Source organism: Haliotis cracherodii, unplaced genomic scaffold (assembly GCF_022045235.1).
Source record: "Haliotis cracherodii isolate W230 unplaced genomic scaffold, xgHalCrac1.p SCAF_12, whole genome shotgun sequence".
NCBI classification, from domain to species: Eukaryota; Metazoa; Mollusca; class Gastropoda; order Lepetellida; family Haliotidae; genus Haliotis; species Haliotis cracherodii.
The window spans coordinates 10,464,348-10,526,675 of record NW_027266267.1 but is presented as its reverse complement, the minus strand read 5'-3'; the positions used below and the strand labels follow the sequence as shown (position 1 = coordinate 10,526,675).

The following is a 62,328-nucleotide window of genomic DNA, read 5'->3' as shown; positions in this document are numbered from 1 at the left end:
GTCTCTTCATGTTCACATTGATTTGCTCTAGTGTAATTAAATGTGATGTTATGTGGTTTCTGTATGTTTACAATATCGTGTTACAGCTTTGAAAGAAATAGTTTCAACAAGAATTCGTTAAGCAAAATTATATTGAAAGTAACAAAAGATAGATTTTCATTTCTGATAAAAAATGTTATTCAATGCTAAAAAGATTACCCTTCTCTGGACCACGGACATGTCATGGTAGAGCCATGTTAACAGATAATATACAATTCAGAATGTTATCACAAGTGAGGATTATGAGTAGATTGTGAGTGAGTTTGATTTCACGCCGCTTTTAGCAATGTTCCAGCAATATCACGGCAAAGGACACCAAAAATCGGCTTCACACATTGTACCCATGTCGGGAATCGAACCCGGGTTTTCGGTGTGACGAGCGAACGCTTTAACCACTAGGCTACACGTCCGCCCTTATGAGTAGATAAATTATAGTGACATGTATTACACCTGAGAATATTATTATTATAATGAATGAAACAATAATAACACTGAAATCTTCAGAAGAACAAAACAATGTGGACATGAAGAAACACTGATTTCACTCTGACATTTTCCTTAATCACTCGTACCGTGTGGGTTATTCAATAATTATTTGCATTGTCGAAATGAAATAAAGTCAAATAAATAAGGCATGAAAGCAAACGCTGTTCTCTGAACACTGTACTTAATTGAAATGTAAACAAAACAAAATTGAGATTTCACACTGGGAAGCATTTTCTCCTGTTTTGAGAGATCCGTTCGTCTATGCGTTGCATACAGTGGCTCACATTTATTTTAGAATATGCATGGGAAGAGGATCGTAGCAAGAATTTGGGCTTAAATAATAGATACTTTACAATAATCTGGTAAATTCAGCAGAAATTGTCAAAGTTTCCGTCCTGCTTGACACCATGTTTATTTGTTTCTTTGTTGTTTAACACCGCACTCAGCAATATTCTAACTTCATGAGGGTGGTGTGTAAATAATTAAGTTTGGACCTGACAATCCAATGTCCGACATCATGAGCATCGATCCACGCAAGATAAAATGCATCAACCAACTTCGCCTCCAATAAATACTACAAGCATAGTCGCCTTTATTTGGTGGCTGATAACCTTCCTACCCTGGATCCCGTGTCGCCATTACTGACGCAAAATCACGCACAACTACAACGGTATTTACCTGCATGTCTGACTAACTCTTGGTTACAGAAATCACAATATGCATTTGCATAGTTATGTACATACATTCCCTGAATCAACAAAAGTCCTTCTCTAGACTTCTCGCGTATTGCCGTCATATATATATATATATATGTGTAGGATATGGTCCGAAAAGTCACGATTATTTTTGCACGTGGGGTCAGTTCGAGGCCGTCAGGCCGAGAACTTGCCCCACGTGCAAAAATAATCGTGACTTTAAGGACCATATCCAACTTAAAACAAAGTCCCATTCAAAATACATGTTAAACTAATGTCCACCCAATATGCACGTGCATATATAATGGAGGGTCGTTCTTGTTTATGCTGCATCGATTGAAACTCCGCGCATGAACACGCTAAAGTTCGAGCAAAACTATTGGAGGTCTCGTCTAATATGAGCGCTGAAAAACACGTGCGATTTCTCATTTAGCTTTCAGTCTTTGTACGTGATGAACATTCATTACACGAGCTCGAACCAGGCAGCAATTAACTCAGATTTTGAATGACTCATTAATGCTCATATTAAAATACTTGACGTGGCTGTACCAGATTTTGACGTGGGTAAAAGTGATATCTTGGAATCAGAAGAGTTGTCTGTAAATGATACAAATTTGGTGGAACTCTCTCAACACGTAGAAGTAAGTATTCCCCAGGCCATACAAATTCCCGTTACAACTCATAACATTGATGACGCAGATGGTATTGGGAATTCCTAACCGTTTAGCAAGCCTGTGTCAGAGAAAGATCTTCAAAGTCTAAATTGTAATTCGGCTTTTTCTCAGAACACAGAAAACAAGAGTAGGTAGGCCGTCAACGTCTTCCAAGCGCGGGGAGCGGTCGGGTAGCCTAGTGGTTAAAGCATTGGATCGTCACGCCGAAGACCCGGGTTCGATTCCCGACATCGGTATAATGTGTGAAGCCCATTTCTGGTGTCCCCCGCCGTGATATTGCTGGAATATTGCTAAAAGCGGCGTAAAACCATACTCACTACTCACTCCAAGCGCGGGTCAAGGAAAGACAATCCAATGGGTTACGTGATGACGTCGTGTTAAACCCCGACAGTATTGTTCTTTCGCATCGTGAAACAGATATTAATAAAAAATCTCATGCGTTTCTTGGTGGAAGTACGAAACCTAAAGGGCGAAAAATATCGGGGAAATACGTTATATGAACTGATCGCGATCGCCTCATCACAATACTATCGCCGAAGACATGATATCGAGATTAACGTTAACGAGTCTCCTTATTTCAAGGGGACGAGAAACGTCTTGGATGCTCGCATGAAGTCATTAGGTAAGCAGGGTATTTGCATTTAGAAAAGTCAGGCAAATGTTGTTTCTGTCAGAAATCATGGTAGTTTTATAGTGTTAACACAAATACAGGACGGTTCCTGTATTTGGGGTTTAGTGCCCTTTTGGGTTCTGCCGCCTCTGGTCCTGCTATCTCAACTTCGAAAACGTTGACATCCACTGCCTCTACATCGGCTGAGGCAATGTTGACAGATACAGCGGTGACCTGTGAAGATCCGGGCTAGTATAGGTCTTCAGCAACCCATGATTGCTGTAAAAGGCGACTATGCTTGTCGTAAAAGGCGACTAATGGGATCGGGTTGTCAGGATATCAATCACTGGATCGTCTGGTCCTGACTCGAATATTTTCAGACCGCCGTCATATAGGAATATTGCTGAGTGCGGCGTAAAACAACAAACCAACCAACAACTTACAGAGGTTCTGGATGAAACGTCAACTCTCGCAGTAACTGAAACAACTACAGCCGAGAGTGCAGCACAAAAATCCATGAAACTCTGCCGTCGTCTTTCTGAAATAAATTTATTTCTAATGTGTCTCCGTTTCATTTGCCTCAGATGTCAGAAATCATGGTAGTTTTATAGTGTTAACACATATACAGGACGGTTCTTGTTTTGGGAGTCAAACGGCCTTTTTAAATACAGAATTTCAGTTATATCACGACGGCATATTTCATTTCAGAAGAAAAGCCTGCAAAACCAGGTTATGTGTTGCAGGGTAACGTGCGAACGTCGACTGGTACATGCAAACCAATGGTGAGCGTAGTTCCTTAACTGATTGAGCGGGTGCGTTTCTACGTTTTGTCTATCAAAGATCACAAACACGGTTCGACTGACATGATCGGGTAATGGAGTTTAGAACTATTGGAGGTTGAACATTAGTTGATAACTATTGGAGGGTGAACATTAGTTGATAACTATTGGAGGGTGAACATTAGTTGTTTACTATTGGAAGGTGAACATTAGTTGTTAACTATTGGAGGTGAACATTAGTTGATAACTATTGGAGGTTGAACATTAGTTGATAACTATTGGAGGTTGAACATTAGTTGATAACTATTGGAGGTTGAACATTAGTTGATAACTATTGGAGAGTTTATCTGCAATACACCGACTACTGGAGGATTACAGTATGAATGTGCATGACCAAGTTCACACAAACATTCATGTGACTTTGTTTTAATATATATATATATATATATATATATATATATATATATATATATATATATATATATACAGATTTGAATACACTTTCCTTATATCATTTTGCAACTCTGAGTTGTATTGAGCACTCTCTTCTGCAATTGGATCATAGTTGGATCATATATATATATATATATATATATATATATATATATATATACACTTATGACATTAAGCTGTTCAGTAATACATTACACGTGATGATAACTTCGTTGCACATGAGTCACAAAACACTTACATAATCAGGTGAATGCGGAAGTCTAAGACGTAATTTACATGTTATATTGGGACCCCCATTTTGCTATTATTTCCCTTTTTATGTAGCAAAATCATGTCTTGTGATTTGTTATAATACCTAAATATACACGGTTTCAATATCGATATTTCTGATTTAATAGTTTGTTACCTGGGGAACAAACAAATACGAACATATACTATCTTTATCCACCGCTTTTTATGGGCTAGTTCTAAGCACAGCAGAGTTATGCTCCCATTTCTTTGTATGTGTGTATACTTCTCGCTGTCGTCTTTTGCCGTCATAGCTGAATTTCGATTGTCAACATTTATAGCAATCTATAATGGTTTTGTCAAGTCATTGTGTCGTTCAGATATTAGTTAGTATTCTGTTCACACAGTTTTCGTGAAGCTGTTTAATTACAATTAAACGTCGGAAAATACTTTTATATAAGGTGTCGAAACGTGCTGTTTATTAAGGCATAGCAAAATCTCGGACAACATGTAACCCTGTCTTTTTTCAAACAAGTTTAATAAACTGAACGGCAAAAGAAAGTATAGGTTGGCAATTTGTAATTTTCCTACAAACAGCGATAACTAGTGGAAAGTGGGTATTGGGAATATGACTGCCCAGGAATAGGTACCAAAAATAACCTCACCCGAACGCGCCACCTTTGACGGCACTCGTCCGGTGACAAAAAAATTTTGAAACAGGTTTCCCGCACGTGCATGTTAGCTGTATAAATGCGTTCGTCTGCAGGGTATAATAACCACACGTGAAAGTCGCACACAGAAGAAATGCCACGACTGTCACTGGTGCCGAGAGAGAGAGAGAGCCATCGGTATGGCCGAAATTGGGGTAACACAGGTCCTAATTGCCAGAAGGTTTAGTGGTACACCATTGACAGTAACCAGGCTGATTCAACGGTACAGGCAGACATGGAGGACACAGGACAGGCCTAGAACCGGAGTGACAACACCACTGGAAGACGGTCAGATACGGTTCATTCCTCCCCGAAACAGATTCGTAACGGCGACGGCGACGGCGACGGCGGCGGCAGCAACAGCGTTGGGACATCCCATTAGCCAACGTACAGTACTACGACGACTTCGTGCTGCTGGAATCCGAGCGTATCGTCCTTTCCGAGGAATGGTACTGACTGCTCAAAATCGACGCCTGAGACTGCGATGGGCAAGGCAGGTTCGGCGCTGTCAAGTGATAAATTGGGGTGGAGTGCTTTTTACTTATGAAAGTCGGTTTAACTTGTTTCGAAATGACGGTAGAGAACGAGTTTATCGACGCAGACGTGTACGTTTGGCTCCGGCGTGTATTCGAGAGGTCCATCCATTCGGCGGTGGACGTGTCATGGTGTGGGGCGGTATTTGTGGAGATCAGAAGACTGATTTGGTGATTATACAGGGAAACCTGAACGCTGTGCAGTACAGAGACCAAGTGTTGCAGCCAGTTGTGCTTCCGTTCTTACAAAACCAACAGCAGGGGACATTGTTTCAACACGACAATGCCAGGCCCAATGCTGCAAGACTGACTCAAAAGAGATTAGAGCATGCCATCAGCCTCTCATGAACAGACAAGAATTGCAGCAGGCCCTGAGAGACGAGTGGAAACGGATTCCAGTCCACGTCATCAGAAGACTGACATCATCAATGAGGCGGTGTATCAGAGCATGCACTGAGGCAGCTGGAGGTCATACACGCTATTGAAGGCAACTGTGTCGACAATGAACTTGTAGTGTGCCTCACAATGTTTTTGGGTGACATTTCAGACAACTTTTGAAAAAGAAATTTCTTACTCCACCAATGTTTACCTTGAGCTTACATTACCTGTGATTGCACAATCATTCAAACTGTGGTTGATCAATAATGTGTAACCCCTCCCTAGATTATGTTATAATTGACAACAATACCTCTTCTTGTTATACTTTATCGATCATGGAACTCGAAATGTACTTTCTTTTGCCGGCCAGTTTATTTGCATTTAATTTTACATTAAATTTGAATCAGGTAGAAAATTTAGTATTGTACATCCCAGCGTAATTTAATGATCAGAGGTAGACCCGGTGCCGCACGAGCGCATTTCTTGCACAATGTTCAATTTTCAGAACTTATATAAAATGAAGGTGTGACAAATAACTCGGCATCCACGGGTTAAAAACCCTACAACGGAAGTCAATGATTCACATAGAGCATATATCAAAATATAGCATGACATCACAACAAGAAACATGACGCCAGTGACGTCGAATACCAATAGAATACACAGCAGCCAATCGTTAGGGAAATGCTGGTATCAAGTGATATCACCCAACATTTCCAGAAATACAAATCTTAGCCATTTGCTCAGGAAAACGTTCATGTTGTTTTCTTTATGTTTACAGATGAAGCATTCACTCATCCTGAAGGCCTTTCTCCTCTCAGTTCTCACCAGCTTCACATTTCACCCCGCACAGAGTGGTAGGCGTCTGAAATACGTTAATGCTTATAATTATGTTCATCCCGTCATCTTCGAGGTACTATGGCCTGGGCTAGACGATTTACAAATTGAAGCAATTTTGGAGACAAACAATTTTAGAAACACCGTTCCTTCATTGCATAATGTATTGTGATTGCGGAAATACACTGAATAGATAAGGTGTGGACGACGGTATGTCCAAGTATTAAACATGTTTCATATGGAAACAAAATGATGATGTATTTTCCTGTTTGTTTTCTCTTAGAGACAACTGTAATACACTGTCCTGACGTAGCCTACTTAGGTACTTCTGCTCAAATTACCTGTTCCACGGCTGTCAACTTCAATAATACCATTTACAACTGCCCATGTGGAGCTGCACAACATTGTCCGTGGACAGGCTGCACCAATATATCAGGATATAATGCAAGCATCATCAACCAAAAACAGACTGAACTCACGATAATCAGTGTACAGCCACAACATGCAGGGAACTGGTCATGTCATGATGGAGGAGATGGAGGGAACACGTCTTGTCGTCTTGTCGTCGCAAGTACGTAGACGTGTTTTGAAGAATACAAAGAAATAGTGGGTGAATTAAAAGGAACAATGATTTCCAAAAAGATAGAATAGTTATGCATGTGTTCATGAATCATTATCAAATAGTGATGATACCATTTGTTTGCGAAAAGGTGAGCATAGCCTAAACCACCGTTGTATGAATGGAATGTAAAGGGTTAACTTTGTGTGATATCATCAATGCATTCCATGTATTTCTGCATTCAAACAGATGAATGCGTGACACGTGAAATAATATAAGCTATAATAGACTGATTATTATTTTTCCATCTTTACACATAGTCCGATATGCTTGCCGTAAAAGCCGATTATGCTTGTCGTAAAAGGAGACTAACGGTATCGGGAGGCCAGACTCGCTGAATTTGTTGATTCATGTCACCTATCCCAATTGAGTGGATCGATGCTCATGATATTAATCACTGGATTGTCTTGTCCAGACTCGATTATTTACAAACCGCCGTAATATATCTGGAATATTGCTGACTGCGGCGTTAAACAACAAACAAACAAACCAACCAACTTAAATAATATCGATATACAGCTGTACTTAAAATGTTCAAGCAGAAAGTCAACCTTAAAGACTTTTTTCGTTAAGGTAAATAATTCAAAGTCTTTGTAACTAAAGGAGGATATTCCATTTTAGTTCTATTACATCACTAAACTTATTTTTATTAAATGCACCTGATGTTATAACTTGATATAGATGTGACAATAATGATCAAAATGAAAGTTGCGGGATTCACAAATGTATACAATTATTCAAAACTTTATGTTTTAGAGATTCCCTCGGTCAACATAACCAGTGATGTGGATGCTGATTCACTGAACCTGGGTGACAAAATATCCCTCACAGGGGACATTCGAGACTATCATTGTTCTGAAGTTTATAAACTAACACTCCAGGTCGGGAGCGCCACCTATACACGGGAGTCTGGGAGGAACGCTACCATCGAAAACCTGACCCAAACTGTACCCGTCAATGTGACACAAACACACTTCGGGGACGTGAAGCTTGTGTTTGTCTGTGGTAATCACCAGTGGAATATTACTCCTGAAGGTGTAAACGAGCTCCAGCAGAATAGTAAATATCATTAATGCTGTAGCCAGCTGTAAGTCATATGACTCAAACATAATTAAAACAGGTAACTTGTATCGTGTGTGTGTGTGTGTGTGTGTGTGTGTGTGTGTGAGATTGTGTGTGTGTGAGAGAATGTGTGTGTGATTTTGTGTGTGTGTGTGTGTGTAAGGGTGAATATTAGACAACATCGACAAAGAGCAAGCACTAGCGGTGACATTACATTAGAATTGCCATCGGAATTGACGTCGTACATGTTGTCTTCCGGATTGTCTTGGGAACAATACAATGATATGATCAGCTTGAAATACATGGAAAAGTGTAAACAGTTTCCAATTACTTTTAGATTAACATAAATCAAACGATGTCCCTTTGTTTTAGAAGGATATTCAGATGCCCATATATAGGCTCATAGGTTATCACCCTTCAGACACCATAACTTGTCAGATAAGGCAGGCAAGCACAACAGACGTGTTCTGACATATCACATGCGTCCCCTGTGCTATTTAAATAGCATAGGTAAAAACTAGTTTCAGTATGTATAAACAAGGGCTTGCATTTATGGACATATCACCATGTCAGGCTTTACGGACATTATTCTAGGGACAATGAATAACTATGTTGAATACTGAGCATTGACGTCACGCCTGATGACAATACTCGATGGTCTGTGATAGTGGCATCGGATTCTCCGATAAAGGGGGTCCCAAGTTAGTTCCGCGTGCAGAGAAACGCCATTGTTAACTACTGCGGATGCAACAGCAACACCATGACGACGGTGATCGTCAGCTAAGCAGCAGTAGGCACCTTACTAGCGCATTTAACACTGACATGAAATGATTAATTTGTCAGACGAAATATCGTGTAAATGTGAGGACGTGATATATGGTCCATCTGATAATTCACCTCATCCTTGACATAATATATTGTGCAAATATAGTTGTCACCACAACTTATATATTCAACAAACACTATTATTAACTGGAAATTTGTGTATTGAAAATAGCACAATATATTCTGTTACAGAAACTAATGTACAAACCACTATTGACACAGGAGCTGTTTCTGTAGGAAGCACCCCAACGCCCCCCGATGATTCAAAGCTGTTACTAGTTGCAGGAGGAGCCTCTTTGACTGTTTGTGTCATCATAATTATCACGATCGTGTGCTGCTGCTACCGCTGTAGAAAACAGGTAAATCCAGCTGAAACACACGACTCAAACCTTCCCTTTGCTCCTCCCTATATATCTGTGGGAGAGCCAGCAAATACGGCTGATGCTGACGTGGATGTAAGTTTTCACCGTAAAATTAAGCTTTCAAAGCGCTCTCACCCATTAACATTGAGTAACATTGAGAGGTGGTGATGAATTGTCCATGCAGAGGATGAGAGAGTTTATTTATGTAGAGGTCATTGTACAACATATTTTCCTGATGTAGATGAACTTTAGGTCCCTGCTAATAAAACCAAGAACATATAGCAGAATGACCAATACGTCTTGCCATAGAGGCGGATGACATATGTTCGAAACCACTGTTTTTGGTTTACTTTGGAATCTCACACAGACCTGGCAAACCTTTCCAAACCTTTCCAAGAGAAAGCTTAGCATTTGTGTATTATCTTCGAGCATACTGTAACTGAACCAAAAAAATGTATCGATGGCTATTCCTTTCAGCAGAATTTCTCAGAAGACAACACTTTGTTTTCCTTTTCGCAAAAATGACTTAGTGTAGTGCAAAAGCACCAATTCTCACAAATGCAAACAAACTCTCCAGCTCGTTCCTGACATCCGACACCTGAATGTTTAACCCAAACCTTCCACTCACTCACCGGTTTGGTTTAGAAGTAGTTGAGCCCATCGTGGTTTCCTGATGATACTTTATTTTGAATACTATTGTGTTGTTATATTATATGTATTGTATTTGTAGCCTTAAGTGGCAATAGCTTGGAGACACACATAAAAGCATTAGTTTCATTTGGACTGTAGGAGAGCACCATTTTGGTTTCTCTAAACAAAATGAGTTTTTAAAATGAAATGAAAGTAACTTAATCTGGACATGTTTTCACCAATCGCCTGTCTCATTCTGTGATTTAGTCATGTTTCGTAATGAAGATAATCCATTCAATTTGTTAATTTTGGTTTTAAAATAGGTAAAATGTTCAGGGAAAATATATCTCCTTTTGCTAAAGTTCCCCAGTTTATATTTTGTAAGAACAAACTATTGTCCACTGAGCGATTATCTCCTTTAGATATAGGCGTAGTATAGAGCTTTATCACGCACTGACCTTGCAGTGCTGAACATCGTATCTTATTCACTGACAGTGAGTGATTATCTCCCTTACCCGAATAGCTCTATTTCTCAGTACATTTGCAATGTATCGTATGCTATTCAGGCAGCCAGCGAGAAAGGTTTCAACGAGGAATTCAGGTCAAGCATGTCACGAGGACTCAATATTTCTCCCTTCACACTCCTACTGCAACTTATAGTTTAACACGATTAAATACATGTAAAACAACGAGTTTTATATGAGAAATTTGAATTTAGTTGTTTTCATAATCATATGTATGGTGCCTGCTGTGTACAGTTAAGCACAGTATTGTTGCAAGTAGTTCATTGTATGTAATGTGTGATAGATTCATGCAGAAGTTTACGGTTCTGCATGGTTTATTGCTTTGATATTTTTTTAAACTTCCGACAGAGATTTTACAACCCTATATGTGCTTTACTTCTGGATACATAGGAAATCAGGTTGGAATGTAGGTTGCACTTATTTTCCAAAAAAAATAAAACGTTTGCATGATACATTCACGATGTTTTGTTTGAACATAGTTACATAATTCTAAACAGACTTCAAATATAAACCCGTAATCACAACACAAACCAAGTTAACCAAACGGAACCGTACACAAGAGTAATAAGTGAGTAAGATGGGTGTAACGCAACTTTGAATGGTATTCAACTTATATCACGGCGTGTCAGCTTGACGTGGGAGGAAAGCCCGAAGTGATGCAGGTCTTAGACGTTGACCACTTTGGTGAAACCCACGAGCATGGGTATTAATGCTGACAACATAATCGGGACAAACCGGAATTCGAACACACTGTCATAGGTTTCCGGAGTGTCCAAGGGACACAGTTCAGCATGGTGTTTACAAGGCGAATGGGCAAACCGTGCCCCCGTACACAACTGGAACAAAATAGCATACCACGAAGATGTTTTAAATGAGATATATATTGCGTAACATTCTATGAAGAAACAGTGTCAGTATTACACTATCACAAACTTTAAAATATATGCACAATAAGTGCAAAACACACAGGTGCATTCCGAATAAAAAGGATGTACTTTAAAACGATTTTATTTTTAAACAAGTATAATGGTATGGAAACACTATAAGAATTGAGCAAAGCTATGGAAAAGTTGAACATGCAAGGAATTTGTTAATAATTGTAGATATGATAACCGATCTTGGAAATTGTTTCTGTATAACTGTTGGTAAAAATTATTAAGAAATGTTCCTTTTAGCAGAGTGTGCCAAATTGTGTATCGTGATTGAGGATTATTTGTGATTCTCTTTCTTGGTTGTGTTTTATACACGACATTGCACAATGCTGCTCATCTTCTAAGACATCACATGTTTTATAGAGACGTTGTTCCAATTGGGTTAGTGTTTTGTATATCTATCAGTTTATTTTTTTAGTTTGTGATAAGTTAAACAAACTTTTGAGAAATGTGACCTATGATCTTTCTTTTTACAATATGTAAGATAATTCTCAATATGTATACATGACTTGACCAACCTGTGTGTTCTTAACTTGCTGTTGGATAAATGGATAAAACATGATTTACAGTGGATTCATTACATTTTTTTGGTGTTTACTGTTTCAAAAGGGTTTTGTTATTTAACGCAGCAAACATTTTGACCAGAAAGATTGATATTTGCTGCCAAAGCATGTTCTTAGAATGACATTTATTGTGTTATCTATATCGGACTTGTAATGAATCATTTCATATATTACTGGTACTAGTAGTGGGTATATACCAAGTTCTGACTGACAGGCCTAGTTACGTGTTTTTTTGTCCTTCGTATTACTTGTGCTGACCATTTAAAGCAGTGTTTCTTTTATTGTGATTTCCAAAGATAACTAAATAAATAACAACCAATCCTCTCATCCCATTGCTTAAACTTCCATCCTCTGCCTTTGACTTTATGTGGTGGGAAACAATTGATGCTCCGCAGCAGTCTCTACTTGTCTATTTTGGAATGCTCATTGTAAAGTTAAGGATCCGTTTAACAGCATATGTCGAATGAACTCAACTTGAATGTGACAAACCACGAAAGTGCTCGTGAAATATAATGTGCATACCTATGTCATGTTATGTTGGTTTTCCTCACAGTCATTCTGTCTTAAGTATTTGCCAACTGTAAGGCAAGTTAACAACAAGTACCATTTTGCAGTGTCAATTGGCAGGACGCAGTTAAGGGATAGAACCACCTTAGAACAGTCTCGGAGCAGACGCTGTATTAACTTGACCACGAGGCAGCCTCGGTTTACGAATATTTCTCTTAAACGTCATTCTATTGACCTGTTTCATTTTGTGAACCGTTCCCCTGTAGGCGCTGAGATCCGGAAACGTGGGACCCGCTACTGCTAAGGCGATGCCTTTAGAACAAGAAGAAGCTGGACTGCGTATTAATCCTGTTTATATAGGATCTCATGCGCATGTAATGGAAAGACAACTTGACAGTGCAGCCCAAGCAGATCCTGGCTCACGTTTGGGAGGTATGTACACTCTGAGGGTATGATATAAGGGTTGATATACACATTGTTCCAGAAGGGAAGGTGTACTTGTGCCACGCTGTAATAAACAAGTACAAAATGTTTCTTCTTATTAAAATAGGAGAATCGCAAAACATGTGCTACATATTTTGAATTCCGAAATAACTGCTGGAAAACATTTCGGAATATTTGTCACAACCATATCCAATCTGTGTCTAATTATGATACAAGGGTTTAAGTGTAAATTATAAATGATCGTTGTGTACTTCAGTACTATGCCAAAAATCATAATTTCCACAAAGGTGAGATATTGGGGTTTCCACATGTGTCTCTTTTCTATTGACAAGCTTGTGTGCAAATTATTTAAGACTATATATTAAATTGCGCGACTCATTGTCTTCTTATGTGTTAACTAAAGTTATTTCAGTGAAGGAAATTACGTCTGATAGTGCTCATTTATTGATATAAGGATTAACATTCCCTTTTCCGAAACAGCATGTAAAGTAATAAGTAATACACAATTCAAATGCCTATCAATGAATTGGGTTCACCTGGGGGTTACATAGAAGTTGTAAGACGAAACAAATCAATTCAGGTGCACAATTGACTTGCTTTTGCATGTGATTGTGACGTATTTCACTGGCGGGGTAGCTAGATAGAGATATTTAGCTTGCATATTTTTTTTTTGAATTTCATTTTCAAAGAATCGATATATTTTCAGAAAGACAAGTCACAATGTAAAACAGTTTGTATTGTCTATTTTTCTAGGTGGGGATTATCCTGAAACGAGAGGAGAATATGTTGGTCTGGATAGAAATGCTGCCCAACTTTCAAACATCTATGAACACCTGAGCAGTTATGAACAAATTGGTAACCTGTGAAGTGCTGGTTTCATGCAAAGTAACGGGAATCTATGAATATCAATACATCTTCACCTTGTTTGAACTTCAAGAAAATAGTTGCCCCTATTTGGAAACAATATTCACAATAAGTAATAACATTCAAGACAATGTGTTCAGGGACAATTGAGGTTTTACGTTCAACCGTTAAACAAGATAGACACAATTTTTATGGATAACAACTACTTTAATACTGTAATCCGTCTTGTATCTTGTCATCCGTCAACTTCTAGGTAATGCCTATCAAACAATTTATCCGTCGTCTACATGGAGACGTGGCAATCAAATTACAGTATTAAAGAAGTTGTTATCCATAAAAATTGTGTCTATCTTGTCATCCGTCAACTTCTAAGTAATGCCTATCAAACAATTTAACCGTTAAACAATATATCATATACACTTGTCCGTTATGGTGTATTGCTATATTTTGAATACAGCATAACATTATTTGTCCTGGTTAGAAGAAACAAATGCTATCAAATTAATAAGAAAAACTCTTCAAAAGTCATTTCAAGGTACATAATCTGTCCATGTGAAAGGCTTGTGATAAATATAATGGTGGATGCCATTTCCAAATTTTGATCTCTTGAACGAAACGTCTTTCTAGATATTTTTATGACAGCATTAATAGGGAAATCTATGACACTGCACTACTTTATCCACGACACGATGACCGATAATATATATATAGATAAGAATATCATGTTTGTTATTCCTTTACTTGAGTTACCACAATCCAAACTAGGGTATAAACATTCAATTGTTTTGATGACAAGTGGATGTCCTTAAACTGTTGTGACGTTTCGGTATAGATACTAACGCCTATATGATATATGTGTGTCTGCACCAAAACTTCACAAGAGTGCAAACAAATTGTCATTCTCACAACTGTCTGTACAATGATATGAACATGTGTTCAGTGCAACATAGTTAGGGTGTAAAATAGTCTACTATGTCACTGGTTAATACTTGATTCTGATTGATCAGAACTGGGTATCGAATTCTACTCGATACCTCAAAATCATTATGCATTTTCACACAACAACCTTGCGTATGAAGACATCAATCTATCGACGGCATACGCATCAATGAGATTAGCAATGACTGTCGATCACAGCTCATCGAACACAAATCTGTTTCAGAACACATACATCAGTAAAATACACACCAGCCACTGTGTCGGGACTACACATTTATCAGCCACAAAAATGAGCAGTCTCTTTCATGTCGTTTGCAGCTTAGAAACGGCTATATTCAGCCATATTTCAAGGTGCTTTCATAGGCAGTGAGGTTGAACCAGCAGCCTCATTTCCACCTGTATATCATCACGTTAATGTGAATATAATTACGGATCTTCTGGGTGCATGACGTGTGTGAAAATGTTTACCGCTATTTATCATATATTAGATAGATTTCTCGGCAGGATAAATCAAACAGATAAAAACGATATCCGTTGTGGTTATATGCGGATAGAGGTGAAATATCAAAGGTAATGAAGGAACTACTTTCAGTGTTTATAAGCAAACATGACGTCGTTTGAGTACGAATAAACCATTTGCAATCTGGAGAAACTACTGAAATAATTTATGCCATTATCCAAAGGAAAGTCTACTAGAATGAAAATCAGTGTTTAACTGTGACGTAGCTAAGGCATTTTAAAAGGTTGGGCAACTTTGGAGATGAAAATTGCGAAACAATTCAGCGAGGACACTAGCATAGTTGGATCAATTTCCACATCTGTCCTTGCAGACCTCTGCAGATTGGAACCTTTTCTCCACATTAAAACAGTTGGATTTGATCAAAATATGTCCGAATTGTTCTTTTTTGTCGACGTGTGTATGTTGCCGTTTTTTTGTATATATTTGTTTTAATTTCCTTTTTAGGTTTTTAAATATTTGTGTTATATATAACTAGTTATTCGTTGTTCAAAGTATATCTGACCTGTTTTACCTAATAATTGCCACATGGTCAGAAGCTTCATATGCTGATTGGGCAAGCTAACACCTATTGCTAAACTGCATGCTTTGATTACACTGCATCCTCTCTTTTAGCACATGAGCTGACAAAACTGCTAAGACAAGCAAAGCATTAAGATATCATCTTAAATCAGGTGAATTAAATGGTTATTATCGCTATTTTGTGTTATATTGAAATAATACAGTATGTTTAATGTGTTATATTAAGTAAACTAAATGTATGCAATCTAATTGTTATGACTACATTTAATGTAATATTATAATATCATTAATGTCTGTCTGAAAGTATTGTAGATATTTATACAGAATGTGCACGTGATATAGATTTATATTGTGTATACATTGTACAGCCAAATGAAAGTCAAGGAGTTATTTTCCTTGGATGTCGATCTTGTGTCGCATGTATATCACTGTATATGTTCTAGTATAATCGTTTTGCATACAGTCTATCTAGTAATTTAATGGATGACTGATATATGTAATACTTATTTGTAATAAGCCCATGCTATGTATCTAGCATTGATGATAATGCTTATCATATTATGTAATTATGTGTTTCAGGGTGTCTGATATCTTACATCCTTGTTCTTATGCATCTCATCGCAATAAAGACCTCAACACGTAGCATGTGTTTGTTCACTCTATAAAGGCGTGCACTAAACTGCTACATGTACATCAGCTTGCACTTCGTAACGTTAGGTTTCATTTTTGACTGAAACTGCTCGTGTGCTAAGTGATTACTGTAAATCTAGCCATCACCCGATGCATGTTTGGTAACGGTGTATGAATCAAGATTGAAACATCTACAACTATAATGAAAAAAGTTGATCATCCACGCTACAATGTCATCAGATACATATCCACATTCTAAATGTGTATCAAACGTATTGTGCGATGTCATCATAGCTGCAATATTAATTACTGCGGTGTAAAACAATAAACAAAGATACAGTTCTCACAAAGATTCAAAACCACACTTTACTGTGAAGAGACAAAGGGAAATTCTTCCCCTGTGACATATTACATTGTTTTCAGGAACTAGGCTTATATATTCAGTCGTGTTTACATAGTTGCCAAATACAAAGGTAAGCAAAACTATGTACATTCATTTCCGAACAAAACCAACATAAATTGCTGATACAGAAGCAGCCAATGATTATAGGATCCGACACGCATTGTTGTGTTCTTCGTTGATGCCACGGCAACAGAGGCCTTCCATTGTCATGCAGTGGGTGAAGAAGTTTCTTTCTTAAACCATGACAACTGTAAGGCTGCCTTGATTGTCAATGCTACACATACACAAGTATTCCACAGTCATAAACTCATTGAACAATAACCTGCTTCCATCGAAGAAATAAAGCAAACCCTCCCTTTTCTTCGAGGAGAATCTGAAAGTTTATGGAGTGACGTATGAGGTGAGGGGGTTTATTGCACTTATATGGCGATGTTCATGCACATGTGTGTGTGTGTCTGCTTGTGCTAGTCCGGACTTTTTCCCGTTTCATAGAGACACTATGCAACAGGTAACATGCATATGCATGTCATGATCAGATACATATTTTCTGACTCAGACCCACCCCATCTTTGTTTCATCCCCTTAGTGCCGAGAATCGGGCAGGGTAACAACGGGAACCACATTTTAGCGTCATGTGGTATGATTAAACCAGCGGATCGAACCACCGACCTTCCGCTCTCGGGGCACATGCTCTATCCACTATGGGACACCTGTCGGAAAACATCGGTTTCTAACAGTATATCCTGGATTTAATGACGGATCATGTGCCTCACTCAAGACATTCTGCCACTGATACCTGTGATTCACTAGATTCAGGTCTACTACTAGGATTACTTATTGAATCTTACCAATACGATTTCCTAAATTCACGGACTTGCAGATGAAAAGGACGCGACTTATACCTTATATATCTTATCTGATAGACGACGTATATTGTCTCTGAGAGACTACTTACATTCACATTTAGCAACCTATACCCTATTTGAGAAATAACTTATACCACGCCTGTATATCCTATCTGAGAGACGTCTAATACCATACCTGTGACATGGATTTTACCCTATTAGAGTACGATATATATTCTACTTGAGGGACAATTTATACACTATTTGGGAGATTAAAGAAACGATTTATATCCTACCTGTGACATGACTTACATGTTAACGCTATCTTACAGACGAGGTTGACCCAATATAAGAAACGACTAATACCCTGCCAAAGAAACGATTTATACCCTATGTGAAAGATAATTTATGCTCTTTCTGAGAGAAGAACTATATTATCTCTGAGAGTAAAAGAAATACCCAATTTGAGACATTTCTACCCTTTCTGAAGTCAACTTATATTGTCTCTGAGAGACGACATACTCTCTGAGAGACGACTTATACCCTATATGAGAGACGACCTATACTCCATCAGAGAGAGAAGACCTATACTCCATCAGAGAGAGAAGTTATACCCTTTCAGTGTACATACTAACTGCTTCGTCAGGTGAATAATTGCAATCAGGCAGAGAACATATTTTTATACCTGTAAGGACATCGAAAGGTGGAAATGTAACGCTGATAGGTGAAACGCAATGGACAAATGTAAGCCAACAATTAACAGTAAATAAGCACTGATAGTTGAAGGCGATGGACAACTGAAGCCAGGATGTATATTAACACTAATTGGTAAAAGGCAATGGACCCAGAGTCTAGCATTCGCTCTGTAGATCAGTTATGGCGAACGTATTTAACCGCGTTGATCTCTCTGGCGAGCGAGAATGACGGACATGAATATGCATTATGCGTTAAAGACGTGTTTAGCAAAAAGGCGTGAGTAGAACCTTTAAAGTGAAACATTCTTATACACGTTTCAGAAGGCTTTAAACGTATTTCCAAACGTGCTACGAGTCGCACTCCTAACTATGCAGAGCGATAGGGGAAGAAAATTGATAACAAAGCGTTAAAACATTCCTTAAAAGGAATTGGGTGTACATTATTACAAAAGTCAAAATATAGAGGGAACTGGGCAGTGGTGGAGCGATTTCAAATAAGGCTTAAAAAACGGAGATAGCGCAAATACTTAAATGGAGGTCAAGATTTAGTGAAAGGTTACAATTCCAGTTATCATAGAACGATAGTAAGAAAACCTGAGGAAGTAATTCCGGGAGATTTGTTAACAGAAATTGCATCAGAAATATTTTATTTTATGAACGTATCTCGAATTTAAAAGTAGGGACTCATGTCCGATAAAACAAAAGCTAATATGGCCTTGTGAAATATAGGTAGCGTCGTTTCTGGAAGATTGAATGTGGCGTATAAATTAAGGGATTACGCTGGAAACAAATTAGTCAGAATGTTTTATCACTGTGACCGATGCCATATCAAACCCAAAGCAACACAAAGCACATTTCTGTTCATTAAAACATAATATTAATATACATTTAATTTTTCAAGTGTGAAAATTTGTCATTCCAAGTTGATGCCGAGCGTCGTTTGTACAGATCAACTGGTAAATATTTAATTAATTGTTGAATTGTCATTCATTGGCGTAATACATATGATGTACTATATTCCAAGTTTTCACAGAGGGAGCGTTATTCGTTAGAGTGCCAAGTTTTAAACTGCTCATACTGTTTATGCATGAGAAAATGTGGCCCTGAGCGTTTGCCGCCTAATACACGAATACGTAATACGTGATTATTTAGCTCTATTCTACATATATCTACTTTACATGAGGAGAACAACTTGTGCCGAGCTTGCGTCGCTCAATCGATGTATACGAATATTTGTCACGCATGAAAGAAAACATCATTGCCATCGTATGTGTATTCTAGAATTCCATACTTTTAAGAAGGCCGTAGCATAGAAACTAGTCGAGGTCAGGGATTATGTAAGACAAATATTTCAGCATATTCCAGATCAGTGTCCCTCTTGGATGTACTTTGAAATGCCAGGTATACTATTTTTGTATCACATCTTCACAAGTATTGAAGAAACCGTCAGCAGCATGACATTTATCCACATTGGGATAGGATCAGCAATACTTACATTATGGGGAAATTCCAAGCTGTATGATGCTTCAAATGCAATATTAAATTTAAATTTATGCAATAAATCTTTATGTTCAGGTTCATGAAAACACAATGCCTGCTGAAGATCCAAAACCAGAGGTACGTTTACACGTTCCTTCTTTCGTGTTTGCTTTGAATAGATATTTTGCTGTCAGCTAATGCCTCGTCTGTTTTTACTATTGTTTGTCTTCTATCTGATTGTGATTGTAGGGTCATACGCTTTTTGTTACTATATATTTGTGTATTCACATATCATAACTTTACAGTATAATCTAGCATTCCTTTCTTATAAGAAGGCCAATACATAGAAATAAATTGAGTTCAAGGATTCTGTAAGACAAGTATTTCACTAGAATCCAAATCCGTGTCACTCATGGATGTATATGCAAATGCCAGTCATAATAATTTTGATAACATGTTCACAAGTGTGACACAAACCGTCAGTTGCTTGACACCCACCTTAGGATTGAATCCATTTGCTTTCGAGCAGCAATACCTACAATATTGGGAACTTACAAGCCATATGATGCTTCAACTACAATGTTACATTTCTGCCATAAATTTCAATTTTCAGGTTTCTGAAATAACACTGCCTGCTGAAGATGCAAAACCAGAGGTATGTTTATACATTGCATCTTAGGTATGTGCTTTGAATAAATATTTTGCTATAGTTAATGCCTCGTCTGCTTTAACAATTATTTGAGTTTCTATCTGATGGTAATTGTGTGGTGATAAGTATTTGGTTACTATATATTTATGTATTTGCGTAATATAACCTTCCAGTATAATCTAGCATTCCTTTCTTTTAAGAAGGCCGTAACAAAGAAATAAATCGAGTTCAAGGATTCTGTAAGACAAGTATTTCACTAGAATCCATATCAGGGTCCCTCATGGATGTACTTGGAAATGCCAGTTATAATAATTTTCATAACATGTTTACAAGTGTTGCAGAAACCGCCAGTGGCTTGACACCAACAATTGGATTGAATCCATTTTCTTTGGAACAGCAATACTTACATTATGGGGAATTTACAAGCTATATGATGCTTAAATTGCAATATTAAATTGATGCAATCAATTTCTCTTTTCAGGTTCAAGAAAACACAATGCCTGCTGAAGATCCAAAACCAGAGGTACGTTTATACGTTGCTTCTTTCGTAAATGCTTTGAATAGATATTTTGCTGTGAGCTAATGCCTCGTCTGTTTTTACTATTGTTTTTCTTCCACCTTATTGTGATTGTAGGGTCATACGCTTTTGGTTACTATATATTTGTGTATTCACATATTATAACTTACCAGCATAATAAAGCATTCCTTTCTTCTAAGAAGGCCGTAACAAAGAAACAAATCGAGCTCAAGGATTCTGTAAGACAAGTATTTCACTAGAATCCAAATCCGTGTCACTCATGGATGTACTTGGAAATGCCAGTTATACTAAATTTGATAACATGTTCACAAGTATGACACAAACCGTCAGCGGCTTAACAACCACCTTGGGATTGGATCCATTTTCTTTCGAGCAGCAATACTTAAATTATGGGTAACTTACAAGCCATATGATGCTTTAACTACAATGTTACATTTATGCCAAAAATTTCAATTTTCAGGTTTCCGAAATAACAATGTCTGCTGAAGATCCAAAACCAGCGGTACGTTTATACATTGCATCCTAGTTATGTGCTTTAAATTCATATTTTTCTATAGTTAATTGCTGTCTGCTTGTACTATTATTTGAGTTTATACCTGATGGTAATTGCGGGGTCATAAGTATTTGGTTACTATCTATTTATGTATTCGGGTACTATAACCTTCCAGCATAATCTAGCATCCCTTTCTTTTAAGAAGGCCGTAGCATAGAAACCAATTGAGTTCAAGGATTCTGTAAGACATGCATTTCACTATATTCCAAACAGTGTCCCTCATGGATGTACATGAAAATGCCAGTTATAATACTTTTGATAGCACACTCACAAGTGTGACACAAACCGTCAGTGGATTGACACCCACCTTTGGATTGAATCCATTTGCTTTCGAACAGCAATACTAACATTATGGGGAATTTACAAGGTATACGATGCTTAAATTGCAATATTAAATTGATGCAATACATTTCTCTTTTCAGGTTCACGAAATAACACTGCCTGCTGAAGATCCAAAACCAGAGGTACGTGTATACGTTGCTCCTTTCGTATATGCTTTGAACACATATGACCCTTGTTTTTCTCTCTATACTTAAACAAAGAAGTTGTTGTTTTTTCTACTAAGATCATGTTTAAACATTGATCGAAAGTGATTAAGAAGTGAAAGTCTTTCCCATGTTCTATGTGTGTTCGCAGGGCTCTGTATTTGAGTCCCATGTTAAGCATTACGTTGAAATGATGATGGTGACAGAGCATGAATATTTCTATATAAAATGTAGACCAGGGGGTGATGAGAGGCTGGCACTTATATCAGTGTTAGTACAACCACCACATGTGCTTTACTTGTTAAATTCTTGTATTTGCACATGCCTATACATCTTGTCAGTTTAATGTCGTTGTTTTGTGTAATAACACGGGCCGTTATAGTTCGAAAGCTAGGGTATTCCGTAGGCTATTAAAAAAGTAACAACATATGTTTTTTAGGAAACATAAAAGTAACAATAGGGATACTTGTGACAATGCAGACACGTTGGATTATACATAGTGCACGGTTTAGCATCAGTGAGAGACGCTATTATAACTAGATGTTCCCGGAGCGTTTACAGTTACACCGATTGATCATCGAAATTAATTGGTTTGCCTTATATTTCTGTTTTTCAATGCAATGTCATCATTTCTAGATCACATTAAACTAAAGCAAACACAACCAACTTACTGCAACACTTCGATTGCCAAACAAGACACTGGCTTCACTCTGTCTAACGTTTGTCTCATTTGGTTCTCCGAATACAGCATTCTTTCTTATCATTTTGAACCTTTCATCTTGAACTCAGCGTTTTGGCATGCATTGAGAAAAGTCAGAGAGTTTGACTGCATGTTCGTTGACGAATATTCTCGCTACGACCCATCCTAATGTACAAAAAAGAAGAAACGCAGATCTTATTGTAGTATCGACTCGATCCGTGACTAGACCGACCGTGACAGTCTAAAGCAATCTATTATATTACAAATACCTTTCAATGATCAGGTAATCGCCACAAGTTCATTAACAACTTCCGAAATATATCCCGTCACGTTTATCGTTGACGTCTTGTACTTGATGTAAATGTATTATGACGCACTGTCATTGTAACTGACGAACTGAAGTAATTATTAACAGACAATTTACATTTGAGGATGATCATGTGTTGTAAACAGACTACAAAAGTTGTCACTGTAGAACAACACGAGAATACATTCGCTAATGTCACCTATGGTAGTTATATTGCTGTCAGTGTAAAAAATAGTAATACAGTTGTTTATATATCTGCATCCGTCGCGGTAAACAAATAGTTATCATTATAAGAATTGACTTTCACTTTCTTCGAGTTCTCTGGAACTTGCTTTGCGGCAACTCACACGTAATTTTGGTACAGCTTATTTAAAACCAAAGGCAAACGTGTATCTATTTAGTCAAATCTTAACAAATGAAATAGTTTGCCTTGCACCTGTTTATCGTAATGGATAGTGAGCTCCAATTTCCCCGACATCCACAATTGACGTCAAAATGGACTATCATTTTGGCTCGACATATTTAGTGATTTATAACCTTATAAATATACAAAGATTTGTATGAAAATATATTCATACAAAAAAGCCATAAGCATACGCTTTACTCAATTACACAAACTCTATATGGTTCACTATTTGAATCATATGTGATGTTTTTAAATAGTTATTATGATGTTTTAATTACTGTGCAACTTAAGATAAAAATCTCGCCATTAATGCCAAGTGAAACCAGAGGGACCACGGAACGGTTCTTACGACCTGTATGTATGCTCATGTTGATTCTGGCTCAAGTGTGTTATGCCTGGATACATTCTTTAAGTTACAAGGAAACTATACCACCAGTAGGACTACTATGAATAATTTGTATACCATACGCTCAACGATTGGCATATAAGCACGCATTTGTACATACAGGTGTGGTTTTGAAACGGAGATAAGGTTATCAACAGAAGATGTATTTGCTTGAAACCTCCCTGATATATGGACAAGGTAACGTCTTTAGTCATCGGAATGTAATAGTTGTTTCTCATCTGCTTTCATGTACAGTACAGACACCAGACCGAGACAGTTGACCCGGATCCTTCAATGAATGTGCCTTTGAGATAATTTGTATGCGCTATTGGGTACATTGTTAAATGTTATCGAAAGGTTTTCAAAAGCGTCAGTCGACAAAGACATGAAAACATGCCAGACCGATAACAACAAACCCATGTCAACACTGGTTAGACTCAGTCATATAAGATTTTAGTTTTCTGAATGGTTTTATACCATCTTAAGTATTGACCGTTATCCATTATTCAAAATTATAGGCTTCAATATTTGAAAGTTAGAACAGGTGAAACTGTCATTCCAAGTCGGTATGAAGCGTCATGTGTACAGGTGATTTTTTAGATATATTTTTCAGGTTGCAGCGTTATTCATGATCAACATACATATAATGTGCAATATGCCAATGTTCCATAGATGAATTAGTCTTTTGTAGTCGGTATGGAGCCTTATTTGTCACAGAAAAATATGTAAATTGGAGTAACTATGGAGCTGATGAACCTACATTGCTTATACGTTTTTTGCAGCATCGTGAAAAAAAAACGTGGCCAGACTAGTTAGGAATATTTGTCAGGCACCAAAAACAACATTTATTAACAGTACCAAACATTGTAGCCTTGCATACATCCCTCACCTAACATATAGTCCGTATCTGTAATCTAACGCAGTAAATATGCCTGTACAGATGTTTACGCAGACGAAATATCTATACGATGTATTGTTGCTTGGCTTTTCCATACATACCTGATAACTATTTAGACATATTTTGTTTCAGGAAATTCACAGCAAGACGTCCAGTTCCACAGAAAGTACTATCTGATCATGCACAATGAAACCTTGCCTTAACATATCGGTGTCTTTCTTTTCTGCGAAGGTACCATACATAATTTTGTAAATGCAGGACACGTGTTAGAACACTTCGATGTTGAGTTAAACAACATAAATTAAACAACCATGTTACGAATAACCATTCACAAGACTGTATGACTTCATGTCGAGCACTATTCCAGCAGCTAGAGCCTGACATTTGCACATGCTCTTTCAATGAAGACATTTTAAAGGGCGTACCGCACCAGTAACACCCATCACAAGCACATGCAAAGGCAAGCCTTCGGCTCACCCGATAAAACAGTGGAACAAATGGTACAAGTCAAATATAAGGAATTGCATCAGACGTACTGTGTGTCACTGATTTGTAAACGTTCCCCACATTTCTAACATAGCGTTTTGAGAGCTTTGATAAATGAGGCCTTAAGTGTTGGAAACAACTCGGCGGTGGGGTAGCCGCGTTGTTACATTGGTTGCTCGACAGGCCGAATGCCTGAGTTCAATTCCCCACAATGATATAATGTATGAATGTATGTGTGATGTATTGATGAAATATGGATAACAGCGGCCTAACGCCAAACTGACAAGGTTCGTGTGACGCTCTTTGAAATCCTGGCTATAGAGCATGCAAAGAATGCTATTGAGGAGATTCACCAAAGGGAAATATAATCCAGCATTTGTCCGAAAACAACTCTGTCATGTGTTGTGTGTTTTGATTCAACGACTTCATGATCAAAAACATATTTTGATAGCATCGTCCAATCGAAATACAATTAGACATTAACTTCATGGTCCTTCGAATATTGTTTAAATTTGTTTGATAAATATAGCAGCATGCACGAAGTTTACAAATGTGTTTATCTGAAACTGACATGCATAGTTTGGAAGCCTTTTGGACTGATGTGGCCCTATTGGACCCATCGTTGAACATGATACACCATGTAAATCTCCCGACTACACACATTTAGAAGTTGTGAATATGTGAATACTGATATATATCTATATCGTTTTTTAAACATTTTTGAATTTTGAACATGCTTGGAATCTAAAAAACTTTTAGATTATAGCCTAGTTACTTATTACGTTCGTTATATATGTACCTACTACTAGTATAAAGAAAGCAACGAGGTTAGATGATTAATTATTAACAGAGATAATGATTAGGATTGAAATCACAGTCTTGTAATAGCAATTTCCACATAGTCATTATAGTCAAATGCACGAAGTCTTGCCCTTGATATAAGCGGTTTTTAGCTTTATTTCTTCAAATGCATGTTATAGTTGTTTAGTACCAATCATATACTTCTTTCGCAGTATCTTTAGTCAACATTTCAGTAAAAACTAATCACCGCTGTCCCAACATGTTATATTTATGCAGCTATTAGCAATGGCAAATTCAACAAAAGTTGACATATATTTAAAACGATACATGCAATATGCTAGTGATTATATGTGGTTACATTTTAATTATGAAATAAGGACATATCAAACACTAGCCGATCTTCTTCCTATATATTAACATGCTTACAGTCAAATTGATAATTAAATTACTACATATTCTATGGCCAGTATAACTCGTTATGCAAATGCAGATAAAGCTATGCAAATGCATACACCTACTATCTGTTTTTACTACCATGTAATTACAGTAGCAGGTATTACACTCATGCATTCGTGACGAACAAGCACCTGGAAACCTAGTCTTATACTTAGTCCATACTGGACTTCAAACAAAACCCTTTTATAACAAATGTCGTCTCAATGCATTATTTCAGGATAGGCTAAGTAACTAAAGTTCAAAATAACAAATCAATATTTGATCAGAACATGGAATTACCTGTAACAGCAAGAATAGATATAAATACTGACGACAGTCAGTCACACATCACTCTGTGGCTGACCAACAAACTCGTTGTACTTCACTCATGCAAGCAACATAACCGTGATATTTCTGTCGATGCTTGCAGTTTATTGGGTTATTTAAGCATGTCCTACCTGTGTGTATATTCTTAATATCCTCTTTGCAATGCTGTTGTGGGCTGATGTTGCCAACCCTATTTTATTTGCCTGTGTTGCTTTACGTTTCAATATGTATTATGACGAACATTATATTTTTTTAGAGCCAACTCTGGTAATGTATTTAGATAGATTGTGTCAATGTATTATTTGCAGTTACTATACTCATATGCAATTTGTCGTGTTCAGATTTTGTTCGTCATGTGTATTAAATCAGTCATTGTCAGTCATCGTGTGTCATGTTTGCGATAGATGTTCTCCTAACGTAAACATACTCGGTATCTTATTAATGAACACCTGATTATTCCCTCTGTGTCCAATATTGTTCAGCGAGATGGATCAATACGTGCAGTGTCCGTGTGAGAGGCGTTGCGCTCAATACAGATATGTTGCAAGTGTAGCGCCGGGTACATTGATAAAACGTAGGTGGTATGCACGTACGAGTTACTTCCCTTAATGAAACGGGTCGGACACGGACAGTTTGTAAGTCATCCACTGCTTTGGTCAACCGCTGTTTCGAAATAATGCTATCCACGAGGTATCAAAAGAACTTTCTGCGAACATTTTGGTCATAAAGCATACCAATTAAGCTATGCACTAAACTTTCATTTTATCTACACCACAATTTGTTTATGTCTTATACTTTTATACACAGTGAAACAAAACAGGTCGTGCTTATAATTTATTTGAATAGGAAATGTATCAATTCGACCATAGTGATACATAAATAACAATATTCAATGTGTTTTCGTTGTGTTCAGGGAAATTCCTGAATTCTGATTAGCAGAATTGGTCATGTGTTATTGCATTCATTTCCTGATGAATGTATAAAAATTAAGCCACGCCCACCGCGGCGCACTATTTTTATTACTGCAGAATGTCGGCGAATCCCAATATTATAGTCGAGGGAATTCCCTTTCTGCTCACGTGTATCGTCATGCACAGGACATTTAGCGACTTTCATGCATAGTCATTGTCCAAACTACCCTTTGAAACCGAAGGCCGAGAATGAATGAAACACCAAACTCGCCTGTGTTTTTCCCGCTCGCCTCGGTTAAACTTTCATGTCTTCGGGTTTCATTTCTAACTAGCATTTCTCCAACTGTGTTTTACAGTAATTGGGGAAGTAATGTTTGAATCACGCAGTAAATGACCATGCTATTTGAAACAGACGCGTTCTCTCGGACATATTTCTTCCGGTTCGTTACAGTCTGACTGTCGCAGTTCTTTTCGCCCCTTGCCGTAATTGACAGGTCCAATGAACATTGTTTTCATCCCACTCTCCGTTGATTGGCTACTGACTGTGTAGGCGTGTGAAGTTATGTGTCAAGTAAACTTTTGTTAGAATCCGCTAAACATCGGTTTTTCGATTCATACCTCAATGAACCGAAAAAAAATACACAGTCAATCCTTAATTATGTGCAATCACAGGACATACACACACGTTCGATGAAATACAAAAGCATAGATTAATGTATTGTGAATAAAACAGATCTTAAGGAAACGTCCTCACTTTCCCCTGCTACTGGGCACATGAGAACTGTGTTTGTTCATGTAGTAGTGAATATATACTATAAAAACCCTACAAAGCTTTAAACATCCATAGCCACTTAGGCCACTTTATTTTATCCGAAACTATTATCAACTGTAAAATAATTCACACAAAAGGGCCCTTCTCTGGATAAATAACTCAGTTGAAAAGCACAGAGCAAGCGCCATAACACTCTCAAAAAATGAGGGGACACATTTTCTAATTTTCTTATTATCCAATAACGTGTGGTAGAGTATCATGGTTAAATGTCTTAAAGTGTTTTCATGACATCATCTGATGTTATATTTCGAGGTGGCTCCACACATACATGTTCGTATCTTGCAAAATTCTTGGTTGATATAAATAGATACTTGAAACCTCGGCCATCTGAAGCTATGTAAGAGACATAGCCAACTGGTCATTAAGGCTGGTCGCATCCACCGTTTCTTTAAAACTTGTTAAGACCGTTGTAGTGACTAGGCGTATACTAACGCTTTTTCTTAATCTCATGTCAAATGTGCCTTCCTTTTTGAACATATAATAATTTTGATGGCCCCGATACTGGCCAAATATTCTTTCCGGCTTAGAAAGGGCATGATGAATATAGAAATGATAAGAAAATAAATAGTACACAGCTTTTTATAAGCATACAAGTATCACTCTGGCGCGTTTATACACGCGATTGCTTTCAGCGTACAGACAACTAGCTTTCTGACCTCTGACCTCATTTTGTTGTTTATACACACTCACTGAGTCGACCAAAATGTCGAATGGGAACAAACTCGGAACTAACCGATCAATGAATGTAAATATATTTAAATACGTAGTCTTATTTAATCCACCATATATAAAGTAACTACAATATCCCCTCCAACATTATACAATTATTTGGAAGTGATAAACAGCTTTTTGTTACACATTTAAATTGGTGAGGTTGAACTAATGATAGTATTGGTTTTCCCGGTTTTTTCGCCACGCCTCGTAACACCTCGTTTTCACCAACCGTTCGGGAGCTATTGAGTGTGTGCCTTTTATCTGAACAAAACTAACGTGACTCTACACAAAAAAGGTTTACGCCATATCTAATATTATCTATGGATTATCAAGGCGATGATGAAAATACAAATAAAATAAAATAACAAAACCCGACAGATGCCAGCTTAAAAGTTTTCGCCTCAAAGAAATGCCCAAATATGAGCAACAATGTTCACTTCCGTATGACATCACTGCCGCTGACAGACTTTCACAAAATGGCATGTTCCCAGACAACACTACGACAAACTGGCATGTTCCCAGACAACACTACGACAAACTCCGTAGTGTAATTTGTTGATTGTTTTCAAATGAAATCAAGATAATTAGTAAGAAATAGAGTACTGTCACCCTGTCAAAATTGAGAGATTTACGATGTAGCGAATTTTCATAAGCCACTTTCAAGAATTTTGCTTCACCTATATTACAGTGGATGATATCACAGATGAGGGTATTTCCCACCGAATACAAAACCGTAAAGTGTATTAGTGTGCATAGTGTATTTTGAATTTTATTCCACTTCGAAGTGAGGATTGGAGAGGAACGACATATATGTCGATCTGGCCTCCAGGGTGTTTAGATTTGCACATCTGTAGAGATTTGTTTAGATCTGAACATTCGACTGAAGCACGAGCAAATTATCCATGACTTACAACCAGGAAAGTGGTCCTTCATAATCCGACCTCAGTGCATCACCATGGTGTAGCCAATCACGGCCTGGTATTTGATCTCACATATATGTTCTCAAATGGGTCTCTCACCCACAGGTGTGAAAGAAATTATTGTTTGACATTGCAGACCATTATGGCGGCATCGGTTACCATGACGTAGCAATCATTTGACAACACTGATCTATCTGCCATTGAAGCTGATTAGATGTAAACTCCGGTTAAACTAAAAACTGCTCCTTTCAAATTGCGATTAGGCTGTCATTATCTAGACAACAAAAGTGGCCGGAATGCAAATATCCCACGAAACCAACGTAAATGTAAGTGATGCAGCTTAAACTGTGTTGAAACGGAATACCACTTTATATGTATCTCCCACATGTTTGAATCTAAGACAAACTTATATTAAAACCAAGTCCATCAAAGCTTTTACAAATTCAACCTCCTTTTACCATCTCACAATTCTTACACTGTAGTTTATTTAGCAAAATACATTCATAATGATCATGTTGAAAGAAACGTATTATCAAATGTTTAAAGGCCTATCAGTATTGTAATATTCTGTACACAAATGCCTTAATGAATAAAAGAAATTGAAACACAATAAATTGGTCTTCAGCAACCTTTGTTTGTCCCAAGAGCCCACTAACGGGATCGGGTTTCCAGGTTCTTAACTTGCTTGGTGCATGTCATCGTACCCCATGATGTCAGTCACTAGATCGTTTGCTCTAGACTTGGTTATTTATATACCGCCGTCATATTGCCGAATGAGGCGTTAAACAACAAACACACAAACAAGCGACGTTTAACAAAAATAATCCCCGTCAGCAAACAGCAAAAGTGTGAATACACAATAATTTCAACTTTTAGAGGAAGAATGAAAATGTTGTGGGTTTGAAGAGTTAATTGGGTTAATTTAAAAAAAATTCATATGCGTAACAATTTGTAATGGAAAGAGAAACGAGGAAAGTGCCGAGTGTTTGAAAAACCAATTGACACGGCACTTTCCTTGTTTCTCTTTCCATTACAGATTGTTATGTATATAAACTTCCTGAACATGCACTGGCGTAAAAGGCGACTATGCTTGTCGTAAGAGGTGACTAACGGAATTGGGTTGTCAGGCTCGCTGACTTGGTTCATGCATGTCATCCCAATTGCCTGGATCGATGTTCATGATGTAAATCACTGGATTGTCTTGGTCCAGACACGATTATTTACAGACCGCCGTAATATAGCTGGAGTATTGCTGAGTGAGGAGTTAAACAATAAACAAACAAACCATAAAACCAGCCACACATGCATGTGAATGCACTTCACAACAATAGCAAAGATAGCAACTCACCTCACGTTTTTTTCAGAAGTAAACATACCTTTCGACGATGAAGGAAGCAGACTTATCAACGGGATTATCACATATCACTAGAGGTACAAGTGACACAGTAAGAGAAACACATTGTTGTGTGGGAATATTTAATTGAACATTATACCAAGCTAAAGTGTAAATTCATAAAAATTGGCAGTAGAAAGAGAAATGAGGAAAGTATCATTATCATTTATGACTTAATATCAATGTTAATTGATAAATACGTGTAAATTTGACACAAGTAGTGAAGAGTTTAAGTCTGTAAAACCTTTCCAATAATGATTTATGCCAATACAGTGTTGCTTCTATGTGTGTTTTTAATGTAGTTTGAGTAAGTTGTCACAAGTTAGAATAACGCAAGGATGTTAAACCTTTCAACAATATACCACCCATACGACACATAAGTTTTAACTGCACATCCATTGATTTTAATGCACATTACTGTAACACACAGGAAGTTTGTCATTGATTTGTTTTTCCCTAATGCCCGTGTTACGCATAAGAATCTTCGGATTTCACGGCAACACTGACACAAACCATCAGGCCCGAACAGCCACGCGATATCAGTGAAGCATGATCCACGCCCGTTTGACAGAGCCAGTTAGCTTTGCAGTTGCGCCCGATAAACTGCAGTGCTGCCGATTTCACTCATCAGGGTTTTCTACGTACTATTGGCTTGTGTCTTAGAAATCGTGAAAACCTCACCACGTCCATTTGAAATGTCACAACCTTTCTTCACTTAAAGAGTTGAACAAGAACATCAGCAGAAAATATTCTGTGCACCATAAAAATAAAAGGATTGATTGCATGATAATTATTCATCTTATTCACCCCGAAAATACACTTTCATTTCGGTCAGAGCATGCATAAAGTCCCAGGAGGACGTGTGTAACTGTTCGTCACTTACACAACACCGTGAAGGCATGTACACGCAGCAAGCTGCTTATAAAGCAAATTCAATCATGTACAGTTGCACCCTTTAATCTGGACAATACGATTCTCTATACAGATCGTACAGAATATCCCATGTCCAAATTAACGAATCGCGAGGACGACGAAATGTACGTTGTGTGCTCCACTTCTACATAGCTTAGACATTGCTGAGTGTGGCATGAAACAAAAAGTATCCAAATTGGATGAAACTTTGGCCATTTTATAGAACATAGAGTTTCTTCCCTTATATCATAGCCGGAGTGTATTCTGAAACTTTGCTCATTTATTATTTTGCGCTTAAAAAACGAGTCTGCATTAATTCAATTGCATTTGAAAACAACACAAGCATGAAAATGAAAACAAAAACAAATTGGTGTCACAAAAGCAGCAATTGATAATAGTAGAATCAATTTCTAACTTGTGTTTTGTTGATGCATCAGCCGAGGTCTTCATTGCCACGCAGCGAGTGAAGAATTTCGAAGAATGTCGAGTTCATCAGTGACAAATGTAAGACGATCTTGTTTGACAATGCCAAGACTTGTACCACTAGTAATTTGTGATAATCCCATTGATAAATCTGCTTCGTTCATTGTCGAAAGGAAGCCATTACACTTTATTTGTCCAAATTCTGAAAGTAAACGTGAGGTGAGGTGATTTGTTTCAAGGTCATCTTCGTTTATGTAGTGATGTGCATCCACGTGCATGTGTGGCTGGTTGGATAAGTCTGGATTTATGCTGTTTTATGGTGCTAGCCCACTAACGTACAATGCTGCAATTTAACATGAATACCCCTAAGTCAGTGTATACTGACTCTGAGTCGACAGCCCTTGTTTTATCCCCCTTAATGCCGAGCACAAGTCAGAAGTACCATATTTAAAGAGTTTGGGTATGACGTGGCCATGTGATTGACCTTCCGCTCCCTAGGAAGACAATCTATCCACTGAACCATGGAGGCGGCAAATAGAATATGGCGACATACAATCATGTTTCATATACTGAAATCACATCGAGTTTCATGTTTTCAGATTGAACTGTATTCATCATCAAATGTCATTGTAATGATGAACAAGTTATGGCTATTCATTTGTTTGACTTTGACTGTGACTCAACATTTGCAGGATTAGTGTGTACTTAACGGTTATGCTTTGTTCTTTTATTGTCCACTGACAGTACGGTGAAATATTGAAATTGTTGAATAATTGAATATTGTTACATGGCAAGATATATGACAAGATGTTGTCAACCATCACTCATGTCGCAGGATTATCCCACACATATTCAAACCGTTGTGTCCGTGCCACACAAGCCACAAAGTTGTCCGAGGCGGGCTCTGGTGCTCAAGGAATAACCAGAGATATGCCATACAAAAAAAAAATCAGAACCATATATACTCTTGTTGCTCAGTGTATGACATTAAGCAACAAAATACAGTCAAACAAAACCACCACTGTCGCTCTTCCATCTTCGTTCCACGGCGACGCCATATATCACATCCTCCAGCCGTCGATTCACGTCGGTTATTGTACCATGACTGTAGTGCAAACAACTCGTTAAGCATACCTTGTCACTGCTTGAAGTTGTTGCAGTCTGTTAGCATAAGTGCTGGAAACACTGGCGACACTGACACAGAACATCGGCTATGTAAGCATCTGCAGACAATTCACGTGTTGAACGTTTTATGGGATAAAACCAAAGCAAATTAATGTAAAAAAAATAAATTTAGCAATCATACTTATTGCTGCATGGGATTATGGATAATCACACAATGTGACTTATGTCAGTAAAAGATACCCATTGTACATGTAGTGTTGTTTTACCATGTTAAAAACATATACTGTGTCTCTTAACGACGGGGTGTAGTAGTACTTTATTAATTTTGACAGGTAGATGATTTAGTATTATCTAACTTATTTTTTTTTTATCCTGTGGCTGGGGCTGTGTTCTTTAATGTGCTTTTTAATGAGGTTTGTAATTCACGTATATTGATAATTAATGGGAAAGTGGGTGTGATTTATGTTTTTATTATTGTTTTATTGTATTTTGTAGTTGTTTTGTGTGGTTGGTGAAGCTACTTTCAGCCGAGAAGTGGGCAGCCATGGCGTTAGCCTTTTCTTTATTTGTATTTAAGTTCGGAATATTGGGTGTTGTGAAGGTTCCAACGTTTCCTTTGATAGCTTAAAAGAAATTCCATAGTATTTTCGTATTTTGTTTGCCAATTTTCAAATTGCTATTAAAGGTTTGCCAGTGTTTCATTTTGGCTGCCCTTATTAGTTGAATTTCTTAGGGTTTTTTTTTGCCAAAGGGATCTTCGTAATGTCATGTTTTGCTTTATTTAGTGTTTTTTTTTCTGAGTTTTAAAGATTTAATCATGTCCGAGCTCCACCATGGGACGGGTGTATGTGTCGGGTTTATTTTAGTTGTGGAAATGTATTTAAGTGTTATGTGTTATATATATATATATAGTGTTTGTGAAGTTCGTATTGAAGATATCTAGTTTGTGAATGTCATGTATGTATGTTTGGTTGCAGAGTTTTGTAAATTTCTGCCAGTCTGCCTTTTGAAAGTTGAATTTTGTTTGCTGAATGTTGTCTGAAGAGGGGTTTGGGTTTTGTAAGGTTGAATGTGGAATAGATTGCGGTACTGATGGAGAAATTTTGATGGTGTAGTGTTTGCTACCCCAGGTAACTGAATGGGTTTCCCAGCTGAGTTTTTTTTTTATTATAAATAGATAGGTCAACTGCTGTTGGTGTTTGGAGAAGGCTGGTAGGAAATCTGGTGGGTTGGTTGTTATTTAGACAAATGAGATTGTTGGCGTCAATCCAGTCAATAATAAGTTTGCCGTGCTTATCTATATACTTGTTGGTGCCCCACAGTGGTGTCGAGCATTGAAATCATCTAGAAATAGGGTGTTTGGGCATATACATTTTGATAGTGTTTCGAGATCTTCTAGTGTAAATGAGGGGCGGTGGGGTAGCCTAATAGTTCAAGCGCCGTAGACCCGGGTTCGATTCCCGACATGGGTAGAACGTGTGAAGCCCATTTCTGGTGTCCGCCGCCGTGATAGTGCTGAAATATTGCTAAAAGCGGAGTAAAACCATACTCACTCACTCACTCTTGTGCAAATGGCTAAGCTTTAGTGTGGTAGCTGTTAATAATAGTTATTTTTGTTTTATTTGTTGTTGTTTTAATTGCCAGGACTTTGGCCTGGATATGGTAATTTCTTCGTAATTAAATTCTGATTTAATGATAGTCCCAAGCCTCCATGAGGGGGTCCTTGTATATTCGGTGGTCAGGGTCTATCTTTCCGAAGGAAATGGTAGCCTGGTACAAGTGGATTGATTTTGTTAAGGGCAATGAGGGCCTTAATTTAAGGCCCATTTGAGACGAGTCTATTGCAATTCCACTGTAAGAACACCATAATCAGAATAGATAAATAAGTGGGAATTTTAATAAAGGTTTCATGGTATTTGGGGCTTAATTTGGAAAATATATAGGCAGTGAAAATATTCATATTAGTGATTTTAGGGCAGTCTGAAAGTTTTATGGTAAAGAGTGGACAGCAGGGCAAGGGTGTGGATTTTCCAAGGTGTGGTTTTTTTAATAAGTAAGGCAGCTGACAGGATTTCGATGAGCTTGCCGTGTTAGAATGCAGTTTTTTGGGAGTGAGTGGATCGTGAAGAGACTGTTCGGAGTGATCCGATTTTTGGTGGGATGAGTTGTTTCCTGGTGGAGTTTGTTTTGAATGTAGGGTGTCGGATGTAGCCCCTGTATGCCGAGCGCCTGACAGAGTAACAACAAGTACCATATTTTAACGTTTTTTGGGTATGACGCGGCCGGGGATCGAACCCCGGACCTTCCGCTCTCCGGGCGGACGCTCTACCACTAGACCACGGAGGCGATCCTATTCGGGGAGGCTTTTGTAGGTTGTGATGATTCTGAGCGGTTTAGGTAGATGTTCTTGTTTCATCTGTTTGTTGAGGCGGAGAATTTGTTTCTGTTTCTATAATTAATAACAGACTAAAATTCCAAATTAACACCAATTAAAGAGGACCAGAGTGGTTTGAGGGCTAATAGGCAAAGTTTAGACCACATTTTACATTTATACATTGCTTTCTGTCAATGTTTGGTTATAATGTAGAGTAATGTTTGAGGATGCAAAGTAGTATTATTACCATCCATATACCATTCATATAAATGAAGTTTCAACAACAACCACAACTTCGTAAAGTTCAGCCCCCATAACTCCAACATACAGGTAGTTTTGTCATTGATTTGTGATTTCTTAATGCCCCTGTTACACTTTGTTTCATTTGTTTACATACATAATTTACTAGATATACTAGCGGAAGAAAAAATCCTGTGCTAACACTAAAATGAAGTTGTCATGGATTGTTCAGATAATCAAACATTTTGGTCGTTATTACCAATGATGACGCTGAAATTGCACGTGCATCCTGGTCATTGTATGCATAAAATCCTTTGTGTAAGAAATTGGTCAAACATTCACAGTAAACGTGGGAGTCATTTTAAAGTCAGTTCAAAACACAGTGAAGTGTTTTTTAACTGTGTAAAGCAACTTCCTTGATGACAAAAGTGCATACACGTTACGCTATGCCTATCTAAAATAATGTGCAGTTGTGTGCAACTGAAATGCTTGAAACTGGAATTGCACAAAACGTACTTGTTATGCGTTTCGGTGTTCATCCTAACACCATACAGTCACATTGGTGTCGGTATCAACAGATCGGTAACACCAGAGACCGACATCGCTGTGGGCGTCAACTTTACCAACCTGCAGCATCCCTGGCACATATGGGAAAATGATTGAAATAAACGCACACAAAATAACTTCAAGTACGTTTTCGAAACACTGACATCCTCCAAGCTTCCAGTAAGTAAAGATACCATAGACAGTCCTTTTCAGAGACAGTATGACCCATAAAGATCCGGGTTAGAATAGGTCTTCAGCAACCCATGCTTGCAGAAAATGGCGAAGCTGCATGTTGTAAGAGGCGACTAACGGGATCAGATGGCCAGGCTCGCTGACTTGGTTGATGCATGTCATCGTATCCCAATGGCATGGATCGATGTTCATGATGTCAATCACCGGATTGTCTGGTCCAGACTCGATTTTTTTAGACCGCCGCCATAAAGCTGGAATTTTACTGAGTGCAGCGTTAAACAACAAACAAACAAGCAACAAATCAGGTTCTAACAAGTCTTCTTCTGTGAATGTTGACAAAAAGTAACGTATACTCCAGTTGGTTCTATTACTATTTTTGCATATTGTGGAAACACAACTCTGAAGTACAACTTTGTCAGGAAGGTTCCATGTCTCTAGCAGATTTAAGAAAGTCTGCACACCTTTGTTAACGTTTACATCTACATTCAAGTCTATTATTTTACATACGTCAAATATAAGCTTATAGACCATATATATTAAAGCATTAACATTAAAACTGTAGACAACACTATGACAACAGTAACATCGTTCAAATCAATGCACCAGGACCCTCTATTCTAGAGTCAACTAATCTCGAAACAGTAGTCCGTCAGCGTTTGTGGCCTTATCGTTTTCGAAAAAAAAGCTTCGAATTTATAAATGTATATGCAAAACTTACCGTATAATTCTCTGTAACCTCGACTTTCAAAGCTGGTATTTTTAAAACCTGGTGTTCCACCTTAAGGCTGATATGTGTCTGACAATGGTAAACATTCCTTGAGTTAATCATATTTAAACACTGAGTGATTTATAAAATGCATGACAAATTAGAGGTGACTACTTACATATTGATACAATATGTGTGAACTGATGTTTATGTCAAGTCGTGGAATCATTTTCTACATTACAAAGTCTCCATTAGTTTATCGACTATACCATATCCATTGTGCTCATAACAAGTGTATTAAACGTGGGTGTGGTGTTTACTTTGACAGATTGAGATATATATATATATATACGGAGAAATAGACACTTACACTAGCAATGCTACAGAGGAACACAACTACCACATAGACAGCTATTATGACATTATCAATAATGAATCGAACCAGGAACAGAAAACTTTATCAGCACAATGATATGGCAATGATACCAGTTATTGAACACTTTACCGTGTCACATTTAGGTCAGTACAACGTTGTGAAAACAGTCTATATTCATGCTTCGTACAACAGCGATCGACAAGGGGGATTCACAAAGTAAGTGCCAAATTCCTACAAACAATCCGTATCCGTATGGGTTGTGTTTCACGTGGAGAGAGAGAGAGAGAGAGAGAGAGAGAGAGAGAGAGAGAGAGAGAGAGAGAGATAGTGAGTGAGTATGGTCTTACACTGCTTTTAGCAATATTCCAGCAAAATCACGGCGAGGGAAACCAGACATGGGTTTCAAACATTGTACCCACGCACTTTAACCACTAGGCTACCCGACCGCCTCTGCGAAAGTGATAGAAAGGGAGAGAGAGAGAGTGTGTGTGTGTGTGTGCGTGTGCGTGTGTTTGTGTGTGCGCGTGTGTGTGTAAGAGAGAGAGAGGTTCATGCAATGATACAAATAATGACACAAACATATCACACGCGCGCACACGAAAACACACATATAGTTTAGTATTGATTACATAATTGCTAACTCACTACACTGCATATTTACTCTCCTTCTTGTTTAGTAGGTTAATACTAGTAAGAAACATACATTCCTATGTAATGCTGACAGAGTCGATGTGTTTATTAATCAGTGATATCGTGTGTACTAAATGTAATCGGTAGTATTAATTAATGACACTTTCCGAAATGTTCAGACTAATCCAACTTATGTAATAATAGACAAACGTTGATATAGTGTTCTTATATTTCCAGATGAAGCATTCAGTCATCCTGAAGGTCTTTCTCCTCTTGATACACACCATCTTCACATTTCACCTGACACAGAGTGGTAGGTGTCTGAACTAGGTTAAAGCTCAATATCATGTTCATCCCGTCATCTCCGAGCTGGTAAGGTTACAGTTTGTAAGACAAACTATGTTATAAACATTGCTCCATCATTGCATAATGTACTGTGCAGAGAAATTGTGAACGAGGGTGTGTACAACTATTAAACATGTAAGATATGGTTACAAAATGATGTTTTATTTTCCTATTTATTTTTTGCACAGATACAGCTGTAATTAACTGTCCTGACATAGCCTACTTGGGTACTTCTGCCCAAATAACCTGTTCCACGTCTGACAACTTCAAAAATATCATTTACAACTGCCCATGCGGAGTTGCACCACAGTGTCCGGCGGTGCCAGGCTGCACCAAAGTACCAGGATATAATGCAAGCATCATCAACAAAACACAGACTGAACTCACGATAATCAGTGTGCAACCGAAACATGCAGGGAACTGGTCATGTTCTGATGGAGGAGATGTTGGAAAAGCGTTTTGTCATCTTGTCCTCACAAGTAAGTGGAACTTTTATTGACTTTGAACCAAGAAAACTAGTGGTGGATATTATGAGCACAGGCCGTTCGATGAAACGTCATCTATGAAACATCCTCACATATAAAGGGCAAATAATGAAAGCCACAAGAGACTGATTACCCAGTCTTCATTCTCTACATGTTTTGATTTGCAATATATATTCATATCTAGTTAGGACCACCCTCGTGATCTAAGGTGGAGCGTCAGCCCAGAGATCGAAAGTTCCGGGGATCGAACCCCAGCCGCTTTATACCAATAGACATATAATGATGGTACTTGTTGTTAACTTGCGCTCGGCATTAAAGGACTAAAACTAGGACTAGTCGGCTGTGCCATGGTACCTTGCTTTGCCAGCTTTAAAATATATATAAAAGACAAGTACAAGCAGACACACACACACACACACACACACACACACGTGAAGGGACAATTGAGCAGTAGCACTGTCGCCCTTACAAAAATAAGCAAAAAGTGTCCAAATTAGCCAAAGCACAAGGAAACGACATTTTGTCAGTATGTCGACTTATCGCATTGTCTTCTCTTCTAAAATGTGAAAAACATGATTTAAATTGCGCGACAAAGCGACAACGTCGCTCTTTACAATGGATGGTTTGCATTTATACCGACAAAGTATTCTATGCATGAACACACATGGTTTTCACACTCTTTCGTCAGCTACAATAATTCTTAAACCAAAGTATGAATGGCAACTTTCTCAAGTGCTTTTCTCAAAATAAAATATATTTTTCATTGTTGCCTAACCAATTATTTCAAATATCGTTATTGTCGGTAACGTTTTTCTCTGAAGCAAATGTGTTTGCACAGAAAGAAACAAACTCTTTGCATTTCTTTTACATATGAATCTGGTCTCCAACAATTTTTCAAATGGTTGATGGACATGGTTGGCTCTGTCCTTTTTAGCCGGCGTATTTCGCTGTGCCTAGTTCTGGCTTTCAAGGCGGATTGTTGTTTCGAATTCCAGCATCATACACACGCATCACTTAAGGCTCTCCTCTCAACATACACGGAAATAACGGATTTATTGTTCAAAGCAGCGTTAAAAAACGAACTCGATCACTCACTCAAATCGAGGAGTTTCGAAGGACTATGTTCAAGTGTTCAAATGTTCATTCGTCCTGATTATGGTTACTTGGTTTGTCAGTGCTATACCAACGCTACGTCTAAGGACTGCACCACATTCGGTAACCTGAATTGATATTTAAATCCTTTTTCACACATTTTCTAAACTGCACTTGAAACATGTAGTTGTCACATTGCCGCCCTTTTGTAAACGTCAAAAGTATAATTTCAAGTGTGACAATGCAACAACGTGACAATGGTAAAAATATCGCGTTGTTGCATTGTCGCATTGTGGTTAATTTTGACAGCTTTTGGTCATTTTTGTAAAAGCGACAATGCCACAATGCAAACAAATGAACAATGCCAATCCTTACATAAGCATGATCTTCATGGCTGTACCGATTGGAATTGAAATGTTGTAAATTGATGAATTGATATATTTATTAATACAATGATAAACATGTACATCGTTATGTTCATGAGATTACGCCAATCGAGACATGGATATGGTTATGCCATATTTTATGTTTTAGAGATTCCCTCAGTCAGGATAGCCAGTGATGTGGATGCTGATTCAGTGAATCTGGGTGACAGAATATCCCTCACAGTGGACATTCAAGACTACCACTGCTCTGAATCTTACCGCTTAACACTGCAACTCGGGAGTGTCAACTACACACCTGACACTCGGAGGAACGCTACCGTCAAACACCTGACCAAAACTGTACCCATCCATGTGACACAAGCACACTTCGGGAACGTTACGCTGGTTTTTGTATGTGGTAATCGCCAGTGGAATATTACCCCTGAAGGTGTAAACGAGCTACAGCCGAACAGTAAGTATTATTCATGCCATGATTCACATGTAAGACAAATATCTTTTACATGATTAGGTTAGGGGACTGGGATATGTTTATCCATTGCATACATGCTAAGTGCTAAATGTAACACATAAAACCATTTACATTTATAGTGCTGTGTTTTACAGATTGACTTGAAAACAGTGTTTCAAACTAGAAATGTTTACATGTGCGTAAAATAAGTACAATACTGACATACGACTCTTATCGTAAATCATGTTTCTTATCATCCAGTTGTTTATTTGATACCAAGACACGTTTCCTAAAAAATGAAGTGTAGTTTGGTTATTTGTTTAGAGGTTGCAACTCCGTATTAAGTTAGCATGAACCGAGCCATGTCAACTGGTTGTCAAGCAAGTTAACGCCACACAATCGTTTTCATAATGATAAGAAATATCTACCAAAAGCTGAGTCCTATTCATGATTCCGACAATATCACAAGAATGTTTCTATCAAACAGTGATGAACCAGTGGTTCGGGAAAAAGTGAGCGTATTCTGCCCGACCGGTGGCACCCATTACAAAGACATGCATGAATACATGGTAAAAGTCAAAATAGGATATTGCCTCCCATTGACGCAACTTATATGATATTGTTCTCTACATGTCAACCATATTTTTGAAAGCCTACTGAGGCCCTTGATATTGTAACCCTGATCAAAGTAAGATACCCTAAGATGTCTTAGCACATCTTACAATCCTTCAGAAACCACACTTTGTCAGTTAACGATAAATGAAAGTAAATAGTTCAAAGGCAATCACTGCAGACATGTTCACGCACATCACATGTGTCCTTTGTATTATTTATACAGCACACATACTGAGTTCTAATCTTTTCAGTTTGTAAAATCATGGGGCTGGCATGCACGGAAATCTAATCGTGTCACACAATGTTATCTTTGTGGAATGTTAAACATAGATGAGGAAGCATAATACTTGTTTGTGTGTGATAGGAACAATCCATAAACTGTCCTTTATCCAAGGGAAGCTACTCTTATCCCAGCCTGTATGCCCTCACGCTTGTTTAACTGGAGCCTGTACATGTCCTTCACATACGTGTGTGGCTGTTTTTTTCTAGTCCGGGCTAATGCCGATTTTTTAGAGCTAGGCAACTTGAGATCCTATGCCGCAGTTTAACAGTACAGTGACTCCGAGCCGACCAGTCCTTGTTTTTGCCCCTTACTCCCGAGCGAATTTTAGTTTTGATAAACTTTCTTCGTTTTTTTAATGATACCATTTATATGTCTGTAATGATACGATCATGTCATTTTGGAATTGAATTTCTTTGGCTGTTCTGTTTATATACATTTTAGTCGCTGATCATCTCTCAGAAATAGACAAACCTTGACTTTATGAGTTTTGGAGTCATTTATCTTTTTAATACGTTCTGGCGCATATGGTGTTTAATGTACACTTTGTGGATTGATTTATGTTGGAGAGGACGAACAGGAATTATCGACAAAATTCAGCATACATTGGGCATCAACATAAATGTTTCAAATTGGGTCTACTAACATTTACATTCTGATAATCCCCGAAAAAGAAAATCACTGGATTCGACTGATGTGTACAGGAAGGCCATATGCTGTAATAACAAAACTAAAGACGTTGGCTGTCTTTCTAACCAGCAAATTGCCAACGTCAACGTATTGAGTCTATCTCCTGCCACACAAAGACGTCGACGGGAGTTTTGTTATAAAACGTGGTGTCAATAGATCGGTGGAGCTTCAAACGTTATATGGTTGACATGTGGGGGACATTTCTAAATTTTAATTAAATGACAATAATGAAAGTCCCAAGCTGTTCCCTAATTTGTGTTTGTGACGTGTACCACCTGTGGGGCAGGATACGCGCACCTTTTCACGAACACCTGATGTCGGTGTCATGACTATGTAATTGTACTTTATAAACACATGCTCGTGGAATAATACAATCTACTCTTTAGAATGTGGAAAGGGTTTTGTCGCTTTTATTATTTTTCTTTCTAACATTTAGTTTATTGCATAAGAACGCAAAACACTCCAAGTTCAAACGATTTTGTAACATACACATAACAGTCCCATAGTCTATATTATTTAACAAAATCTACTCCAACGATGTGTTTATAGAACACAAGCAACCGGGCACAGATCAAACACAACTTTTGTAATCATCATCTGCTCGATTTGTATCACCTGATGAGTCGTAGTACCTTACTCTGCTCACAGTTGGGATACAGTTAATTCAGAGGGTGCACCATCAATCAACGAAGCAGCATGCGCATGTGACACTTCACGCAAACAAACTAACACCTACGAATATGGATTAAATTGTCCGAGTGAGTGTCGTGTAATTGTTGAGAAGTGATACACGGCCCATCTAATAATTCACGTCATCCTTAAAACTGTACCGTAAGAAACACTTTACAGTTTTTTTGTCTAAAATCAATGTTGCCTTTGAGCATGTAAGAAACGCAAATTATTTACTGAAAACCATTGTATTTAAGAGACAACTATTCTGTTACAGGAACTAATGTACCAACCACTCTCTCCGTAGGAGCTCCGACAACAGAAATCCCTCCAAACGATGTTTCAACTCTATTGATAGTTGCAGCAGGAGTTACTTCGGCAGTCATCGTCATCCTAATTATCACCATCGCCTGCTGCTGTTGCTGTTGTAGAAAAAAGGTAAATCCAGCTGAACCACGTCAATCCAGTCTTCCCTCTGTGTCAAATACGGCTTATTCCGAAGCGGGTATAAGTTTTCAGGACGTCTGTAAAAGCAACGGCACGAACGGCAGTTCAGAGAGCTGCGCCACCCAGTGTTCGGTCGTGACACTCAGAGATACTAAAGATCTGCATGACAGCATGGGGAACGGGGAAACAATATATGACAGATTATACATGAACTAGACAGACTGTCTGCCACTGCCAATAAAACCAAGCAGAACGTAACCGTACCACTGTTTGGCGATGCACAGAGCAGTAACGTTGGGGTTATACAATAATTATGATTGATCAAACGCAGCAAATTAAATCTTATTTTGAAGATAGATGTAACATGTTCATAACAAGCTGGTTTTGTTTTACTTTGTAAGCTCATGCATGTATTCAACAAGAGAATGTACCCTAGTACTGCAGAAGAGGGGTTAAAATAATACGTCAATGATTGCTGTTCATTCTCATTGAAATCTGCACGTGTGATTTCGTTTTCCTTTTTGTGGAAACAGGTAGTTGTAAATTTGTTAGCTCGTCACCTGGAGTCAGGATTGCAAGCAAGCACGTTATAGCTCTTTCTTATCTCATTCGCAACCAAAAATGATTGTACATCCCCTATCATTTATTCACTCACCAGTTGTTTGTTTTTTTTCAAAGTCGCTTGCTATGGATACATTATGTTGTTGTTTTTATGTTGATAACTTTATTTTCATTATTGGTGTTTTGTTTGTATCATTATTGATGTGTATTGATTTATTTCATATGTTTAACGTGGTTTTGTGGCTTAACGCCTCACACAGCAATGTATCAGCTCTATCATGGTGGTGTGTAAATAATCGAAGCTGGACAGGAAAATCCAGCGACTGACATCATTAGCATGGATTTATGCAAATCGGGATACGATTACATGCATCAACCAAGTCAGCCAGGATGACCACCCGACCCTGTTACATATTCGTGTGCCATTGAAACGGGTTTAAGTGATAATGGCTTCAATAAACAAACATAAATGTTGAAATAATATAGATTAATATGATAAACACTAAGGTGGTCATGCAATGGACAATGTAAATTTAATGACTCGGTTAATAGCATATATCTATACTTAACTGGGATGTTGTATTTTTGGAAAGTGTTATTCGAATGAGTTTTAACGGCAAGCTGCGGTCTGGTAATGGTTTTCCAATTGGTTACTGATACCACACATATGTTCGGTATGATAAATGTGCCAACTTCAAGTGTAAGCTACTGTCATTGACACAATAATTATGCATTTCTATTTCCGTTTTAATTTTTCTTTATTGTTGTACATGCTTTGCGGAATCTGATGTGAATAGATGTAACTCATAAGTGTTTGCTTTTTTGAAAATAAAACTTTATCAAAACTCTGAATGTTGTCGATAAGAGATATTTAGAGATACTTGGCTTCTTCCAAAATCGTAGAATAGACTGAACTGGTTGTGAAAGATTGGAGACATAATTGAGTAGTTACCAACCACTTAATGACATTTTATGCATGTATGTTGGATCTGATGGGTAGAGATGTAGGCTTAAGACCTTTTTGGGGAATGGAGTTGGGAGTGTTATTGGATAACTATAATATACTGACATTTTCATACATTCATTCATATCACTTCTGGCAAATCTATTAAATTACCCGAAGTGCCTGTAAAATATAAGTCCTATTACCCTGTGGTTTTCTATAAAAACACCGAGATGAAGTGCTCGTAAAAGATGATCTTCAACCAGTACATACCCACGTCCATGACGTTATGTCCATTATCAGAAAAATGGTAACAGCTTGCAAATGAAATTTCACAGTCTGAATCGTATAATACTTACTATCCTATCGCAGTGATTGTGCTGAATACATATTTCCAAATAAGGCAAAAATATCATAAATGTATTTCAATACGAGGATTTTACTTCCCAACATATTTAGCAATACTGAAATCGTTTTCATCTCACAACGTTAATACAATAACATGAACATTCAGCACAAAATATGTATAGACTGACAAGTACTTTATTATTCTTCTATGCATGATACATGTAACTGAGAATGATTTACCTGAACAACTTGAACAGATATCTGACTCCTTTTGATATTTTCACTTTTCGGCGACAGCGGCCAAGCTTCCGATACAGGTCAAGGCAGGGATTCTGGGGTGATGAGTGATGCACACACTAAAGTTGGTCTTGAAGTGATGAAAAGTGTGAGAGATGCGTAAACACGCCCTTGTCCCACTATATATACAGCCTAAATAGCTACCGGAAATTTCTACACAGTGCCTTTACCGGACAGTACTGGAACATTCCATAGAGGATTCATCACGAGTGTTTTTTAATATGGGAAATATCAACCGAGTCTTAGTTAATCGGTATTTGCCGAGCCTTTGGCGAGGCAAATACCGATTAACGGGACGAGGTTGATATTTCCCATATTAAAAAACACGAGTGATGAATTCTATTTATCATTTTCACATTTTTGCTTCCCAATTAAGGAATAATTGCATTAAACATTAACATCAGCAACTTGTCGAAATCTTACGTATAGATCGTGCGTAGTGATACATGTTTTCCATAGCCATGTAAACCAAAATAAACAACCTCTTAACTCCTTTATGGCATATTCCTTCGCCGAGAAAAAAAGTTCCTCGGATTATTTTAAACAAAATACTTGAACAGACTTTTGCAGAATAATTGAAACTTTAATAACGGTAACAACAACGATTCTGTGTAATCTGATTATATCTCTGGTGTAACTTCACTTATAATATATAGTTTCAAATCAAACCGCTCTCTCACTTGAAGAATGTCTCGCGGCTGAGAGATCAGAGTAGATGCATTAGTCGGTGTCACTATCACTTTCGATGACAATCCGGCGTCTTTTGACTGGGACCGGGCTTGGAGGTTTAACGAGATTAATCGTTATGTTTCCACCAGTAATGTTGCCAGCAAACATAGTGTTGACACCACCAGAAACATGTATTATTTGAGACCGCTGACTGTGTTGTCTACTGTCGATTTGGACATAACGCGAGGGGCCGCTCTGCATGACGGGAGTTTCACCAACAAGCTGGGATGTCACAGTGTGGGATGGAGTGTTTCGTGAAATGATGTTGGATATTTGCTTGTGCTGGTCAGGATTAATATGACAGTAATTGTTCACAGAATGGATGTTTTTGTGGCCAGTTATCTGCATTATTTGATTTGGCGGAACATTATTGTCATTCAACTTTTGCACAAGGTGTTTGCGCGCAGACTGATTTGTGAGTCGTTTCGATGTTTGGAGACTGGCGGCATCGCACATGTTTTTCATGAGAGAGGAAAGTTTGTTTTTCCCAATACGATAGCGGATAAACCACTGATCGCCAGGTTTAGGCATACCTAAAGTGTGTGTGCCGATGTAAAAGGGATCGTCATCTCGACAGAAGTCGAGTGGACGCGTGGAGGCATACAACTTATACACCTGCACAGGGCACCGAGAGGGATCAGCAACATTAGCCCTCGCGACAATCACGAGGATTCTCACCGGACCTATTATTTTCTTGTCTCATGGACAGTTCAAGATATTCGTGATCGTCTCAATCAACATGCAATGTGATGTCCCCCCAACACATGTTGTAGTGATCACTGACACCTCTTAACCCGAAATGGATTGTGTTGTAGAGCCATAGACAGTTTATTATGCTCATTGGATTACTGATTCCAATGGATCCGGACTGCAACAGGGACTCGATCTCTTCATCACCAATCGGGTCGGCTCTCCTTGGTAAGTTGCCACGCCCTTCTTTCTTTAGTTCAATTTTTCTCCCCTTTAATACTTCCCGTGATCGTGAAAATTCTAAAGATGACGTGAGTGAATAGCCATACCCCCTTCGTTTTAGTGATCTCTCGATGCTGCTCTGAAAACCCGTGAGACTGTTTGGTTCATAATTTTCCCCATTTGTTTCTCGAACACTAATGAAAAACTTGCAGAGAAGTGTGTCTAGTTCGTTTGGGGGGATTTCGTGCATTTGCCGAAATTCATTTTGGACTTTTAGAAAGTTATCGAACAGTTTCAAGTCGTACAAAGTTTTCTTGGCTGTGTTTTTGTTTTGATTGTCTAGGATCACACCATCGATCATGCCGTCCTCAACAGCCACAAATCTTCCTTGGGCATCTTTCGGCTTTGTGTTCGTCGTCTCCTTCGCCGTGCTCGACGATGGCGTTTCGATGATGAAACTTTGGCCACAGGGAAGTTTTGATAATCTGCTCTCATCACAGTCAAATTCAAATTCGGTACCATCAACCTGTAACCTGTAATATCCATTTGTCAACACGGATATCACTGTAGCACTTCCCCTTTGATCTATTAAAACATTGTCTCCAACATCAAAGGTAACCATGTTGTTTGTAAACACCTACTCACGTGCACCGGCGAAAAAAGTCCCACTTCCGGCTATCTAATTTGCATATCTAATCTGCATACTTATGTCATTGGGGTATGGCATATATGTTTTTATGTCATAAGCTTATGTCATGGATAAATGCTTTAGTTAAATGATAAATATGTTTATCCAACACACTTTACCACCCGCGTTATACCGTACACATCACACCAGCATTTAACTTCCTGACGACTGCTTACATTACATAGAACTTCATTCCTGACGACTTATCATTTTCAAAACAAAATGCAATGAGCGTCTGAAGAATTTCAGCAGAAAAAGTGTAACACAGTTACAATCATTGTTAAATAAGAAAATGCACACCCAAAAGGGGTCACGGGTGGCCCAGTCGTCTAAGGTGCCGCGATTCGCTGTGCAGAGTTGCGTTCCTTGAGGACATCAGAAAACAATAATTGTGGGTTCGAATCCCAGTTCGCCTCGAATGTGTTTCTAGTTTTGTCAGCACCATACCCGTGGTCGTGGGTTTCATCAAAGTGGTAAACGTCCGAGACCTGCATTACTTCGGGCTTTCTTCCCATATGAAGCTGACACGCTCTGATGTTACTGGAATAATGTTAAAAGCGGCGTTAAACCCAAGTCACTCTCTCACTCACTGACAAAATGAAATAGTTTGTACTTTATTGATAAGTGATTTATTGTGTACTCACTAATGAGACTGATCAAGGACACGTGTCGTCACACCTTCATGTAGTACTACACCAAGGATGTTATACAATATTAGCGGTAGCCTGCAGCACATGCCAAGTGAAGCAATACCATGGGTACTAAGTGATTGCAGCCAATTTAAAAGAAAATTAAGTCAATTTGAATCAATTTACACAAAACATATCTGTGGTTTATATATACACTCTTCAAAAAAAAGAAACGCACAGGTAGTATGTAGTTCACTGAACCTGACTACACAGATTATCCAGTATATAAATTGGATATATGTTACTTGAAAATGTTGGTGGCCTGATATGCGACAAACGGTGCGTCAAAACGCTGACATTGTCAATTTGCAATGTCTTAAGCGGCATTGTTTTCACACTTGTTCATGGAGGAAAACAGGAAAGAAAAATGCACGTGCAAGTTATGGCATTAGTAACTCGTGATAGTGGCAACAAAAAGGCAAGCATGAGCCAATAATTTGTCATTCAATTGTCAACATTTTTCAAGTTCGAAAATGCCGAGACTCAGCGCTGCCGATCGGAACATCGCGATATGACGTATCCAAGGAGGGGAATCGCAGTCCTCTGTTGCACGCCACTTCAACGTCCATTTCCGCCTTTTGGACCGATACACCGATACACCCAGAAGACCTGTTATCCATCGACAGCTACGCTTGCGTTGGTGTCATACCTTGCAGCCTTGGAATTTAAGAAACCGAAAGCGATGAATCACGATTATCACGTGTTTATCGTCGTCGAAATGAGCGTTTTGACACACATTGTGTAAGTGAATTCGACAATTTTGGTGGGTGAAGTGTCATGGTGTGGGGGGCCTTATCCTACACCAGATCTGACTTGGTTGTGTTTCTGGGAAATTTGTCAGCAAATCGCTACATGTATCAAATTATTCAACCTCACCTTCTTCCAATCATTAACCGTCAGAGGGAGCTGTTTCAACAGGACAACCCCCCAAACGCACACAGCTCGTGTCAAGGTTAACAACCGTTACAATGCCAACATCAGTGACTTGCCCTGGAAGTCGAGATCCACAGATCTCAACCCAATCGAACACCGGATGAATTCGTTCGACGTGTACGTCAACGTCAGTGCCGAGGAGATGCACAGCCGTTATTGCTGCTTGGGGCGTTCACACGATATACTGAGTTCAGCACAACCTTGTGGCCTTATATGACATGACAATATTTCTGTTGTCAATACCTTTGTATAATGACAATATTTGACTATCAAGAACCAAAATTTCATTTTTGTATCTATGATATTAAATTAAATATATCGACTTAATGAGGTACAATACATTTACTGAAAATCTACCTATACATTTCTTTTTTGAAGAGTGAATATATAAATATAAAGGAAGGTATAAAATAATGACCAACAAAGCATTGTCATCTTTTATAGTACATATGTGTTAAGGTAAGAAATATGAAATGTTACCACAATGTGAACTTCATGCTATTTTTATTACAAAAGTCTTTATCAAAATATATATTATCATGCTGGCTAAAAGACGGATTGCTATGCTTAATCGGGTTTTTTTTACTATTAAAGTCGTGAATTGGGAGTTATAAACATTGATATTCCGTCAAGGTATCATTACTATTCATACATGTATATTTTATGATAAGATGCGAATTGATTCTGAAAAAAATTAATGCGATTGTGATGCTACAAAGCACTTAATCTAGGACATTTGACTCTCCTCGTAAAACACTTTATGATGTCATCAATTGACTGTCGAGAAGGGATTTCCACGTTGTGTGTGCTCTCATGTGCTCTCAGAAATGTGATGTTTACTTTGAGCAAATATAATTTTCTGTTAGCCTTTCTTTCCTTTATTTGGACATCAGAACAGGTTCAATTCAATTATGCAGACAAATGAAATCACAGAGAGTTCAAGTTGATGAATATATTCATTTATTTTCATATTTGACTTGGCGATTACACTGTACTGGTTTGGAAATTCAACAGAATCTGGCTATTTGAGTAATGTTGTAATCGGATACCATCTGTTACAATGTATGTTAAAGTCACTGACACATCATAATTGATGGTTATAGACAACAGTTTAAACAGGGTAAATGTAACTCAACCCGGCCTATCGAATATTTGATAAAACATGTGTTGAAATAATTCTTTGACAATGAAATGATCAAGTGTTTATGAATATCAATGTTCCTAATCACCATCTGCAAACATTTTCTTTTTAACTATGATGGGTTTTTTAAATAAAGTTAAATCCTTTAAAGAAGACCTTGCTTTTGAAATGTCACGCTCGCATCTGAAGCACAAAGTTGTCCGATTCTCCAATGTTAATGGTGCCTTAGGTTTGGTATTTCCCATTCTGTTGACTGACACTGGGATAGTACCCGGGTTTGCTACCAGAAGTACAGCTGGGGTGGCTCGATCATTTTATTACCGTCTTCGCCATGCTTGTGGTTTTGACACAGAGGTGCATTATGGTACGACCCAGAATATCTAGAGGGCGTCATGGAAAATGATTAATAAAAAATCCTTTGGAATAGACCCGTATACAGCCTCAGACGTATTAAGGCCAACAAACCTAATCTTGACCTTTTTGATAAGTCCAATCAAATCATTCATATCATTGAATTATCTGCCCATTTTGACAGTAATGTGATTGACAAGATTGAGGAAAAACATGGCAAATATGCAGACCTCGCTTTCGAAATGTCACGCTTGCATCCCAAGTACCAAGTTGTCCGACTCCCCATTGTTCTCGGTGCCTTAGGTTTGGTACCCGGATTCGCTACCAGGAATACAGCCCTCCTGACAATCTTGGCAATGCAGAAGGCTGCAGTGTTGGGGAGTCTTCACCTGTCTATGTTTGAATGCTCATTGCAAAGTTAAGGATATGTTTAACAGCATATGTCGAATGAACTCAACTTGAATGTGACAAATCACGAAAGTGCTCGTAAAAATAATGTGCATACCTACATCACGTTATGTTGATTTTCCTCACATTCATTCTGTCTGAAGTATTTGCCAACTGTAAGGCAAGTTAACAACAAGTACCATTTCACAGTTGTTTGGCAGGACGCAGTTAGGGGACAGAAACCACCATAGACCAGTCCTGGAGCAGACGCTGTATTCACTTGACCACCGAGGCAGCCTCAGTATACGAATATTTCTCTTAAACGTCATTCTATTGACCTGTTTCATTTTGTAAACCATTCCCCTGTAGGCGCTGAGATCTCGAAACGTGGTATCCGCTACTGCTAAGTCGGTACCTTCAGAACAAGAAGAAGTTGGACTGCGTATTACTCCTGTTTATGTAGCATCTCATGCGCAAGTAATGGAAAGACCACTTGACAGTGCAGCCCCAGCAGATCCTAGCACATGTTTGGGAGGTATGTACACTCTGAGGGTATGATATTAGGGTTTAAATACACAGTGTTTCAGGAAGGTAGGTGTTCTTGTGCCACGCTGAAATTTTGCTTCTTTATATCAAAATAGGAGAATCGCAAAAACTGTCCTACATATTTTGAATTCCCAAATTACTTCAATACAATGTCTAAATGCATAACGCCCACAAAGTTTAGATATTGGGTGTTCCAATGTGTCTGTATTTCCATTGACAAGCGTGTGTGCAAATTATTTAAGACCATCTATTAAATGACACAATTAATTTTCTTCGTATGTGTTAACTTAAGTTACTTCAGTGACTGATATTACGTCTGATAGTGCTCATTTAATGATAAAAGGATTAACATTCCCTTTTCCGAAGCAACATGTAAAGTAATAAGTAATAATAATACAATTCCATTGCCTATCCATGAGTTTGGCTAACCTGGGGGTTACATAGTAGATGTAAGACGAAACAAATAAATTCAGGTGCGCATTTGACATATGATTGTGACGTATTTCACTGGTGGGGTAGATAGATACAGAAACTTTGCTTGCACATTCTGTTTTTGAATTTCACTTTCAATGAATCAATATATTTTTAGAAAGACAAGTCACAATGTAAAAAAGTTTGCATTGTCTTTTTTTCTAGGTGGGAATTATCCTGAAACGAGAGAAGAATATGTTGGTCTAGATAGGAATGCTGCCCAACTTTCAAACATCTATGATCACCTGAGCAGTTATGAAAAAATTGGCAACCTGTGAAGTGCTGGTTCAATGCAAAGTAACGGGCATCTATCAATATCAATATCAATAAATCCTCATTTTGTTTGAACTTCAAGGAAATAATTTCCAAAATTTGAAAACAATATTCGCAATTAGAAATAACATTGTGTTACAAAGGACAAAATTGAGGTTTTACGTTCAACTGTTAAACAATATATCATTTACACCTGTCAGTAATGGTGTATTGCTATATTTTGAATAACACAGAACAATATTTGCCCTGGTTAGAAGGAACAAATGCTATCAAATTAATAAGAAAAGCTCTTAAAAGTCATGTCAAGGTACATAATCTGTCCATGTGAAAGGCTTGTGATAAATATAATGGTGGATGCCATTTCCAAATTTTGATCGCTTGAACAAAACTTCTTTCTAGAACTTGTTGTCTTTTCATGACAGCATTAATAGAGGAATCCATGACACTGCATTACTTTATCTATGCCACAATGACCGATGATTTATTACATAGATAAGAATGTCATGTTTGTTATTCCTTTACTTTAGTTACGGCAATACAAACTAGGGTATAAACATTCAAGTGGATGTCCTTAAACTGTTGTGACGTTTCCGCGTAGATACAAACGCCTATATGATATATGTGTATCTGCACCGAAACGTCACAAGAGCGTAAAAGAAATTGTTATTCTCACAGCTGTCTGTGCAATGACATGAATATGTGTTAAGTGCAACGTAGTTAGGGTGTAACATATTCTACTATGTCACTGGATAATGCTTGATTCTGATTGATCAGAACCGGGTATCGAATTATATTCCATACCTCAAAATCATTATGCCTTTTCACACAAACGCCTTTCTTATGAAGACATCAATCTATCGACGGCCTAGCATCAATGAAATCAACAATGGCTGTTGATCACCCATTAGACTTGTATACCTTCGATATCATAACAACAGCTCATAGAGCAAACTCAAATATGTTTCAGGACACATTCATCAGTGAAACACACACTAGCCACTGTGCCGGCGCCACACATTCATCAGTCACAAAAATGAGCAGTCTCTGTCATGTCGTTTGCAGCCTAAAAACGGCCATATTAAGCCATATTTCAAGGTGCTTTCGTTGGAAATGAGGTTAAACCAGCAGGCTCACTGTCACCAGTGAGTGTGTGTGAATGTTTACCGCTATTTATCATATAATAGATAGGTTTCTCTGCAGGATAAATCAAACAGATAAAAACGATATCCATTGGGGTCATATGCGGATAGAGATGAAGATATCAAAGGTAATGAAGGAGCTACTTTCAGTGTTTTTAAACAAACATTGCGTCGTTCAAGTAAGAATTAACCATCTGCAATCTGGAGAAACTACTGAAATAATTTCTGCCATTATCAAAAGAATAGTCTACTAGACTGAAAATCAGTGTTTAACTGTGATGTAGCTAAGGCATTTTAAAAGGTTGGGCAACTTTGGAGATGAACATTGCTAAACAATTCAGCGAGGACACTATCATAGTGGGATCAATTTCCACGTCTGTCCTTGCAGACCTCTGCAGATTGGAACCTTTTCTCCACATTAAAACAGTTGGATTTGATCAAAATATGTCCGAATTGTTCTTTTTTTGTCGACGTGTGTATGTGGCCGATGTAGTTGTTTTTGTATATATTTGTTTAAATTTCATTTTAGGTTTTTAAGTATTTGTATTATAAATTAGTAGTTGTTCGTTGTTCAAATTATATCTGACCTGTTTTACCTAATAATTGCCCCATGGTCAGAAGCTTCATATGCTGATTGGCCAAGCTAACACCTATTGCTAAACTGCATGCTTTGATAACACTGCATCCTTTCTCAACACATGAACTGACAGAACTGCTAAGACCAGCAAAGCATTAAGATATCATCTTCAATCAGGTGAAATAAATGGTTATCATCGCTATTTTGTGTTGTATTGAAATAATACAGTATGTTTAAAATGTTATATTCAGTAAACTAAATGTATGCAATCTAATTGTTATGACTACATTTAATGTAATATTATAATATCATTAATGTCTGTCTTCAAGTATTGTAGATATTTATACAGAATGTGCAAGTGATATGGATTTATATTGTGTATACATTATACAGCCAAATGAAAGTCAAGGAGTTATTTCCCTTGGATGTCGGTCTTGTGTCTCATGTATATCACTGTATATGTTCTAGTATAATTGTTTAGCGTACAGTGATTCTAGTGCTTTAATGGATGACTGATATATGTAATACTTACTTGTAATAAGCCCATGCTATGTATCTAGCATTGATGATAATGTTTATCATATTATGTAATTATGTGTTTCAGGGTGTCTGGTATCTTACATCATTGTTCTGATGCATCGCATTGCAATAAAGACCTCAACCAGTAGCATATGTTTGTTCACTCTTAAAGGACATGCACTAAACGGCTACATGTACATCAGCTTGCACTTCGTAACGTTAAGTTTCATTTTTTTACTGAAACTGCTAGTATTCTAGGTGATCACTGTAAAACTAACCATCACCCCATGCAACGGCGTAAGAATCAAGATTACCTCATCCACAACTATAATAAAAACGCTATAATGTCATCAGATACATATCCACATTCTAAATGTCTATCAAACGTATTCTGCGATGTCATCATAGCTGCAATATTACTTACTGCGGCGTAAAACAATAAACAAAGATACAGTTCTCTCAAATCTTCAAAACCAGGCTTTACTGTGAAGAGACAAAGAGAGATTCTTCCACTGTGGCATATTACATTGTTTTCTGAAACTAGGCTTATATATTCAGTCGCGTTTACATAGTTGCCAAATACAAAGGTAAGCAAAACTATGCACATTCATTTCCGAACAAAACCAACACAAATTGCTGATACAGAAGCAGCCAATGATTATAGGATCCGAAACTAATCATTGTGTCCTTCGATGATGCCACGGCAACAGAGACCTTCCATTGTCTTCAACCATGACAACTGTAAGGCTGCCTTGATTGTCAATGCTACACATACACAATAATGCCACAGTCATAAATTCATTAAGCAATAACCTGCTTCCATCGATCAAATAAAGCAAACCCTCCCTTTTCTTTGAGGAGAATCTGAAAGTTTATGGAGTGACGTATGAGGTGGGGTCCTAGTGGGTTTATTGCACTTATATGGCGATGTTCATGCACATGTGTGTGTGTCTGCTTGTGCTATTCCGGACTTTTTCCCGTTTTATAGAGACACTGTGCACAGGTAACATGCATTCCTAAGTCATGATCAAATACATGTATTCTGACTCTGATCAACCCATCTTTGTTTCATCCCCTTAAAGACGAGAGTCGATGAGGGTAACAACGGGAACCACATTTTAACGTCATGTGTTATGATAAAACCAATGGATCGAACCACCGACCTTCCGCTCTCGGGGCACACGCTCTATCCACTTTGGGACACCTGTCGGAAAACATCGGTTTCTAACAGTATATCCTGGATTTAATGACGGATCATGTGCCACACTCAAGACATTCTGCCACTGATACCTATAATTCGATACATTCAGGTCTACTACTAGGATTACTTATTGAATGTTACCAATACGATATTCTAAATTCCAGGACTTGCACATGAAAAAGACACGACTTATACCTTATATATCTTATCTGAGAGACGACGTATATCGTATCTGAGAGACTACTTACATTCTCATTTAGCAACCTATACCCTATTTGAGAAATAACTTATACCACGCCTTATATCTCTGAGAGATGACGTATATCCTATCTGAGAGATGACTAATACCATACCTGTGACATGGATTTTACCCTGTTAGAGATATGACATATATTCTATCTGAGTGACAATGCATACACTATCTGGGAGACTACTTATAACCCATCAAAGAAACGACTTATATCCTACCTCTGACATGACTTACATGTATACGTTTTGTAAGAGACGAGTTAGACCCAATATGAGAGATGACTAATTCCCTGCCAAAAAGACGATTTGTACCCTATCTGAGAGATGAATTATGTCCTATCTGAGAGACGAACAACTTTCTCATTGAGTGACAGCAAATACACAATCTGAGACACTTATACCCTTTCTGAAAGTCAACTTATATTGTCTCTGAGAGACGACATATTCTCTCTGAGAGACAACTTATACTCTACCTAAGATAAGTTATACCCTTTCAGAGACACGAAACATACCCTTTCTGTGTTAAGACTTATTTCCTGACCAATCGGACTTAACTTAACTTAATTCTTATCTGAAAGATGTCTTATAACCTCTCTGAGAGGTCAAGTCTTGGAAAGTCATTTAAAAGTGATAAACACAAGGAAGAGAATTTATGGATGTCAACTTCTTCATTATGAAGAACGCAACGTTTCGGAGTAGATAGTTACTCTTTCGGTGAATAATTGCTATCAAGTAGGAACATATATATGCATCTCTAAGAGCAACGAAAGTAGTAAGACAACAAGGGTGGAAACTTAAGGCTGACAGATGATAAGCAATGGACAAATGGAAGCCAACACTTAACAGTAAATAAGCACTGATAGTTGAAGGCGATGGACGACTGGAAGTCAGGATTTATATCAACACTAATTGGTGATAGGCAACGGACCCAGAGTCTAGCATTAGCACTGTAGATCTGTTATGGGAAACGGACTTAACCGTGTTGATCTCTTTGGCGAAAATGATGGATATTAGTTTTGATTATGCGTTTTTAGACGTGTTTAGCAAAATAGCACGAGCAGAACATCTAAAGATGAGCATTCCTATTCACGTTTCAGAAGGCTTTAAACGTATTTGACACAGGCTTCGACTCGCAATCCTGAACATATTCAGAGCGATAAGGGAAAACAATTTGATAATAAAACGTGTAAAAAAATCCTAAAAAGAAAGGGGGTTTATAGTATTACACGTGTCAAAATATAGAGGAAAATGGGCAGTGGTCGAGCGATTTCAAAGAATGCATAAAAATCATATATGGCGCTACTTTACAAAGTAAAGATTGAAAGATTGCCCGTGGTGCATACATTAAGGGATTACGTTGGGAACGAATAAGTCGGAACGTTTTGTCACGAGGAGATACAACTCGTTCAGGAACCAGCAACATGCGAAATAGATGAGATTGTATCGCGGAGATTAAAAACCTGAGACTGGTGTGTCAAATGTTTTCATCTTGGAAAACCTACCCTAAAATATTCAACCAGTGTATCCCCGAAACAAACATCACTAATGTGTACTAAATGGAAATGTTCAGGCATGTCAGCGTATAGATTACAGCATTTTCCATTATCATTATATGCCGTTTGATTAACCGTCGTGGTCTTCAATTACGAGAAGGACTCGATCGGCAAACAACTCTGGATAGCTATCTGATGTATAATGTAGGTGCCTTGGTTATCTGCGACCAAATCCTACCATAAAGCCTTCGACGAACCGCGATCCTCTTCACCAAACAGTCACCAGCTTAAGCAACAGTCCTCATTACGTCTTTCGCTCATAACGTAAACTTGACGATTCCTCCGGGACGTGGGAAGCCAGCTGGTGACCGTGAATAAGGCCCCGTTATCATATACCCGATGGAAATACCATGGAGAGTTTCAATTATTTCGAGCAAGATAACCTTACACATATTTAGACTTGTACACCTTCAAACGCTTGTATGCGAGATGTGTGTACAGATAGTATTTGATCATGATGATGTAAAGCTGACTGATGCAGAAAGGTTGGTCAACTATGACGAAATTCGATGACGCGTTTTATGAGGGTTCCAGCCTCTTAGTGTGACTCGATGACCATCGTTATTATTGGTTTTGTTCAGATCATTACAAGGAAAGTTCGTTAAATATGAGACTGAATGCATACACAAGCAGTTATCCGTTAGGTCATTGTTATCAGTTCCCATTGTTGATATGTTTCGGAATCATTGTGTTGCTTAAACGTGTGACAGAGGCCTATGCAATGAGTTGCCATTTACCTTGTTCCTTCACCTGTGTTTCGATACCAGTTCAATGAGTGAGGAGACTTTTCAATGATATTCAGAGCACAACATGTTAAACTGTGATTATTGTGCATCGTGATGCATACACAGTGAAACAGAACGTGGGCCAAAGGCGTATTAACGGAGCGTATAAGGTGGCTGTTTAGGTGAGATAATTATGTTCATACAAATATTTCGACATTTCTTGATTTTATATTTGAGGCGAGTTGAGTGCATGTGTTTAAAAGTATCCACTAATGATACCTTAAAAGCAATGCTTTCTCCATAATCAGAAGGTGTTTCAAGTGTTCTGGCTCTCTAAGATGTAAACAACGTCGTCTGAAACAAGGGTAAATTCGCTTCAACTGAACTACAACCTGTTTTTGTCTTTAACAAAATCGGCGATGATCAGACGGAGTCTACATTTATCGACAGTGTCTAACTAACTGTTATCACAGTTTCCCATGGCCAATGCAATACCTTTCTGTAGAAAAAGAATATTCTCCGTTCTGTTCTATCATTCCTCATTATGCATTGTCTCCAACTATATTTTTCATTTTCGCATTGTATTCTTCTACTATAATTAATTGTTCCATTTATTGTAGTAATCATATTGGTGTTTTTATTCAGGCGTATTACATGTCCCTAAAATTAGGTTACTTTAAATAATCCGAACTCGTGATAATTAATTGTAGTATTCCGAACATTTTGAAGTTTAATATGGACAACACTAAATTATCTGTTGAAACGGACATGTCATAACGTCCTTGGTCTAGAGAACGATAAGCTTTTATCATGGAATAATTTTTGTTGGCAGAATACAAAATATAGCTTATTTTCCTTTACATAAATGTTTTTCCTTAAGGCTTAAAGCATATCTTTCCTCTCGGCACAAGTGTTGAAACCACTTCTTCTGTCAGTGCTGAACTTTAAGCAGGGGCGGGAGGGTAGCCTAGTGGTTAAAGCGTTAGCTCGTCACGCCGAAGACCCGTGTTCGATTCCCGACATGGGTACATTGTGTGAAGCCCATTTATGGTGTCCCCCACCGTGATATTGCTGGAATATTGCTAAAAGAGGCGTAAAACCATATTCACTCACTCACTCACTCTAAGCAAACATGACCATAAGCAGATATATACTGAAACAAATTAAAAACTTCACAATCCCAAAATTTTAACATTTTGACCAGTTATCATTGTGGGCCCTCATTGTGTATTTAAACAGCAGTGGCCACGTATTGTCTTCAGATAACACCCGTTTTTGTGCAGGTGAATCGATCAAAATCATGTGCACAGCACTATAGTGGTAAAAGTGTTTTTTCACGTGCAACTGGTCACGTGGCCATAATACCGCACGTGTTTTAAGCCATACTTGTTAGCAGTCATTAAAAAAACCCAATAAAAAACAAGAAAACACAAGTCTTTACGGCCATTTGTCATGCCACGGCTTTCAAATGTGCAACGTGAACGTGCCATCGGCATGTTGCAGACAGGAACCTCCGTAGCTGAAGTCGCAAGGACGATGGGTTGTAGTCGACGGACTGTTTATGATTTACAGACGCGTATACAGCAAACGGGTACCACCGCTGATCACCCTCGGCCAGGTCGACCTCACATGCAGATGATCGTCAGTTTGTCTTACGTCACCTCCGTAACCAATGTTTGACGGCTACATCAACCAGAAATGAACTGTTGAGGGGTAGACTGGGTGCGCAAACTGTTCGAAACCGTCTGAGAACTGCTCACCTTTAAGCATGACGACCATACTGCTGGCTGATTCTGACTCAATTACACAGACGTCAACATCAATTGTGGGCACAGGGACACTTACGATGGACTCAGAGGAATTGGAATTAAGTCGTCTTCAGTGATGAATCCCGATTTAATCTTTGACTTGCTGATGGTAGGGCGAGGGTGTGGAGGCGCCGCCACGAACGTTACGCCCAGTGTTGTGTACAGGAAGTTGACAGATTTCGAGGCGGAAGTGTCATGGTGTGGGGTGCTTTCTGCGGCAATGCACGTTCCAGGCTTCTTGTCATCCGTGGCAACCTCAACGCTGCTGCTTACCGCGACCAGGTTCTGGCACCAGAACGTCTGCCTTTAATGGCAGCACATGGACCCGGTTTGATCTTCCAACATGACAATGCCAGACCCCACTAAGCAATTTTGAGAAGGTATTTCATTCAGAATGAGGAAGTCAACGTCATGGACTGGCCGTCAAGGTCTCCCGACCTCAATCCCATCGAACACGTCTGGGATGCTCTTGGCAGAAGTCTGCGCACTCTCCAGAACCAACCACAGAATTTGCAAGATCTTGGCACCATTTTGCAGCATCAATGGCGTCGTTTTCCCAATGATGTGTTCACAAGCATCACAAGGTCCATGCGGAGGCGTTGTGTGGCAGTTGTCAACGCACATGGTGGCCATACACGCTACTGAACTTGTGTGTCATCAGATTCTCGTGCTTGGGACTTATTATTTAAACTGTTGATGTTATTACCGAATACAGTAGGTGCGTGGGACAAATTATGGTTACCACCGTTAATTAAACTCCTACTTTGGACATTAATGATTAAA

At 38.2% G+C, this 62,328-nt stretch overlaps 2 protein-coding genes across 2 annotated transcripts; both read left to right on the top strand.

Moving 5' to 3' along the window:
• Positions 1-6,366: 6,366 nt before the first annotated feature.
• Positions 6,367-13,756, top strand: LOC139456995 (uncharacterized). Its single transcript, XM_071238453.1, has 6 exons — positions 6,367-6,442; positions 6,706-6,993; positions 7,798-8,100; positions 9,121-9,383; positions 12,713-12,878; positions 13,644-13,756. Exons 1-6 carry the CDS (start codon positions 6,367-6,369, stop codon positions 13,754-13,756), a joined length of 1,209 nt encoding a protein of 402 aa, XP_071094554.1.
• A 25,529-nt stretch (positions 13,757-39,285) lies between these two features.
• LOC139458172 (uncharacterized) lies at positions 39,286-44,721 on the top strand. The gene is made up of 4 exons (XM_071239507.1): positions 39,286-39,361; positions 39,582-39,872; positions 41,505-41,807; positions 44,336-44,721. Exons 1-4 carry the CDS (start codon positions 39,286-39,288, stop codon positions 44,719-44,721), a joined length of 1,056 nt encoding a protein of 351 aa, XP_071095608.1.
• Positions 44,722-62,328: the final 17,607 nt, after the last annotated feature.

Bases quoted from the DNA above. Each gene is read 5' to 3' on its own strand.
- LOC139456995 (XM_071238453.1), top strand. From the start codon at position 6,367: ATGAAGCATTCACTCATCCTGAAGGCCTTTCTCCTCTCAGTTCTCACC. The intron at 6,994-7,797 runs GTACGTAGACGT...TTTATGTTTTAG, and splicing joins TTGTCGTCTTGTCGTCGCAA to AGATTCCCTCGGTCAACATA. The intron at 9,384-12,712 runs GTAAGTTTTCAC...GTTCCCCTGTAG, and splicing joins CGGCTGATGCTGACGTGGAT to GCGCTGAGATCCGGAAACGT.
- LOC139458172 (XM_071239507.1), top strand. From the start codon at position 39,286: ATGAAGCATTCAGTCATCCTGAAGGTCTTTCTCCTCTTGATACACACC. The intron at 39,873-41,504 runs GTAAGTGGAACT...TTTATGTTTTAG, and splicing joins TTGTCATCTTGTCCTCACAA to AGATTCCCTCAGTCAGGATA. The intron at 41,808-44,335 runs GTAAGTATTATT...ATTCTGTTACAG, and splicing joins AAACGAGCTACAGCCGAACA to GAACTAATGTACCAACCACT.